Source organism: Callorhinus ursinus, unplaced genomic scaffold (genome assembly GCF_003265705.2).
Source record: "Callorhinus ursinus isolate GAN/ISIS: 27379988/994484 unplaced genomic scaffold, GSC_fseal_2.0 scaffold7, whole genome shotgun sequence".
NCBI classification, from domain to species: domain Eukaryota; kingdom Metazoa; phylum Chordata; class Mammalia; order Carnivora; family Otariidae; genus Callorhinus; species Callorhinus ursinus.
In genome coordinates, this window is record NW_027397069.1 from 66,142,696 (window position 1) to 66,202,365 (window position 59,670).

General features: G+C 41.2%; 1 protein-coding gene across 4 annotated transcripts; it reads right to left on the bottom strand.

The window, feature by feature from the left end:
- Positions 1-25,424: 25,424 nt before the first annotated feature.
- Positions 25,425-55,763, bottom strand: TEX26 (testis expressed 26). 4 transcript variants are annotated; one of them, XM_025874764.2, is made up of 8 exons: positions 54,851-54,872; positions 49,323-49,404; positions 47,379-47,497; positions 44,412-44,577; positions 39,931-40,084; positions 32,644-32,820; positions 30,761-30,922; positions 25,425-25,589 (listed from the first exon to the last, which is right to left on the bottom strand). In XM_025874764.2, exons 3-8 carry the CDS (start codon positions 47,450-47,452, stop codon positions 25,513-25,515), a joined length of 810 nt encoding a protein of 269 aa, XP_025730549.1. In that variant the 5' UTR covers positions 47,453-47,497; positions 49,323-49,404; positions 54,851-54,872; the 3' UTR covers positions 25,425-25,512. The 4 variants fall into 4 exon arrangements, with proteins under 4 accessions (XP_025730549.1, XP_025730548.2, XP_025730550.2 ...); XM_025874763.2 differs by lacking the exon at positions 47,379-47,497 and having other exon boundaries at positions 54,851-55,279; XM_025874765.2 differs by lacking the exons at positions 30,761-30,922; positions 47,379-47,497 and having other exon boundaries at positions 54,851-55,277.
- Between the last annotated feature and the right edge of the window lie 3,907 nt (positions 55,764-59,670).

Here is a 59,670-nt window from a genome sequence, read left to right on the forward strand (position 1 = left end):
CCATGCAACTTGCCCTGTAACTCAGTAGATGTTCCCACAAAAGGCATCATGTACTGCTCTTGGTCTTGTAGCTTGCTTTGACTAGTTGGCCAAAGAGGCAGTCTGCCAGTTATGAGCCTAGGCTTTAAGAGGCTTCAAGTGTTTCCATTTGCCCTCCTGTGCCTTTATTGTCATCACCATGAGAAGAACTTCCCTTGGGAAGTCGCTGCCCCTTTGGTTGGGACCCACAAGTGGAACAAAGTCACCCCCTGTCAAACCCAGCTTCAAGAACTACCCCAGCAATGCCCAACCTAGATGAGCCACTTCAGCCAAGCTGAAGATACATGGGAAATAAATGCTCATTGCTCTACGCCATCAAGATTTTCTAGGTGCTTATTAAGCAGCAGTAGCTGACTGGTATAATTCTCCATCTTTTCAACATCATAGCTTATTAACATCATTGAGGATGGAAAAGACAAGAATAACATCTCTCAGCTTTCTATTTCATCAGTTACTGATCACAAGCCTTATTGAGGGAAAATGCAGGTCATGCATTACAACTTTAATTCACCCTGGGCTCTCATCGTACACTGCACCACCAAACATGGCATTGCTACCAGGAACATTATGGAGGCCAATGCCTCTGAGAGAAATTGTAAAATTTCATGTCCACCCCTTCTTTAGTGCTCATGGAAGTCCTGTCAAAAGATTGGTGGGATTATGTTTGAATGGGAGAGGAAGAATGGCATTATACCTCTCAGAAAGTACTGTGAATGTTTCTTAATTTATCCCAGAATGAACATCTTTATCAGAATGCCACCTATTATTACCCTCATGCTCTTTCTAACCTCCACACTTCCATTCTCCAATCAAGGTATGTACCATATAAGCACATTCAATCAGTTTCCAACAAATATTTATTGAGCACCTGCTATGGACTGGACCCTTGGAGTGGCACGTTAGATGCCGTGTTGAAAAGTGGTTGTGATGGGCAGTTAAGGAACGTTTAAGTGTCAAGACGGACTCCCACGCATCTGTTCTGAAAAACTAGGCAGATGGAGGTGCTGTTTACTAGGATGGGAAAGCCTGCAGAAGGGCTGGTTTGGGGGAAAACTAAAAGTTCAGTTTTGGATGTACATGTTTGAGATGCTTCTGAAACACGAAAGTGAACTGTCAAGTGGGTAGTTAGATGCCAAATGTGGAGCTCAGAGGAGAGTTATGGGCTGAAGATATCAATTTGGAGGGTTGCCAGCATGTAAATAGCATTAAAAACCACAGGACTGGATGAGATTTTCTAAGCAGAGTACACATAGAGAGGGGAAGAGGGCCCAGGTTGAGTCCTAAGGAATCCCAGTATTTCAAGGACAGGCAGAGGAAGGGAAGTAAAAGGACCACAAATGAGCAGCTAAAAAGATAGGAAGAAAACCAGAGTGCTGACGCATTTCTACCCAGCAGCATCTCTCCCCCACCCTGCCTTTGATGACAGAACTCTGCCTTTGTTTGTGTAGGTGTTGGGGGCCGGGCCCTTCATGAAAACAAGGCTCCTCCCTAGTCTCAGAGGGTGAATCATGGGGTCTACGACAACAAAAGTAACCCACTGTCCTTGCTGGTTTGGGTTTAGTCATGAGCACGTAACACAACTTGGCCAATCAAATGTGAGTGGAAGTCCACTGGGTGGCTACTGGGAAAAGTTTCATGCTTTTAAAAAGTGAAGAAAAGGACACAGAGTTCTTCTACCGCCTTAGATGTGGACTCTGGTTGGAGATACCGTAACCACGTGCAACCCAGATAAATGTGAGACCAAAAGCCCAAACAAGGAGGATAGAAAGGATACTTGTGTTAAGTAACACTTTGACTTGTTGAAGAAACCAACCTCGGAGCACTCCCTGCCAACAAAGGGATGCTGTGAGGTAATCAATTTTCTAAATGTGTAGGTGTTGTGGGTCTTCTATGACCTGTAGCACTAAGCCTCCTAGATGGTACCTGTGGTTTCACAAGCCAGGGAGCAAAGTGACTCACACCTGCTGGTAACATGATTATGCCAAGGGCTTGAAGGTGATGCTGTGCCCATACCTTAATGGTTTCTTTTGACTTCTTCGGGGAACTAGCAGTTAACCAATTTTTAAGTGTATTCTTTGTCAATATAAATATTAATTTAACACTATGTTTATAGTTTGTTTCTTTCCACGGTCAAAAAACATATTTTTCTGCCAAGCTAAAAGCACATTTTGTCTTAGCCAACTCAGAAAACATGGATCACTTTTAATTATGATACTTCATCAACACTTGGCCAGTAAGAAGGATGGGTTGAAAGACTGAGTTGGAAATATTCTAGAGCTTCTTTTTCTGCCAATATGACTGGGCAATGTGAGAAAAAAATAATAGACACCTAATGGTCAGGACAACAAGAAAATTAGATGGAAACAAATATAAATAAAGTACCCTGAAGTCAAAATGTTTGATGACACTTAATACTTTAATTAACCAGATTTTAAGATAATGACTGTAGAGTCTGTACCTTCAAATGGTTTGGGATGTCCTTTAAAGCTCTTTGAATAGTGTTCTTTTTATTCAATTAATGCTTCTGAAAGAGCTTTAATTTTGCATTAATCAAAAGCCCTCTCATGATGTTCTCGGGATTTACTCAAATTCAAGGTTTGTTTTTTTCTTAGGTGCAATTAAATTATCAAGACAGAGGCTCTGATTACAGATACAAAATTCCATAGCAACAGCCAGTTAAGCACACTGAGCCCAATCCACTGCTGCACGCTGACCTTCGTGCCAGGCCAGGGGGTATGGTCAGGCTCCACAATGAATGCAACAAACTTCCCTTTACCTTCCTTCTGAGGAGCAAAACCTGCTTCCTTGACGACATAAACAATTATGTTATAATATCCACTGTTATGGCAAACAGCTCTCTGTACTCAAGCAGAATTCTAGAAAATTCTATGAGAGTAAAAAAAAGCAAGGAATGAAGGTAACTTTTCTTACCTGTTAACATGAGATGTTTCTAACCTTCCCAAAGCAGAGCCTGCTCTTTTTCCTCTCCAGTTCATGCTATCAGACAACACAACCTGCCAGGTACTCCTTTACTAATGAGAATGGTGTCCACTCGGTCCCCTAGAACAATTACTAATGATCAGAGAGATGCCAGCTGAAGAAAATCTTGCTGCTTTTTTGCTGGGATCAGCCAATGCTAATGAACTCTGCCCACCGTAGTGGCGTGCCCTTCACTGCCAGGGTTTGTAACTGGAGTACCAGGCTAGGTTCCTCTTCTCTCTGCTCCTCCCCAGGTACGGTAATCCCATCACCCGAGAAGGTAATTGATGCTAACATGAAGTTGAGGGTGGGGTGAGGAGGAAATGCCAGGGAGTGAACAAAGAGGGAAATAACTCTGGTATTAAACGTACTCTCTTATCACTTTGCCCTGCTGGGGCACAATAATAATAATAATTGTATTTGAGTGATAACCACTGTCCAGAACTGAATCCTTGATTACCCAACCCCACTCCCCCACCTTCCCTAACTCAGATAGCAGCTCCATTTTTCCAATTGCTTATGGAAAAACTCTTGGAATTATCTCCTTCTTTTTCCTCCCAAACACACATTCAGTCCACAGACAAATTCTATAGGTTCTACTTTTGAAAGATCTCCAGAATCCAACCATTCCTTACTTTCCCCATCAACACCTCCTAGTCTGAGCTAACTCATGTTTCTTGCCTGGAATCGGCACTAGCCTCATCTTGGTCTCCCTGTTTTAATTTCTGCCTTTCTACTATACATTCTGTGTAGAGACACATCTTTTAAAAGCAGAAGTTGGATAATGTCAATCTTCTACTCATGCCATGACTCTCATCTCATTCAAGCAAAATCCATAGCCTGACCTTATCTCCTACCACTATCTTCTGGCTTCTCTAAAAGACAACACTAATCTTCTCTTAGAACATACAGGGCTTCTGCCATTGTTCCCTCTACGTGGAAGGTCCTTCCCTCATCTATCCACAAGATTCTCCCCTTCTCTCTGACTTCTGTCAGGAATGAGCTCAATGTCCCCTTATAAATGACTTCCTGACCACCCCACTTAAAACAGCAACCCCTCATGCCTCTCTGTCACTAGTCTGCTGTATTTTCCTTCATACTTCTGAATTCCATGGTGTATCATATATTTACATGGTGTATTATATGTGAAATACATACTTGTATTATGTTTATGTTTTTCTTTATACTGCTGTAACTCTCATTATATTATGCATTTATTAGTTTGTTATTAATTTTCTAAAATATTTTATTTATTTATTTTTTTATTTGAAAAAGAGAGCACAAGCAGGGGCAGAGGGAGAGGGAGAAGCAGATTCCCCACTAAGCAGGCAACCTGATGTGGGGCTCCATCCCAGGATCCTGAGATCATGACCTGAACCAAAGGCAGAGGCTTAATCGACTGAACCACCCAGGCACCTCTGGAGATACTCTGACTTTAAGCACTACATGTGATATATCATCTGGTAGCACTCTGATATCCATTCCTCGAGATAAAGTGCACCATGTTAAACATCAGCGTATTTTTGTTTTATTTTACACTAATGTGAAGTTGTACAATTTTATAGAAATGGCATCACATCACTTTGTATTCTACTTTTTTCACTTAGCAAGATGTCTAGACTGTGTTTATCAATACATAGAAGCCGAAAATGCGTGGTATTCCATTCTGAATTTACTTAACAGTCCCTTATTAATGGAAATAAAAATCACTGACATTTTTCTCCAGGTTTAGGGAAAGCTTTGATTTAAAAACCAAACTGGGCATGTAACTTTCTGCATTCATGGAAAGATCTCATTGTGGTAAATTCATGAGGGGGAACTCTGAAATGTATTGCCAAACTGAGGTCATACTGCATAGGGTGGGCCCTTGTCCGACTTGAAGAATGTCCTTATGAGAAGAGGGAAGTTTGGATGGAGACACAGAGGTGAGATGGTCTTGTGAAGACACAAAGACACAGAAAGAATGCTGTGTGCCATGGAAGCAGAGCCTGAAGTGATGATTCTACAAATCACGAAATGCCTAGGGTTAGCAGAAGCTGGAGGAAGCCTGGAAGGATTCTCTCCTGGAGGCTTTGGAGGGAGCAGGGCCCTGCCAACACCTTAATTTCTGACTTCTAGCCTCCCGAACTGTGAGACAATAATTTCTCTTGTCTCAAGCCACCCAGTTTGTGGTACCTTGTTACAACAGCCCTAGCAAACTAATGCCCACCCCGACCGCACATGAAAGCATCCTTTCCCACCCTTGCCAACTCTGTTTGGTTCATCTTTGCCAGCATGGCAAACCTTTGCTTATCTTTCCATTAAGGTGAGTGTTAATTTCTGATTAATTTATAAAAACTATTTGAATCTACTATTGCTACTTTGTTATATGTGATAATAATACTTTGTTATATGTGATACTAATACTTTTTTCTTGTTGTCTCTCACTTTTATGGCAGAGATTCTTTGGGGCAGGGACTATTTTGGCCATCCTGAAGGTTTTAATTTTTAGGTGGACAAATTTAGTAGTCTCTTTATTTAAGAATCTGGGTTTTTTACCCTAGCTAGAAAAAAAAAATTCTTCTAGTGTCTGGATGATTTCATTTTTTAAACATTTTACATTTATTTATTTTTTCCATCTGCAATTTATTAAGGGAGTGATGTATAGATACCTTTCAATGACATTTATTTGATAAGCCATTTCCTTCCCATGGTTTTATACTGGCACCTTTATTATATACCAAACTGTCATATACACTTTAGTCTTTTCCTGGCCTATTTTTGTTCCATTAATCTGTTCATTTCCCCTGCACCTGTGACAGAGTGTAGTATGGTAACTTTACCACACATTTTAATATTTGTAAAGGGCATTTTAACTTAATTATTTTCTCCAATTGTCTTCTGGATTAGAATTTTCATGGTTATTCTTGACATTTATTCTTTCCAAATGAGCTTTAGAATTTTTTTGTCAAGTTACATACACAGCTATCCATACTCATGAAAATACAGTAGGAAATTTTATTGATATTAAGTTTATAAGTCAGTTTAGGAGAAAGTGGCATTTTTACAGTATTGAATCTTCTGTATGAAACCATACTGCTTCTTTATTTACTCAAGACTTACTTCATGTTCCTTAGAGAATTTTATGAGTTTTCTTCATGTGGGTCCTGTGCATTTCTAATTAAATGTTACCCAAAGTATTTTATGGGGGTTTATAGTTACTGTAAAAATAAGAAAAATTAAACTAATAAAATAAAACTAAAAAACTAATAAAATTACTTAATAACTGACTACTGATTACTTATATCCACCAATTAATTATAAAAAGCTAGTCAATAAGGGGCGCCTGAGTGGCTCAGTCATGAAGCGTCTGCCTTTGGCTCAGGTCATGATCCCAGGGTCCTGGGATCAAGGCCCACATTGGGCTCCCTGCTCCACGGGAAGCCTGCTTCTCCCTCTCCCACTCCCCCTGCTTGTGTTCCCTCTCTTGCTGTGTCTTTGTCTGTCAAATAAATGAAGTCCTTAAAAAAAAAAAAGCTAGTCAATAAGATTTTTAAAAACACCGTATGATTTTTAGTGATACAATTAACATGCCAAAGCATTCATCCTTTTAATTTTTTTAGTTTTACTGCGATATAATTGATATATAACATTGTATAAGTTTAAGGTATACAATGTAATGATTTGATACATGTTGATATTGTGAAATGATCACCACACTAAGTTTGGTTAACATCCATCACCTCATATAGTTACATATTTTTTCTTGTGATGAGAACATTTAAGATCTATTGTCTTAGCAACTTTCAAATATACGATACAGCATTACAGATTTTATCATGCTGTACATTGCATCCCCAGGACTTATTTATCTTATAAATGGAAGTTGGAAACTGTTAAAAGACAAATAAAAACCATATTTCTGACTTTCAGTTTCTGCTCAGGGATCTGGAGACCTAGAAAGGGTAGAATTTCTACCCTTAGAAGAAGAACAACAACAGAAAGCTGGACAAACTGCAAGTTTGCCACTTGTTTTGTGCCTATCATAGAGGGCAACTGACTAGCCCCATGTCTAAGGAGACACAGACATCTGCAGGATGAGATGGGAAGTAGTATTTGCTGACCTGGGACAGAAGCAGCTGGACACCAGAAAGAATTCAGCAGTAATAGTTAGTAATTTGATGGAGACTGAATATGGGCTGGCAAGAGTGTGTGGAGCCCAGGGAGGCAGCACATATAGGGGGAGTTCCCACCCCCTGGCAAACTTCTCCATGGACCCCCATCAGGAGTTCATAGAAGGGACTGGTGATTCTCCAGAGAAAACATGGTGCAGGCCTTAGGGAGAGCAGCTACCACAGACTCCTTTCTCCCCTATGAAATAAAAACTTTAATCTGTAGGGGGAAAGAAAATAACACTGCCTTTAGGGTACAGGTGAAAACCCATTGCTGCTGAGGGAAGGGAAATGAAAATATCCTCTACTCATGGGAGAGGAACAGGAACAAGGACTGGGCTCAGAACTATAGCTTGTAGGGGAGGCAGGAGTCACTCCCAAGAAGGCCACATCCCAGGACCCAGGAACACAGTATCTGCCTAAGAATAAGACTTAACCAGACAACAAAGACCACCACCACCACCACCACCACCCCCATAAGGCTAACAAGCTCTGAGTAATGAGTAACAGTAGAATACTGCTGGGAGAATTGCAAGTGCATTCTCAGGAGGTGCATTATACAGGAAAGACCTAAAGTTGAGGATGGAGCAGGAATTGAAAACACCCTCTGGAAAACCAGCTGCTACCTTACAAGGTAGTGTTACACTACAAGGTATTGTTAGAGGAATCTGAAGCCTGTGCTGCTACTGAGGGTAACCATAGCAACAAACCTCAAACCCAGTCTCACTCCTGACTGTATAAACCCTAACTCCCACACAAAAGGTCTACTAGAAGAAAAAGCACACCAATTCCCAGTCACGAAAACTGTTTACTCTAGTTTCTACTGTCATACACAGGATGTTCAGCTTTCAGCAAAAAGTTATGAAGCACATGGAAGTACAATTTTAAAAAATAAGTAAACTGCCAAGAGACAAAGCAACCAACAGAAAAAGACTCAGATATGGCACACATATTGGAACTATACGATGGGAAATTTTAAACAACTATGATCAATATATTAAAGTCTAATGGAAATGCAGACAATATACAATATCAAATAGGGTAATATCAACACAGAGATGGAAAATACAAGAAAGAATCAAATGGAAATGCTAGAAATGAAAAATGTAGAAATAGAGATGAAAAGCCCCCTTTGGTGGACTCATCAGTACACTTGACACAATCAAGAAGAGAATCAGTGAACTTGATGCCAAACTGAAACACAAAGAGAAAATAGAGCAGAAAAAAATGAACAATACAGGATATTCAAGAGCTGTCTGACAATGTCCAATAAGAAAGGTGTACTTGGAATCACAGAAGAGAAGAGGAGAGAACAGGGCAGAAGAAATAATGGCTAAAAATTTCCCAAAATTGATGACAGACACCAAACTATAGATATAAGCTTAGAGAACATTGGGCAGGATAAATACCAAAGTCAAACAAAAGAACAAACAAAAACCTCAATATTATACTCAAACTCCTGGACAAAAAAAAAAAAGAAAAGAAAATTTTGAAGGCAGCCACAGAAAAAAAAGACATACCGCAGAGGATAAGAATAAGAATTACAGCACTCCTTGTTAGAAATGATGCAAGCAATGAGGCAATAGAGTAACACCTTTAAATGTTGAAAGCAAAAAAATCTGTCAAACAAAAATTCTGTACCTAGCAAAAAAAATCTTCGATAAATGAAAGAGAAATAGACATTCTCAAACAAAAACTGAGAAGAATTTGAAGCTTTTGTCATACCGAGGATAACCCTACCAACAACGAACCTCAAAGCCAGTCCAGCTTATGACAAGATTAACATTAACTCTCACACTAAAGTCTAAAAGAAGGAAAAGCTTTGGAAATGGTAAAGGAATACAGCAGCATCACACGGAAACTCAGACCTGCGCAAAGACATGAAGAGTGCCGGAAATACAATAAATAAAGATAATATAAAGTTTAATTTTTCTAAAAGAAAGCTGCCTGAAAAATAATAGCAATGTATTATATATTTATAGCATAGGTAAAAATAAAATGTATGATAACAACAGTACAAATGAAAGAAGGGGGGAGTTAGGCATATAAAATTATAAGGTCTTTAAACTACATAGGAAGTAGTAAAATATTTGATGGTGTATTAAAGACGTATATCGGAGAAACTAAGGCAAGCACAAAAAATTATTTGGAAAACAGCATAAATAATAATAGTAGAGACAAAGACGGAATAATAAAAATATGCTAATTAATCCAAAGAAGATAGAAAAAGAGGGGGAAAAGAACATATGAAATAAAATGGAAAACAGATATCAAAATGATGTTTTAATCTGATCATATTGATTATCACATTAAATGTGAATGGCAGGAGGACACCAGTTGAAAGAGAGAGATTATCAGATTGGATAAAAAAGCAAGTCCAACTATTTGCTATCTACAAGAAACCCACTTTAGTTTTTTAATTTTTTTAAGTTTTAATTTAAATTCCAATCAGTTAACATACAGTGTATAATACAGGGATTCAACACTTCATACAACACCCGGTGCTCAACACAAGTGCTCTCCCTAATCCCCATCACCTATTTCCCCCTTCCCCCCACCCACAAAATACTAATTCAAAGGGATACATGCACCCTGATGTTGATAGCAGCATTATCTACAATAGCCAAATTATGGAAACAGCCCAAGTGCCCATCGACTGATGAATGGATAAAGAGGATGTGGTGTATATATACACAAAGTAACCCACTTTACATGAAAAGACAAAAGTAAAAGGGTGGAAAAAGTCATACCACACAGAAACTAACCAAAAGAGGGGGAGCGGAGCAAGATGGCAGAGGAGTAGGAGACCTGGATTTCATCTGGTCTCGGGAATTCAGCTGAATAGGGATCAAACCATTCTGAACACCTACAAACTCAACAGGAGATCGAAGAGAAGAATAGCAACAACTCTCTGAACAGAGAAGCGACCACTTTCTGGAAGGTAGGACGTGCGGAGAAGTGAATCCGAGGCGATATTCGGGAGGATAGACGGCGGGGGAGGGGCCTCCGCCGGCCGCTTCTGGCAAGTGCTAGAGCCGCGGAGCACAAAATCGGACCTTTTAGAAGTCGGCTCCGCTGAGGGACGTCGCTCCAGTGGCTAAGCGGCGGGTGGAGACCTCGTGGGACATTGTGGTCTCAGGACCCTCGGGGTCACAGAAAGACCGGGGGTGCCTGAGTGCGGCAGAGCTCCCAGGTATCGGAGCAGGGAAGCCGGCTGCAGAGACGGAGCCGAGGCGCGGGCTCTCAGCTCGGGGTTGCCATAAACTGTGATCGGTGACAGTCGGGCCACTGTGCCTCCAGCAGGGACCCAACAAGCGGCAGATCCGGGGAGACTCCCCTTCCTCCCCCGGGAGGAGCGGTGTGGGAACGCACCACAGGGATCTGCTGGGTTTGGAGACTCCACACGGGGTCGGGTGCCAGAGATAGAAATGCTCGGTCACAGGCCAGGTGAGCACGGAGTGCTCTGAGTGAGACAGGAGTGACTGACTGCTTTTCTCTGGGGGTGCACTGAGGAACGCGGTCCCGAGTTCTCAGCTCCTCCAGGCGGAGATTGGGAGGCCGCAATTTCACTGTCGTCCTCCAAAGCTGTACGGAAAGCTTGCAGGAAACAAAAGCTCCCAAGAGCAAACCCGAGCAGATTGCTCAGCCCGGACGACAAGGGCGGGGCAATTCCACCTCTGGCAGGACATTTGGGAACCACGGCAACAGGCCCCTCCCCCAGAAGATCAGTAAGAACCACCAGCCAAGACCAAGTTTACCGATCAATGAGAACTCCAGCGCTAGGGGAATACTGCACATAAAATTCATGGTTTTTTTTTTTACCATGATTCATTAGTCTTTCAAAGTTAATTCTTTTTAACTGTTTTTTTAATTCGAATTTTTCTTTTTCCCTTTTTCAACCAACATCTTATCAATCCCTTTTTTTAAAAAAAACATTTTTATTTTTCATTTTTAGAGTCATATTCTATCCCTTCATAGTAGTTACCCTTATTTTTAGCATATATATATAAGTTGTTCTCTCTTTAAAATTTTGAGATACAGTTTCTTCTAACATATCAAAATAAACCCTAAATCTCTAGTGTATGGTTTTGTTCTAGTCTCCTGCCTGATCACATTCTCACCCCTTTTTTTTCTTTCTTTCTTTTCCTTTTTTTTTTAATCCTCTTCTTTCTTTTTTCAAACATCTTCTTATCAATTCCTTTTTTAAAATGTTTTATAATTTTCATCTTTACAGTCATATTCCATCCCTTCATCGTATCAACCCTTATTTTGTACATATATAAGTCTTTCTTTCTTTCAAATTTTAGGAGTCACTTTCTTCTAACAGACCAAAATACACCCAAAATCTAGTGTGTGGCACTGATCTATGCACCAGCCTGATCATATTTGATCATATTCTGTTTTTTTTTTTTTGCTTCTTCTGTTTTTGTTTGTTTTTCTCTTTTTTTTTCTCTTTCTTTTTCCTTTCTTTCCTTTTCTTTCCCCTGCTTTCAGGTCTTTTCTGATTTGATTAGAGTATATTTTCTGGGGACGTTGTTAACCTGTTAGCATTTTGTTCTCTCATTCATCTATTCTCCTCTGGACAAAATGACAAGACGAAAAAAATCACCTCAACAAAAAGAACAAGAGGTAGTACCGACTGCCAGGGACCTACTCAATATGGACAATAGTGCGATGTCGGACCTAGAGTTCAGAATCATGACTTTAAAGATACTAGCTGGGCTTGAAAAAAGCATGGAAGTTATTAGAGAAACCCTTTCTGGAGAAATAAAAGAACTAAAATCTAACCAAGTCAAAATCAAAAAGGCTATTACTGAGGTGCAATCAAAAATGGGGTCACTAACTGCTAGGATAAATGAGGCAGAAGAGAGAATCAGCGATATAGAAGACCAAATGATGGAAAATAAAGAAGCTGAGAAAAAGAGAGATAAACAACTACTGGATCATGAGGGCAGAATTCGAGAGATATGCGATACGATAAGATGAAACAACATTAGAATAATTGGGATCCCAGAAGAAGAAGAAAGAGAGAGAGGGGCAGAAGGTATATTGGAGCAAATTATAGCAGAGAACTTCCCTAATGTGGGGAAGGAAACAGGCATCAAAATCCAGGAGGCACAGAGAACCCCTCTCAAAATCAATAAAAATAGGTCAACACCCTGACATCTAATTGTAAAACTTATGAGCCTCAGAGACAAAGAGAAAATCCTGAAAGCAGCTCGGGAGAAGAGATATGTAACCTACAATGGTAGAAACATTAGATTGGCAACAGACCTATCCACGGAGACCTGGCAGGCCAGAAAGGACTGGCATGATATCTTCAGAACACTAAACGAGAAAAATATGCAGCCAAGAATACTATATCCAGCTAGGCTGTCATTGAAATTAGAAGGAGAGCTAAAAAGCTTCCAGGACAAACAAAAACTAAAGGAATTTTCAAACACAAAACCAGCCCTCCAAGAAATATTGAAAGGGGTCCTCTAAGCAAAGAGAGAGCCTAAAAGCAGCATAGACCAGAAAGGAACACAGAAAATATACAGTCACAGTCACCTTACAGGCAATACAATGGCACTAAATTCATATCTTTCAATAGTTACCCTGAATGTAAATGGGCTAAATGCCCCAATCAAAAGACACAGGCTATTAGATTGGATTAAAAAACAAGACCCATCGATATGCTGTCTGTAAGAGACTATTTTAGACCCAAAGACACCCCCAGATTAAAAGTGAGGGGGTAGAAAACCATTTACCATGCTAATGGACACCAAAAGAAAGTTGGGGTGGCAATCCTTATATCAGACAAATTAGATTTTAAACCAAAGACTGTAATAAGAGATGAGGAAGGACACTATATCCTACTTAAAGGGTCTATCCAACAAGAAGATCCAACAATTGTAAATATCTATGCCCCTAACATGGGAGCAGCCAATTATATAAGGCAATTAATAACAAAAGCAAAGAAACACATTGACAACAATACAGTAATACTGGGGGACATTAACACCCCCCTGACTGAAATGGACAGATCATCTAAGCAAAAGATCAACAAGGAAATAAAGACTTTAAATGACACACTGGACCAAATGGTCTTCACAGACATATTCAGAACATTCCATCCCAAAGCAACAGAATACACATTCTTCTCTAGTGCCCATGGAACATTCTCCAGAATAGATCACATTCTAGGTCACAAATCAGGTCTCAACTGGTACCAAAAGATTGGGATTATTCCCTGCATATTTTCAGACCACAGTGCTTTGAAACTAGAACTCAATCACAAGAGGAAAGTCGGAAAGAACTCAAATACATGGAGGCTAAAGAGCATCCTACTAAAGAATGAATGGGTCAACCAGGAAATTAAAGAAGAATTAAAAAAATTCATGGAAACCAATGAAAATGAAAACACAACTGTTCAAAATCTTTGGGATGCAGCAAAGGCAGTCCTGAGAGGAAAGTCTATAGCAATACAAGCCTTTCTCAAGAAACAAGAAAGGTCTCAAATACACAACCTAACCCTACACTGAAAGGAATGGGAGTAAGAACAGAAAGAAAGCCTAAACCCAGCAGGAGAAGAGAAATAATAAAGACCAGAGCAGAAATCAATGAACTAGAAACCAAAAGAACAGTAGAACAGATCAACGAAACTAGGAGCTGGTTCTTTGAAAGAGTTAACGAGATTGATAAACCCCTGGCCAGATTTATCAAAAAGAAAAGAGAAATGACCCAAATCAACAAAATCATGAATGAAAGAGGAGAATCACAACCAACACCAAAGAAATACAGACAATTATAAGAACATATTATGAGCAACTCTATGCCAGCAAATTAGATAACCTGGAAGAAATGGATGCTTTCCTAGAGATGTATCAACTACCAAAATTGAACCAGGAAGAATTAGAAAACCTGAACAGACCTACAACCACTAAGGAAATTGAAGCAGTCATCAAAAATCTCCCAAAAAACAAAAGCCCAGGGCCAGATGGCTTCCCAGCGGAATTCTACCAAACATTTAAAGAAGAATTAATACCTATTCTCCTGAAACTGTTCCAAAAAATAGAAATGGAAGGAAAACTTCCAAACTCATTTTACGAGGCCATCATTACTTTAATCCCCAGACCAGACAAAGACCCCATCAAAAAGGAGAATTACAGACCAATATCCTTGATGAACATGGGGGCAAAAATTCTCACCAAAATACTAGGCAATAGGATCCAACAGTACATTAAAAGGATTATTCACCATGACCAAGTGGGATTTATCCCTGGGCTGCAAGGTTGGTTCAACATCCGCAAATCAATCAATGTGATACAATATATTAACAAAAGAAAGAACAAGAATCATATGATCCTCTCAATAGATGCAGAAAAAGCATTTGAGGGCGCCTGGGTGGCTCAGTTGGTTAAGCGATTGCTTTTGGCTCAGGTCATGATCCTGGAGTCCCAGAATCAAGTCCCACATCGGGCTCCCTGCTCAGCGGGGAGTCTGCTTCTCCCTCTGACCCTCCCCCTTTTTATGCTCTCTCTCTCTCTCAAATAAATAAATAAATAAAACCTTAAAAAAAAAGAAAAAACATTTGACAAAGTATAGCATCCTTTCTTGATCAAAACTCTTCAGAGTATAGGGATAGAGGGTACATACCTCAATATCATAAAAGCCATCTATGAAAAACCAACAGCGAATATCATTCTCAATGGGGAAAAAGTCAGGAACGCGGCAGGGATGTCCACTATCACCACTGCTATTCAACATAGTATTAGAAGTCCTAGCCACAGCGATCAGACAACAAAAAGAAATCAAAGGCATCCAAATCGGCAAGGAGGAAGTCAAACGCTCACTCTTTGCAGATGATATGATACTTTACGTGGAAAATCCAAAGGACTCCACCCCAAAACTGCTAGAACTCATACAGGAATTCAGTAAAGTGGCAGGATATAAAATCAATGCCCAGAAATCAGTGGCATTCCTATACACCAACAACAAGACAGAAGAGAGACAAATCAAGGAGTCGATCCCATTTACAATTTCACCCAAAACCATAGGATACCTAGGAATAAATCTAACCAAAGAGGCAAAGGATCTGTACTCAGAAAACTATAAAATACTCATGAAAGAAATTGAGGAAGACACAAAGAAATGGAAAAACGTTCCATGCTCATGGATTGGAAGAACAAACATTGTGAAGATGTCAATGCTACCTAGAGCAATCTACACATTCAATGCAATCCCCATCAAAATACCATCCACTTTTTTCAAAGAAATGGAACAAATAATCCTAAAATTTGTATGGAACCAGAAAAGACCCCGAATAGCCAGAGGACTGTTAAAAAATAAAAGCAAAGCTGGCGGCATCACAATTCCGGACTTCCAGCTCTATTACAAAGCTGTCATCATCAAGACAGTATGGTACTGGCACAAAAACAGACACATAGATCAATGGAACAGAATAGAGAGCCCAGAAATGGACCCTCAACTCTATGGTCAACTCATCTTCGACAAAGCAGGAAAGAATGTCCAATGGAAGAAAGACAGTCTCTTCAACAAATGGTGTTGGGAAAATTGGACAGTCACATGCAGAAGAATGAAACTGGACCATTTCCTTACACCACACACAAAAATAGACTCCAAATGGTTGAAAGACCTAAACATGAGACAGGAGTCCATCAAAATCCTAAAGGAGAACACAGGCAGCAACCTCTTCGACCTCAGCCACAGCAACTTCTTCCTCGAAACTTCGCCAAAGGCAAGGGAAGCAAGGGCAAAAATGAACTAATGGGATTTCATCAAGATAAAAAGCTTTTGCACAGCAAAAGAAACAGTCCACAAAACCAAAAGACAACCGACAGAATGGGAGAAAATATTTGCAAATGACATATCAGATAAAGGGCTAGTATCCAAAATCTATAAAGAACTTAGCAAATCAACACCCAAAGAACAAATAATCCAATCAAGAAATGGGCAGAAGACATGAACAGACATTTTTCCAAAGAAGACATCCAAATGGCCAACCGACACATGAAAAAGTGCTCAACATCGCTCGGCATCAGGGAAATCCAAATCAAAACCTCAATAAGATACCACCTCACACCAGTCAGAATGGCTAAAATTAACAAGTCAGGAAATGACAGATGTTGGTGGGGATGTGGAGAAAGGGGAACCCTCCTACGCTGTTGGTGGGAATGCAAGCTGGTGTAACCACTCTGGAAAACAGTATGGAGGTTCCTCAAAAAGTTGAAAATAGAGCTACCATACAATCCAGCAATTACACTACTGGGTATTTACCACAAAGATACAAATGTAGGGATCCGAAGGGGTACGTGCACCCCAATGTTTATAGCAGCAATGTCCACAATAGCCAAACTGTGGAAAGAGCCGAGATGTCCATCGACAGATGAATGGCTAAAGAAGAGGTGGTATATATACACAATGGAATATTATGCAGCCATCAAAAGGAATGAGATCTTGCCATTTACAACGACATGGACAGAACTAGAGGGTGTTATGCTGAGTGAAATAAGTCAATCAGAGAAAGACATGTGTCATATGACCTCACTGATATGAGGAATTCTTAATCTCAGGAAACAAACTGAAGGTTGCTGGAGTGGTGGGGGTTGGGAGGGAGGGGGTGGCTGGGTGATAGACATTGGAGAGGGTATGTGCTATGGTGAGCACTGTGAATTGTGCAATACTGTTGAATCACAGGCCTATACCTCTGAAACAAATAATGTAATATATGTTAAGAAAAAGAAAAAAAGAAGATAGCAGGAGGGGAAGAATGAAGGGGGGGAAATCGGAGGGGAAGACGAACCATGAGAGATGATGGACTCTGAGAAACAAACTGAGGGTTCTAGAGGGGAGGGGGTAGGGGGATGTGTTCGCCTGGTGATGGGTATTAAAGAGGGCACGTTCTGCGTAGAGCACTGGGTGTTATGCACAAACAATGAATCATGGAACACTACATCAAAAACTAATGATGTATGGTGATTAACATAACAATAAAAAATTTTAAAGTAAAAAAAAAAAAGAAACTAACCAAAAGAAATCTGAAATAGCTACATTAATATGAGACAAAGACGACTTCAGAGTACGGAATATTATCAGTGTTAAAGAGGGCCAATATATAATGAAAAAAGGGTCAGTTCTTCAGGAAGACATAGCACTGTGTTTGCACCTAACAATGCAGCTTCAAAATATAGGAGGGGAAATGAAATGATAAATAGATAAACCACAATTATAGTCAGAGACTTGAACACTCCTCTCTCAAATAGAAAATCAGTAAAGATACAGATTTGAACTACACAAACGACATAATTGACATTTACAGAATACTCTACCCGGAAGTATATACACATGGTTTCCCATGTCTCTGATTTCTGTATCTAGCATGGCATGGTGTCTGGCACAAAAGGCTCTTAAAAATATTCTGAAATAAATGTTGAATAAATGATAAAGTTTAAACTGTTCATAATCACATACCTTAGATTTTCTGGAACAATCCCAATTTCATGAAAGGTGATTTTTTTTTAAGATGATTCTTTAAATAATGTCACTTTGTTTTTTAAAGCATTTTATAAAATTACATTTAGAAATCATATTCAGTACTTGGCCACACACTCTGCTTTTGGTTTTGGTTCAGAAAGGCTGACTAGTTGTGTTGCTTAAATTTGGTGTGGCCCCCCAAACCCTTTTAATGTCCTTCTCTAGTCACCCTGTGCCACTGGAGGCTGATCCTTTGGACTGTATCTCCCTCAATACATTTCTGGTGGGAGTCCATTGGGTTTGGTCAATGGGAGCCATTGACAGGGGTTCAGATTCTATTAAAGAGCAGGAGAAAAGGAGAGCAGAGTACTTCTTCCCCCATCTCTCCCTGTTGCATGTCTTTGGCAGTGGCTCTATCCCTCCATAACTACAACTCCCACGGGACAGAGGCTTCTCCATGCATCTGGGTCTCACTGGGCTCCCGTCACATTGTCCATCAACCCTAGAGCTAATAGCTAGGTAATAGCTTCCTTCCATTGCTAGTCCATTTAAGTAGAACTCCATTTAAGCTTTATCATATGAAACAAATGGGGTGGATTCTCTTTCCTGCTCAGACCTTGATGGAACTAGCAACTTAACCTTAACAGGTACACCTTGCCAGCTAGGTCGCTTCTTTAGGTCAGTGGTTCTTCATCTTTGCTGAACATTAGAATCACTGGGGAAATTTAGAACCGAGCGCTGCTGAGTTCCACCCCCAGAATTTCTGAAGTAACTCATCCAGGGAGTGGCCAGGGCATCAGGATTTTAAAAAATCTCTCCAGGCCATTCTGTTGTGCAGCCAAGGTTGAGAAGCATTGCTCTGGTTCATACACTTCCTATACAGAGAGACTTTTAGCCCAGAATGAAAATTCAACTTCAAATGCCCCGTTGTGATTTTTCTCTTTTTCTTTTTCTTTCATTTTTTAATAAATTATTGCAGTCTTTAATTTCAAGTGATGTTATTTTTCTACTCTTCCATTCGTGAAAGCACTTTTTAAACAAAATAGAACAAATTTAAACATATTTATATCACAGTTTCCTCAGGAGGTTAAAACAAAGAACAGATGTTTCTGGAGAGCATAGAAATCTGTTATATGTACATTTTTTTGATTGGATGTGTGTAAGGGGTGAGTTTTGCAAGAGACTAAAAAGGGAATCAAAAAAGCCATCAGGGGATTCCACAAGAGAAACAATTTCAGAATCATTATCTGTGTTGAAACACTACTCTCTTTGAAATACAATAATAGAGGTACTAGTACTACATAATTAACTCATGTCAGATCCATTGACTGATCTGGTCTCGACAATCCACTCTGAGAAGGAACCATATTAAAGCAATCATTCACATCCTTTGGCACATTAAAATAAGCAGTGGCTACTGGCCTCATGAGAACCTTTGAAGTTTTCAGTGTTTAAAATGCCTTCACCATGAACAGAGAGAACACAGAGGATTTTTAGGGTGATAAAAATACTCTATATATTATAATGATGGATATATGTCATTACACATTTGTACAAACCCATAAACATCCAACACCAAGAGCGAACTCTAAGGCAAACTATGGACTTTGGATGATTATAATGTATTAGTGTAGATTCATCCTTGATAATAAATGTACCACTCTGCTGAGTGATGTTGATAATGGGGAAAGTTATGCATGTGTGGGGGCAGAGAAATATACAGGAAATCTCTGTACCCCCCCTCTCAATTTTGTTGTGTAACTGAAACTGCTCTAAAAAAGTCTTTAAAAAAAATAAACCTTCAAGGGGGACTCACTCCCAGTATTTTGTGAGATTTACTAAAAAAATAAAATAAAATAAAATAAAATGCCTTCACCATTTGGCAGGCTTTAAAATACAAAGGAACCACAACCACACTCTCCTATGTTAAAAGACATCTACTTTTTAAACACTATCCTTTTTTAGTGGTGATCAGACTTAATATTTTTAAGAGGGTGAACTGATTCTACCAAGCCTTTCATTTCATTTTGAGGTTTCCCGAGATGTCTCATCTAAATAAATACTGTGCCTGGATCACTTAGCTATGCTACATTAATCTCAGTGGCATGCAACAAAAACCATTTATTTTTCACTCACCGTTTGTGGGTCACTAGGGTAGGTCGGCTGGGGTAGCTGTATGAGTACATTTGGGCTGCTATAACAAAATATCATAAACTAGGTAGTGCATAAACAAGAATCATTTATTTCTCACAATTCTGGAGGCTAGAATTCCAACATCATGGAGCCAGCAGGTTAGGTGTCTGGAGCTAGCTTCCTGGTTCACATGGCTACCTTAGGGTCCTCAAAGGCAGAAGGGGCCAGGGGGCTCTGTGGGTCCTGTTTTATAAGAACACTAATCCCAATCATGAGGGCTTTGCCTTTCAAAGTCCCCATCTGCTAATAACCACTTCAAGGATTAGGATCTCAACATATGAATCTGGGGACACACAAACATTCAGACCATAGCAGTAGATCTCCTCCACAAGGCTCTCATCCTTCTCCTGGGACCAGTGGGCAGTCCAGGCTTATGTCTGCTATCATCCTATTGGCTGAAGCAAGTCACATGGCCAGGATCCCCATCAAAGGTGTACCTACATTCCATCCTTGGTAGGAGAGACTACAAAGTTGCATAGCTAAGGGTGTGGATTATATACAGAAAGAGTTGAAGAATTAGAGACAATACCACAGTTACCACAGTGCCTCAAGAAGAAGTCAATTAAATAGCACATCACAATACTGTATTTACAGGTAGAATTTCTGGTTCTAGAGTGGTAGTCACTTATCTGTCCTACAACTCTCTATGTAGCATGCCTTTTTGTGCAGGCAGATGGATGTTAAGACTCAGCTGTAGGCTGTCTCCCACGAGGCAATAGATTTGTTGTTGGCTTTTCTTGGCCCTCCTGCCCTTAGAATGCCAAAACCATTTCCAAAAGAAGTAATGAGAGGTTTGGGCAGAGCAAGGGCAGGTGGAATAGGTGAAGGCCAGGTGATATTTTAGGGTGGTAAAACTATTCTGCACAATACTATAATGACTCTGTGCTTGTGTCAAAACCCATAGAACTTCACAGAACAAAGAGTAAACTTTGTAAACATTAAAAAAGAAAAAATCATTTAGGAGGGAGGTCAGTGATCCAATTTGGGACTCCCAGAGTGTGGAGCCTTCTCCTTAAGATGCATCTACAACGTGGTGTGCAATGGCTAAGAAATCCAGTCCTAGACAAAGCTTTCCAGTGAAGTTTGAAGAGGAGGATTAGCATTCAACCAAGCCATGTTCATGAGTGATCCACAACTTGAGTCAATAGAAACGTATTAAGTAATGTGGAGCACAGAAACAAGAACAGAGTCCATGCTACCTGGAATCAGTGGCATTCAGGCCATGCATGATCTGAGCCTTGCCTCCTTGGCCTCCTTTTCTATGACTGTCCCTCTGCACCCTGTGCCCAGCCAACTCCCCATTTGTCAGTCACTCTGCTTTCTGCCAGTTTCTAGAACACTTCAAGATTTTTCCCACCTTAATGACCTTGCTTAGCTATTTCCCAAGCCTGGAAAGCTATTGCCTCATCTCTTCACCTGGCTTGCTCTTGCTCCTCCTTTTTTTTTTTTTTTAAGATTTATTTATTATTTTAGAGAGATAGATAGATTGGGGGAGGGACAGAGGGAGAGGGAGAGAGAATCTCAAGCACACTCCCCGCTGAGCACAGAGCCCAACGCAGGGCTCGATCTCACGACCCTGAGATCATGACTGGAGCAGAAATCAAGAATCAGACACTTAACCAACTGAGGCACCCAGGCGCCCCGCTCTTTCTCCCCTTAAAGGCTCAGTTTAAATTATCCTTCCCCATAGAAGCCTCTCACTGTTCTCTATCACAGCACCATTCATATTTTGTGTAGCGCTTATATTCTGTAATAATACTGTTCATTTTTACTTGTTTATGACCTGTCCCTCTCTCTAGAATGTATGCTCCATATCTTTCTTTTCACTACTAATGTATTTCTATTACCTAAAACACTGCTTGGCATATAGTAGATGTTCAATAAATATTGACTGAAGTGGCTATTCTTTGTTTAATATTTGGCTCAAGATCCCAGTGGAGTGTGGACCATGCCTTGGAGTGGGTGTCATGAGGATAGTCAGGAAGTCCCACACCACACACACTAAACTAAGAAAGAATCCATGTGAAATAACTGGCTGGCCACAGCTAAATCCCTAGTCCTCCAAGAAAGGCATCAATAGCAGCTTGATGTTCAGGTACTGGCCCACAACTGCTCAAGTGGGGCAAACATCAGCTCATAGGTAGAAAATCACCCATCCGAAAGAAAGAGACACCACTGGGACATTACTGCTTCGATACGAAATTAAAGTGGAAAGTGGAACAGATCCAAATAAGAGATCCATACAAACCTTAGTGGTCAAGCTGCACACCCCCCCGACCCCCATACAAATCTTGCTGGCAGTTGCCCAGTCAGGGCAGGGAGCAGAGGCGAGATGCTGCACAGGACTTCCGGGGAAGCAGAGAAGGGAGTGAGACAGAGAAACCCTGAAGCTACTCCAAACCTCTAGAGCTTCAGACACATTCCAGTGCCTCACAACAACCAAACTGCACACTATTGAGAGCGGCCTGGGCTGTGTGTGAAGCCACAGATTCTTCAGAGATTTGGAGTAGGTACAAATCTTCTTTTCCTTGGACCCTGTGCCATGATAGAGCAGTAGGCACAGAGCCGCGGGAGACGGCACTCCGCTGGAGCCCGCGGCAAGAATCTCAGATTTCAGGCTTCTCCGATAGGTCCAGATGGGCAGATGTGGGAATATGCCTTCCAGAATGGCCCTTCCTGTCCTCTCGTTAGACAAGCTGCCCAAGCCTGATAACCATATACAACCTGGAGGGGTTTGTAGCAGTGGGATAAACTTTTCCTCGTCTGTGCAGCTGAGGAGGATTTGTCCATCCCCTTCTTGGAGGAGTCCAGAGAGAGCATGGGACTCTTGCATGTACTTCAGCAGCAAGTGAACCCCTTCTGTATTAGCCCAGCCCCTTCGCTGCTCATCCAGGAAACAAACACTGGCCAGCCTTCCCCTAAGGCTCATTTTTCTTGGCTCAGAGGCCCCAAAGGACTAGCCTAGCTGAGGGTACAGACAACCCATGATATCCTCTTTGAGCTCTCCATATGTTGAGGGAGGAGACCAGCCCAGTAATTAGAAAAGGTGGTTCCAGTGAAGACAGAGTCAATGGAGAAGGTAAGGATACGTTTAACAAAAACAGAAGTAAACTCTCAAGGAGATTCAATCATAGAGGGAAAAAAAAAGACTTTCAAAAATTAATGGTAAAATAAAATTTGATGCCTGGATTTTAAAATAGGATAAACAGAACATTCATTGCTAAGAACCAAACTGATGTTCTGAGTGGGCAAAAGGAAGAAATATTCAACAGAAGTCAAAAACATTTTTCAAAATGGAAACTGTGGGATGGGTCCTGGGTGTTACACGCAACTAATGAATGAATTGTTGAACACTACAACAAAAACTTATGATGTACTATATGCTGGCTAACTGAACATAATAAATTAATTAATTAATTAATTAATTATCCAAAAGAACAAAATGGAAACTATAAACAAAAAGTCAAAAAGACTCAAAGGACAGATCCAGGAGGCCTCTGCTGCAAATATTATTATATTTAGAAGGAGAGAAAGTATCATAGAGAGTAACATAGAGAAGAAAGGCCATAATAAAGTATGAAATGAAAGAAATTACCTGAAGTTAAAGAAAAATTCCAAATGAAACTGAATATAGCCTTAAAAAGTTATTGAAATGCTACAAAGGTAAAGAGGCAATCTTACAAACTTCCAGAAAAACAAAACCAAAAACCCCAAATCACTTATGACAGTAATTGAGCCAGACCAGTATCTGAGTTACAAACTATACTCTCAAGCAAAAGACAATGGAATGACTGTGGACTATTGAGAAAATTGAAGTTCCAAGAATTCTCCACGCAGGCAAGATATCATTTAATGCAAAAGAATGATATTTTAGGACAAGTAAGGGTTCAGCGTGTCCCCACCCTTGTAACCCATGGGAGGAAATACATAGAAACTATTCTAACTGAATAAAAGTCAGAGCATGGATTTGAGCATTTGGGAAAACAAGAGAATGCATGAACAAGTGATAGTTAAACATAAATGGATGATACTGATGATGTGGCTGAAAATTTATATGCCTTAGGTCTTCTTTAAATAGGACAGGAAATTGTAAGGAAAGCCCGAAGAAAATCTTGAAGGAAAAATTCCAAACTATCTGAGCAAGGAAGTGCGTGTGAGTGTGTGTGTCCGTGTGCATGCAGAGATGGAGTACGGAGTACAATATGGGATGGGAAATTAAAGATCTCTCAGTTAGTGGAGAAGGGAGGAATTATGAAGGAAAAGGTACAGGAGGCATAGGAATGTGTAATTTTTATATATTAATAGAGAAATCCGTATGTAACAATGGTCATGTGTGATTTTTTAAAAACTGCTTGTATAGAGAAAAATAGTATAATTTAAAAATTAACTGTGTATGGGGCGCCTAGGTGGCTTGTTGGTTAAGCATCCAACTCTTCATTTTTGGCTCGGGTCATGAACTCAGGGTTGTGAGTCGAGCCCCAAGTCAGGCTCTGCACTCAACAGGGTGTTTGCTTGAGTTTCTCTCTCCCTCTTCTCCTTCCCCCACTCACGCTCTCAATGCGCACTCTCTCTCTCAAAACAAACAAACAAAAAAATTAACAGCGCAAGAAAAAAAATAAAGAAAAGTAGGGAAAGTAAGACTAAAAAGAACAACAAAGAATAACAAAAATAATATGGAAATCATAAACGAGTATGTCAAGCCTCATAATTATTGTGTATGAATTAAATTTTCGTATTAGTAATAATATAAAACCCAAACATAAGGTATTTCTAGCAGCATACTGAAAGAAATTTACAAAGAACGATTGGAAATTAAGGGAAGGCAAATATATACCAAGAAAAGGTAAAGAAAAACAAACCCAGCATGAATGGCAACCTTAATATCAGTTAAAATGCAATTCATGGCCAGAATTATTAATGAAGTCAAAGAGGAATAGCATGTAGTGGGGGAAAAAAATTAATCACTGAAAAAGCTTTGTATGAGTCATAAACACTGATAAACAACATAGCAGCTATATATATTATCTATTTACATATACAAATATATACATAATATATATTATATAAATATATATGAAACCCTAGAAATACAAGAAAACACAGATGAACACATTTTTACTGTGGAATGTTTTTAATACTATTCTTTCAGAATTTGACCGTTCAAGTATGCAATTATAGCAAAGATATAAGGGATTTGAGAAATACAATAAACTATACATTTTTTCTCTTCTTATATTCATGTAATATACAAATTAATCACATACTTGGCATAAAAGAAAACCTTGCTAAATTTCCCAAAACAAAGATTTTTTTAAAAAAAACTTTGAACAGAAAGTCAACAATGAAAAGTTTTTTTAAAAATCCTCTAATTATTGGAAAATTAAGAAGCCTCTTCCACATAATTTCTGGGTCAAAGAGGAAATCAAAATTGAAACCACAAATTAAGTATCCAGTAGAGAATAGGAAAAAAACATTAGAGCAAGACCTATGGGATACATTGGTGGGGGAGGGGAGGATTTATGGCTTTAAATGATTTTATCGTTTAAAAACAAAATAAGACAAAACAAAATTACACAGAGCCATGAATATATTATTTGGAACAATTTGGATCTTATTTTTTTTCATTATTGAGGAAATGATCCAGTGCTTTTTTTGATTTTCAATATTTTTCATTTCAACTGTTTCCTTTATTTTTCTGTCCCATGCCAGAGTCACAGTGAGAACGGATAAAGCGATTGAGAATTTGTCTGTCTGAAAATTACAAAGAAAAACAGGATGAAATTTTCCATTTAACTATTTAAGTGCTAAATAGAGAAATTCTAGGAGGGAGGCAAGTATCAGATAATAGTAATCTATATACAAATTTGATGAGACCAAAATAATCAAAGGGTATATGTCTAACACTTAAAAAAGGCACAATTGTATAATTATTGATTAAAAAAGAGTAAACTTAATATTCAAAGGATCAGCACGGCTTCCTGGAAAGAGCATGTCGTTTTGAACGAAACTGACCTAGGTTTCCGTCCTGCCCTGGTGAACATTAGTAAGTCATGTGACCTCTCCATTCTTCATTTCCTCATCTTTGAATACATACAATAGGACTTAACCTTACACAGTTGTTGGACTGGATTAGGAATGCTGTGTGTGAAGCACCTAGACAGGGCCTGGTCCATAAGAGACAATAAATGGGACAGCCTTACCCTTTATTCCTGAGAACACAGTGATAAATAGCGATGACAAAAAAACAATATAGGCTATGGGTTCCCAGAGTTTCTTCGAAGTGGGGGGCTGTTTTTCTGCCCACCAACTGTTGGTGTGCTTTGCTATCTTTGACTGACAACTGACCACCAGAGGGCCCTTCAGCTCCCTGGCCTCCATTTCCTCATCTGGAAAGTAAAGGAATCTTGTCTGGTTCTGAACAGCTACAGTTCCCTAATTCTCATTACATATATATAATATTTTAATATTATATTATATATTATAAATAAATATATTATAAAAATATAATATTTTTAATATTACAGAGTAGAGCTGTATACTTTTTCTCACTCCTAGCAATTGTCATCCGTGCAGCAAAAAAAAAAAAAGAAAAGAAGAATGCAAGCGGTACATGCTATCATGTTCAATGTCCCTGTTACCATGCTCAGTGTTAGAAATGTCAGCTGAGATGTAAAGATCAGGAGTGTGTGTGTGTGTGTGTGTGTGTGTGTGTGTGTGGTCCTGGCTTACTCTCCAGTTATTCATGGCTCTTTGTTTTTGTGACCTAACATCCCTACCCTACTCCATATCTTTTTTGACCTTAACATTGTTTTAAATTGAGGTATACTTTTCACCAGTGAAACACCCTGGTCTTTCATGAGCAGTTCGATGGGTTGATACTTGTGTGCATGTAACCTGTACCCATATAATAAGATCACTGCCACCACTCCACAAAGACCTGTCATGCTCCTTTCCAGTCAACACCACTCCTACCCCAACACAGTCACTGTCCTGATTTCTTTCATCACAGAGAAGTGTACCCTGTTGGAACTCTTTGAATTAACGTAATCACACAAAATGTAAGATTTTGTGTCTGGCTTCTTTCACTCAGCATCATGTTTTTGAAGTTCATGTTGTTGACTACAACGGTAACTGATTCTTTTTTATTACCTAGCATCATTTCATTCTGTGAGTATGCCAGGTTGTTTACATTTTGCTGTTGGTGGAAATTTGGGTTGTATCCAGTTTGGGACTATTAAGAAAACAGCGGCTGTGGACATTTTTGTATAAGTCCTTCAGGGGACACATGTTTTCTTTTCTCTTGGGTAAATACCCAAAAATAGAATTCTGGGTCTTGGGGGTAAATATAGGTTTAACTTTATGGGAAACTGCCAGATCTGTTACAAATGTTACAGTGATGCTATTATTTGATATGCCTATCAGCAATGGATTGCTCCATATTCTCAACATTTGCTAGTTTTAGTCCTTGTCATTTTAAGCCTAAAATAGCTCTATTTTAAATCTTACACCAAAGAATTAATTTTAAATAAGCAAGCAAACGAATAAAAAAAGGACTCCTTATGCCAAAGACAAGCATATAAGATGAATCAAGTTCAGCATGAATGAATAAAAAAGATGAGATGGTATCAAATTTAATATCAACTTAAACAACCGTTCAAGAAGGCTACCAGTTGTAATTCAAATGCTACCTGTATTTATTATGCATAGATGCAGATTCATGTCCCCATGTTTTTGCTTATGCTGTTCCCTCTGCTCCCTCTGAATGTCCCTGCTTCTGCTTATCATGTTGATTCATCCTTGACCTTTAAAAGAGGTTTTGGAGCAGCCTTCCCTAATGCCCTTTTAATCCAGGGGGTTGGGAGTACCTCTTGCAGGCTTCTAATATACCCAAAGACTATTTCAATTACAGAGTTTATCACATTCTACCTATGTGTCTGTCTCCCACACCTGATGACAAGTTCTTTGAAAAAGAGGATTTGTTTTTTATTTCTCTTTGTATCAAGTGAGCATTACAGGTATTCAGTCAATGAAGTTCCTTGAGTCACTGAATATATTCTTAACAATACCGAATCACAGCCTAGGAAGAAATACCCTTTGGATAGCCATATGCATGGGAGTTTGGATTGGAAGAGATGGGGAGGAAGTGATAGCTGAAAGATTCTGAAAACCAGAGTTCAGATAATTTTGTCTTTTAAGGGGGGGGTGGATAAGTAGGGAGATGACAGTCTTTACCAATAGATAACAGAGGCCCAAAGAGTAAGCTGTTGGGTGGTCTGAGTCACTTGAGATTAAAACAATTTTGAAAACAAAATGGCCACTAAATTCATTTAGTTCAAATCTCTCAAGTTATAATAGAGAAACTCAATACCAAATAGCAAAACATAGAATTATTGGAAACAAATGGTTTGTCTTAAGCTGCTCCTCCTTATTTCCCTAGCTTCATTTTGTGTCTTCCTGGAATCTGCTCCGTCCAACCTCACCCCACCATCTCCCTAGCCCTCTGATTTAGGCCATGATGTTCCCCTCTCTTTTTCAAAATGTACCAGAACGGGTACCAATACTGCCAAAGAGGGATAATCCAGTAAAATACTTTAAGCAAGGTAGTAATAATTCATTCGGCCTAGTATATCTGCCAAGTTTTTTATTCTCTTGCATACTGGCTCAGCCCTACCACACATGAACTCTGCTGAGACACTCACCATCCGAAAAGCATTAGCGTCATCCCAGACATTAATGACAACTAAATGACAAGAAAATGACAAGAGTTTTGGGGCATAAGAATTCAGAGGGAACCTCCTACTTGCTTGTCAGCCTCTGGCATAGCTGGCTGATGAGTAGGTCATTCGCAAGCAAAACTAGGAAAGAGAAACTAAAACCCATAGCAAGCAGATCCTACAAACGTCCAAGTCAGTGCAGAATGTCAAGGCTCTGGGGCCTGAGCATCTGGGTACCTGCCCGCAGTGCCGTCCTAAGGCACTAGGAAGCAGGAGACCTGAAAAGCAACCAAGGTCTAGATTGGCCCTAAAGCTACCTTGTTAGGTAATAGATCATGTGTCACTTGTTTGGGGAGGAAACTCAACTGGAAAAGCCCAACTGAATCAGCTTAGGCTTAGGAATCTTGGAGAAGGTAGCTCTGAGTAGAGCAGAGGATGTCAAAGCACCTGCCGAGTCCTCAGTTCACCCTTGGGGGGCACCACTAATGCTCGATTACAGATCACACACACAACCAAGGACAGAGGCGCCGGCAGCCACCGTGGTTTTTCCATGCAGGCTGAGAAGCGACAACTCCACCTGTATTGCAAGTCCCTGGGCAGATGGGAGCATCTGCTTTGTGCGCACTCTGTAGGGTCAAACAGATGTGGCTCCAAAGGTGAAAAGAACACATTACAAAATGCAGACTGCAGTTTTATATATATGAACCTGAGCTGGGAAAAAGAATGGAAAGCAGGCTGGAGCTTGATGGGTAGCTTCTGCTCTGCCTTCCGGGAAGATTTGAGTAGCAGCCGACCTCAAGGAGCCTCTTGGTTTCCTTCTGAAGTGTCACACTGGCCCAGAAGCTGCTGTTCAGAGGAACGAGGCTCCCAGTGGCAAACACGGCCTTCTGCCTGTGCCTTAGAGTGAGGCAAAACACCTGCTTCTGGTGCTTCTTGCAACCCAACGTTCGAGCTCTTTTAAGGGCCTTTGGGTCTTCAACCCTCAGTCTGCCATCATGGAAAATACCCCCTTTCCCTCCTTACACACGCATACACACACGTGCACACCCCCTCGCCGGTCTTGCCTACAGCAGGGTTTCGGTTTCATGTGGGGCACAAGATCCTAGCATAACAGGGTTTTGGTGAGGATTTCAGAGGACCTAGCTCTTCTGACTGTAGCTGGGGACAGGCAAAGGACAGAGATTGGGGACCCAAGGCAGGCAGGAGGCAGGGAGCAGTTGGAGGGTTACTAAGGAGCCGGTGGAAGTTCCAAGTTAAGCCTGACCACAGGGCACAAAACAAGGCAGTGACCGCCACAGAGCCTGAAGCACCAAGTGGCAGGTATAAGATGGTCCATGGTGTGTGGGAAGAAATATTAGAACCTATATTTATAGTCTACATATTTATGTTCTTATAACATTTGTATCGCTTTTTACTTCTGTCTTCAGCATTTAGTATGTTTTATAACTTACATAATACACTAGTTTAGTGGCGTATGAATACACTTTATAGAAATAAATACGTCTGCATTGGGCCATGTGCTCAAAAATGGGGAGTAACAGGGAGTGTGATCACTAGCAGTGGATGCTGAGGGCGGCAGAGTTTCCTCTCCTCCACCTCCTAGTCTCTGAGTTGACTCTTACACATGCACAGACTGACCAGTTGCCCCTGAAATGCTCCCAAGCAGATTCCAGTGCCCAGGCCCGGAGCCGGGATAAGTCTTTGTTACACAGAATGACTAACACCATCCTGAGAAAGGCCTTTGCTCTTTTGGCGGATGTTCTACACAGAGATTCTCATGTACCCTAAAAAGCCTGTCACCAAAAGAACCATCAGACAGGAAATAAAGATTATGCATAAAACAAAACTGTGAGACAGCATAAACACCCACAGAAGAAATCACTTAACTGTAATAAAACCAGAAATCATCCTGGAGAAATGCAACCACGGGTTGAAGGAGCGAAATGAGTGAGATCAGAAAGGAGTGAAAGGCTAGATGTTTCTTTTTTAATAAGCGGGGCTGCTGTCCCTCGGGCCTCTTTTAAGAAAAATTTCTTTTCAGTGGGTTGAGGCTTACACAAAACTATGGGATTTCTTTGAGGGAATGTTTATCTTCTTGTGAACATTTAACTCCAGTAGCTAAATGTTGGGATTATTTCTATTCGGCATAAAAAGCAATGTGTTACGATCTGTAAATTCATTCAATAGTAACTCAAGACCTCCTCCTACCTTTGTAGGAAACACTCTGAAGGTACTCTGTGACTTGAGAGGGAGTAAATGAGTTTAAAATCGTTAAGAAATCCAGATAGGCTTTTCCATAATCGCTTTGGTATGTAGTCTGCTTCCTTTTGCGTTCTTGAATCCTCATGTGGCTGTATAGCACAGCAGGGACTAGAGGGACACAGGGGAAGGAGAGACATGGAGGCTGTCACTGAGCAAAGAATTTCTGCCCTTATTTGCCAAATGCGCTCCCAATAGCCATGAGCCCCACTTGGAGCTTAATGAGCATCCTTGAGGTACTGGAAAGCGAGGCACAGTAGGAGTAACTCCTCCCACGATCCAGGCTATGCAGAGCTGCTGCGACTCAGGACGGTTGCTGCTAGCAGTGGGGGTGACTGGGGCTGATGGCCAGAAACTCAAGTGTGACTACCATTCTCAGAAAAGTTCTCCCTGAAATCGACTCTTCTGCAGGTCAGCGTGTTGGGATAGTAGCACTCACTACCTCCTTAGTAAACAAATGCCTTCACAGAAGCTTCTTTCCCTTTCATACCATCTCCTGTGCAGACATGGGCTGACACACTGAGGAGTCCCTCAGGGACCCAGGTGAGTGCAGATGAGCAGTGATGATATGTCCATCCAGCACTCATTGCATGTCCAGACTAATAAGGGTATCAGGTGCAAGCAAAACCTAAATCATTTATGTTTGATTCTGAGTATTGCTCGTTTAATGTGGGTTCTGATAGCCATGGAATTATCATGACAAAAAAAAAAGCAATGAAAACATGATGTGAGGACCTAATTTCTACAACACGCCCAATCTTTGTAAATCTTAAGGACACCTTAAATACTGCTTTTGGTTCCAGGTGTCCCCTTTACAGGGACCACCAGCCGGTGGGAGGAAGAGACTGGTGAGGGCACTTTGATGCTACATCCCGAGAAGAGTGCTTATAAGGTCTGGAAAGGTTTTAAGAAGAGAATATGGAAGATATGTAGTAAGATTTTCATAGGATAATTTATACCAGTTAACCTCCGTAAGAAGAAGTAGAACCAAAGCCAAAGTTTATGCCAAAGAGAGTTTCCAGATGTTGAGAACTTTCCAACAGTATCCAAAAATGAAAGAGTCGCCTTGGGGGGGCACTCCCCCAAAGAGTGACGACATCACCCCTTGGCAAGGACGGGATAGAGGGGATTCCCACATGGTGTGAGGGTCTAGACGAGGTGACTTCTAGGCTGTCTCCTAACCTCGAGATGCTAAGTTTCCATCCCGTGATTTTTGTCTGCAGCGCTACTTGATTCCAACTCCGTGCCAGGAATAGATCACTATCTCAGACTGACACCAAATTATACTCTTAACCAGTAGCGTCGAGGTGGCTTGGCCATGGAACCTCTAAAAACTTTTTTGTTGAAAACAATAGGAATCAGGATCATAAAAGATCACTTGAATAGAATGGTTGTCAAATTTGAAGATGCTTGATGGATATACCATGTGGTTAAGCTCCCAGTGGATAATTGACAAATCTAATGTGAGTCTTACCCAGTCTCTTTTTTGGTCATTTGATAGCAACTAAGTCCTTCCTTTTGTTTTATAAAGGGGAAGTGTCTGCCAATCCCAACAACTGCTTCCACCCTTGCCCATTACCCCACCTTCCCCTCCCCCTCTGCCAGGCAGAGCAGGTACTCATTTCATAGCATAAGCAATCAGTTCTTTTCCAAGGCTTACTCATTCCCTGGTTTGAAGCTAGGCATAGTTTTGATTCCTTGCAGGGATGCAGGGATTGCTGGCATTCTTCATAACCGTTACCAAGATTACCTGCCAGGGCCCCGTGTGCCGAAGAATCTTGGAACAAGGACAGAATCTATGAAGTTGCTTTAAAAGCTACAGGTGTACTTACCTAGACCCTGAGAAGCAACTGGTAGGCTTGAGTAGCATCCATATTTGAAACTAAAATCCTGCAACTCGGGAATTTTAGCTGGAACTTGGTAATTCCGTCGAAATTCAGTGTCTGTAGGTCGGGGAAGTAACTTTTTCCGTTCCAGAGACATGGGAGAACTTTCCTTAATCTTCTGAGCTGGGGTGGGGTTACAAATGCAGAAGTCCTTGTAAGCTATTTAAAATAACATCCTATTTTCCCATTTTGTTTCTGGCAGTACCTTCCAATTGATCACACTAAACCTGCTCTTCTTGTATTTAGAGGTACAATCAATGTAGGTTTTATGGATATTTCAACCAAGAAATAACTTTCTGCTTTATCAGACACAGGAAGTATATGCTCCAATGATAGAAGCAGCTTCTAACGAAGATATCCTATATCAGTTAGGGGGGCTCTTTTGCTCTGCTGGGTGACACAGAAGGCATTCCTCTTTCCAGTAGGCCTGCCTAGTCCCTGGGGCAGGGGTGGGGAGCAGAGTGAGAGATTTTAGATAAGGCTAGGGTTGACATATAAAACATAAGATGCCAGTTAAATATGAATTTCAGATAAATAATGAATAATTTCTTGGTATAAGTGTATATAAGTGCTCATTGTTTATCTACTATATATAATTATTCAAATTTAACAGGCCATCCTATATTTTTATTTGTTAAATCTGGCAGCCCTAGATGGGACAGTGCATATCATTAATTTTCCGTTACCTGGCAAAGAACCACTTGAAGCTTATCCCTTACTGTTGGAGGGTTAGGTAACATTGTTGTCATTGGTGGACAATAGCACTATTATTTCCTTGAAATCACGCTGCTAACAACTAGTCATTAAATATATAATCATTGAATATCTATGAAGCACTGACTGAATGCCAGTTTCCACAAGCACTACCAGATAATAGAGGACTTGCAAGCCATCTCCCTCAGAATGAGTTCATCCTTAATCCTTGCCATCAAGTGTTGGTTCAGAGGCACATCATATAACACCAACTTTATTCAGGACAAAAGTGTTAAAGACATGGATCTCATGCACTATATCCAAACAGTGCCAATTACTGTTGAAACTAAACTTGAATCTTGTTCTGAATTCATTTTTCAATAGGTCTTTTCAAAATAAATTCAAATGTACATCAGACAATATATCATGTTATCTACTGACATCCAAGAGCATTTTAATATTGATTTTAAAAAAAAAGATTTCTGTCTAGACCAGAAGAGTGAGAGAAAGTTTCACTACATGCTGCCTCTTCATTTAGATGACTCAGGAAAAGAGGACGTGATATTCAATGGGCCTCATAATGACCTCATACACTGCCCAAGGAGAAGACAAGGTTATAGAGAAGAGGCAACTCTAGGGCTTAATATCGGGACATCCCTTAAGATACTTTGGAAAATCATCTGGTATTGTTCCTGGTAAGCACCGTCTATAACTTGGTTTGTGTAAATTGCTAATAGCTTTACAGGAGAAAAACAAATTCCTGTTGAAGTACTTGATATGTATGCTTATCCTTCTTCCCTAGAGCTACCACTCAACAAATGTTTTCAGTTCCTATACGTGTTCTGTGCCAAAATTAAATATAATGTAGTCATTGTTCTACCTTGATACAACCCCACCCTAGTGTGATGAGAAAGATACGTACAGGACAAACAGATATGGAATGTGATGTCTTGTAACCCTAACACTTGAAACCATAATGCATCAGACTTACCAAGGAAGGTTTTTACAAAACATATTTGCTGAACCTCATCCCAGACATTGAGAAGCTCTAGAAGTGGGGCCCAGGCACTTACACTGAGAACAAGCTTCCCATAGGCTTAAGAATCACTCCCTCAGAGCCTTCAATAGGTGCTACAGAAGGCCAGAGAGCATACAACGAGCTCTGTTAGGGGAGGTAAGGAAGACAAGAATTAAAAGGCAGACATAGCAAAGGATGTGCTTTGATGATGTGTCAACACTGAAGCAAAAGGTGCGCAGTGTGTTTTTGAAGTATGGTCTGGCTGGCAGGAGTATGAGATATGCAGGGCAGGGAGAAGTAGCTGAGGGTGAAGCAGGAGAGGTGAGGAACCAGTTTGCAAAGCGTCTTGAGGGGCTGGTCCACGTAGAGCATGATGAACCAGCATAGTGGAGCAACTGGAGCTGAAGACCCAGAAAAGACAAAAATCAGGGCCTAGACTTGCTGAGTTCCTTTGAGGATAAATATTGTCTTACTCTTCATTGTTACCTTAGCACTTGTTACAGTAACAGACCTCATTAAATGTTTATCAAATTAAGGAGGGAGTGAAAGAAAAAATCAAGAATAATCTGAACCACACTCTAGTGACTATGTGATATATGTTTACAGTAATCTTTAGCTCTTCTCAACTAATGTTTTTATTGCCTTTATAAAATTTCATGTTAATGAGTTCCTTCAGCATTATTAAGAAGAAAAGTTCTTGATACAAAGGATCCAACCAACTCCTGAAGTCCCCATAGTGGTACTGAAGTTTGGACAGACAGGATAACCATGACCCAGAGCTAAAGAGACCCAGTGCTAACAGCACCTCCAAGGCCTGGACTCCTCCCAGGGAGCCATCCCTGTTCCTCAGGAGCTCACTTCCCACTGTTTCTTTTCCTCTTGATAACAGTGATACTACACTAAAGTAGCTATAACCCAAAGAGAGAAACTGGCCCATTAAAGATTAGTGTGGCATTTGTAGAAAGGCCCAGTTCAAAAGTACATCTACAGCAAGGAATGTTCCAAACCACCGGGACCCCATAATCTACAGTCAAGTGAGAACTAGTTCTGCTGTCCCAGTTCATCAAAGCCAAGTTCTCCAAGTCTGAATGTGAAACGAGCACCCTTCAGTGCTTCTCACTCAATTGCCTTAATACCATAATAAGGATACAAAGATAAGATACGGTCCCTGTGTTTCAGAAGCTTAAAGCATTAGAGAAACAGGTGCAATAAAAAGAGAATTACAATATTAGATGATAAACGCTGTAAAAGAGATTAGAATAAGGTCTTGGAGGATCAGAGGATCAGAGAAGATTCCCAGGAGAGAAATGAAGCCTATATTTAGACGTAACTTACGGGTAGACATAGGCTAAAAGAAGGGACGGACAGGTGTTCCATAGGAAGGCAGTGTGTGCAAAAGGCACAAGGCTGCCAGAGGCATGGTGAGTCCGGAGGAAGGAGGGCAGTGGGTCTCATGGAGCGTGTGGGGGGTGGCAAGGGAGAATGCTGGCATGGCAGGCAGGAACCAGATTGCACAGACTCACATTAAGGCATTTAGCTTTTATCCTGAGGACAATGGGGAGTCACTGAAGGGTTTTCAGCTGGAAGGTGATATCAATTTGCACATCTGGAAACTCGCTATGACTATAGGATGGGCTGTGGATTGGAGGTGACAAAACTGGAAAAGGGAGCTGGATTAGAGGTCATCCAAGGTGGAGACACGGGTAGCAGTGGCTTTGGGGAGGAAGAGAAGCAGATGGAGCTAAGAGATTTAGGAGAGACTCTTGGCAGGTCTTGGGTATTTATCTACACATGGGGAAATGGTAATTTGTGCACACTGAAAGGACTTTGATTAGAAGCTCGAAGACATCTTTTAAGAATGCTGACATTTCAAATGTCTTCCCATCACCCTTAATGTTTATCTGAAGTATGGAGGTCTTTGATTCTGTACTCACCTAACTTCAAAAAGTGTACTTCCCATATATTTTTTCCATCATTCAGCAAATATTTACAGAGCATCTCCTCTACACCAGGACTAGATTATATATTTTGCACTAGATTCTGAGTGAATAAAGGCCTTTGGGGCACCCACTGAATAGTGAAGGAAAGAGCAAAACAAAAACAACAAACAAGAATCAGTAAACAAACAACTGAAAATGCAAGGCCCTAGAAGGTAACAAATGAGGTGGTGGCACACCTCTTCAGACAAAATAGTAAGGAAAGCTCTCATAGGTAAGGTGACATTTAAGCTGGAGTCTATAAAATGACACAGTAAAATCACAGAAGGAGCTGGGAGAAGAACAATGCAGGCCAAAGGGACAGCCTGCACACTGGCTGAAGGTGGGGGGAAAAAATGGCAACCTATAGGATTTAAAAAAAGGCCCATGTGGCCAGAGCCTGGTGAATGAGGGGGATGGAGTGTGAAGGAACGGTGAGGAGGGAAGCAAAGTCTAGACCAGCCTTGCAGGACATTATGAACAGAGAGAAGGAACTGAAACTTGGATTTTATTCAAAGTGCAATGCAAAGCCAGTGAAATAAAACAATAAAATAATATGATCCAGTTTAGATTCATAAAAGATCATCTATACCGTATTTGGCTCCTCCTTCCCCAAATTTCACCAGAATGATAGTATATTAGAGGTTAACACATTTTTAGAAGATGGAAATCAAACACAAATGTGCCAAATGAATTAACAAAGTAGAGGAAGCTAAAACTAAGTGACTGCCGAAGGGGATAACAAAACAGTGAGCTAATCTATACTATAGAATGTCAACAGGCTTCTGTAACAGGTACAGGGGAAGGCAGGTACTGCAGCTCAGGCTGAAAACAAGAGGCTTGGGTGAAAGCTTATATACAGAGTGAATAGAGTTCCTGCACCATCCTCTTAACTTCATGCAGTCATTTGGCCATCCTTTCCTAACCAGAAGTTTATTAGGTGCAAAACTGAACCAAAGAAGCTCTGGATGCCAGGATGTCAGGCACAGTGGAAGGTAGGTGTAGTGGGATGCTGAACAGGAAAAAGAAGGGTTCAGTGAGAATCTGCACAGCATGCAGGAAGATCCCAGTTACCTCCCCAATCCTGCTCTCAGAATGCCAACAGCCAAGTGTTTATCTCCCTGAAGAAACTGACCTTTAAATACAGGCATTTGGGGGTTTCCCAACAAAAAGAGAGCTTATCAACTAACCACCTAAATCAAGCACCAGCTAACAAACCCCATCTCTGTATGTAGCTTCCAATCAGATTTGAGTATCTCCCTTGTAGGTCTTGTGAACCTTAAAGATTAATATTTTGCATACTCTCACTTCAAGAAAAAGAAGTGTCCACAGAATTGAGACAAGTTTTATTAGCGTGTAGTAAATCTGCCTCTACTCTCTTGTAAATATGAAAAGACCAAATTTTCATTAGACCATTAAAATGCTCAGAGAAAATAGAGACAAGCAAGGAATAGATGAAAATGTTGAAAATTAAATATATCATAAATATCCTAAAATTTGTAAGAGAATTACTACATGTATAAAACAAGAACAGAATGCTGTTTAAAAAAAAATCATGTTGAGGGCAGGGGTCTATATATTGCAGTAAATATGCTTATTAATTTTATTCTTCAAACAAAAAAAATTAACAAGAGGAAGAACAAGAGCTTGGACATTAAAAATTCAATAGAAGAGCTACATTAAAAGGTAAAGAATTTTTCAAGTTAGCAAAAGAAAAATACAAAAAGAAAGATACTAGGAGAGAAAAGGTAAGAAAATTGGAGGATCAATCCAACTAATAGGAGTGCCAGAAGAGAACAGAGAAAAGAGATGGGAAAAAAGTAGGAAGGAACTATGCAGGAAACAATGCCCAGAATTGAAGGACATGACTCTAGCTTCTAGAGCCCCTGAATGTCCAACATAATCAATGACAAAAGGTTCTTACTAATGCATACAGCTGTGAAATTTAGGATGTCAGGAATAAAGAAAGGATCTTAAACGCTTCCAGAAAAAAAAAAAAATACAACAGGGTCAGGAACCAAAATGGCATCAGTCTTCGACAAATAAATTCTGGATGTTAGAAGACATTTGGAGGAATGGATTCTAAGGGAAAGTGATTATCAATCCTAGAATTTTATATCCAGCCAAACTATCAGACAAGAGCAAGGAAGAAAAAAAGGACATTTCCAAATAGGAAAGAACACATTCAAAAAAGTTCCTCCCATGTACTCTTTCTTAGGAAACTACTGGAAGATGTGCTTCAGCAAAACCAGGGAAGAGGGACAAGAAAGAGGAAGAGGAAACAAGATCCAACGCAGGCAGGCAGAGGCCAAAGCAATTCCCAGAATGATGAAAAAGGAAGTCCCACGGCACTGTTGGGCAGCAAATCCACAGAAAAATCAGTCTAGATTAGAGGAGAATGATGAAGGGTGTCAGAAAGATCATCTCTGGGAAAAATACTGGAAGTGGTAGAGTGTTTGAAACCGTGTTTGGAAAAAATCCTGGTAAGTATGTGACAAAGTATTTGGAAAAGATTAGTGACAGGAACATATAAGATTAAGCATATGAAAAAAAATTTCAATTATTAACTCTGGTAAAAAAACAAAACAAAACAAAACAAAAAAACAAAAAGGAAAGGAAACAATCATAAAATCACCACACCACCTGGCTCAGCAGTGAATGTTCACATAATCATATCATCATATCATCACAATATAAACATTAGCAATTGAATTAAACAAGAATTTGTAATATAATTATTGAGAAAATGGATGGAAGGGGTGTGAGAAAGAGTTACAAGAGAGCCAAATCCTCAACCACCAAAGCAGGAAGTCAATAATAATGTCTAAAATTGATGAATCAAAAATAGCAGTATATGCATATTATTTTAAAATATGGAGGATTACATAAGAAACAGTTGAAAGGATTGAGTTGATTACCAATGGGGTCAAAGAACTGCTGTTATTTTGTAATAAGCCCTTATGTTACTATTTGATTTCACTGTATGCATGCATTAGTTTAATAAAAGTAAGTTTTAATTTTTAAAAAATAGCAATAGAGATGAACCATGAGAGACTATGGACTCTGAGAAACAAACTGAGAGTTCTAGAGGGCAGGGGGTGGGGGGATGGGTATTAAAGAGGGCGTGTACTGCATGGAGCACTGGGTGTTATACGAAAACAATGAATCGTGGAACACTACAACAAAAACTAGTGATGTATTGTATGGTGACTAACATAACATAATAAAATTTAAAAATAAATAAATATAGCAATAATTGGAAACAGCATGTTTAACTTGACCCCTTGATCTTTGTCATGTTCTTTCATCCTCATTTTTCAGGCCAGGAAGGCCTTTCCTTTAGGCTACATGTCCTACAGCATGCACCCACAGCATTTCCCACATGGTCCACCTTTTCATCCCTGACTGTCTTTGTTTGCCAAATTGCCTTTTCCTGTGTCTATACTGTGAGTTCCTTGAGAGAAGAGACTGCATCTGTGCTGTTTACCATTGCAACTCCAATGTACAACACATAACCAGGAAAAGGAGAAAAATGAACATGTTTACCTTTTGCTCTGTCCACAAAGTCTCTTCTAGTATTGGAAATAAACTGATTTGATATTGCCTTCCTAACCTTTTCCTCTGTAGCGATTTTCCAAGGGAGGTAGCTCTTAATTGATGCTGCTGGTTGACCTTGAGGTAGTGTCCAGAGAAAGAAGTCCTATCAATACAAACACAATTTTTAAGAAACTCCACATGGGTTCCCCTAATGGAAGGAAGACTCTCTGTGTCTGCGTGTACATATTCTTCTGGGTCCTTTACACCCAGCTACCACACTGCAATGTATGCAGGAGCCTGTCAACAGGAACCATCAGTTTACCCGGCTGTAACACAAGTACTTTGTAATTTCTTTGACTTTTCATATTGAGACAAGAAAATGTGACTGCAAAATCCAGAGTTGTACCTGCAACCAAAAATCTCCAGCCAAGACCAGAGGAGAAGACCCATGCTAACTCTGGCTCTAAGTGCCCAAGCAGACAGCTGCTGCTTCCACTCAGAGCCCCAAGCTTTGAGAGATACCCTGCCTCCCATGGAGAGGCCTCAGAATCAGCCTGTAGGAGGGGGAGGGCAGGCCCTTTCTCCTCTTTGCCTGCAAAGGAACTTTATGATTATGAAACTTGAAACCTTCAGGACCTCTTTCCACCTTCCCACTCTCTCATAACCTTGCTTCCTATTTCCCTGAGAAAACTGAAGCCATCTGATGAGAACCTCCATACATAGCCTACCACACTGCCACCCAGCCACCACATCTGCACTCACTTATGCTGTGATGGGAATGGAGTGGCAGGTGCTCCTAGCAGGGCCCACCACATCTGGTACGCCACAGCCCCCTGCCTTTAGTCTACTCTGGCCCATGACCCCCAAAATTCTCACATCTCTCTTGCAACTTCCATTTCTCCCTCTCTTTGGGGTCATGGTCGTCAATACCCAAGCTTGCCTCCATTTCTCTTAGAAGAGAAAACTCTCTCTTTATTCTACTTTCCCCTCTAGTTATTAAGATATTTCTCAGTCTGCCTTTATATTAAAATTCCCCAAAATAGTTACACATATTCCCTGTTCCCAAAATGTGTCTTTTAAGTGTCTTTTAATCTTCAGGGCCCCTCTCCATCCCCTTCTTTCCCTTATAATCTATTGAAGAAACCAAGCCATTTGGCGTGTAGAGGTTCCCACACTCCGGATTGTGTGGAATGCATACTCATTGTGCAGGTTAACAAGTTCCCCTGTTCCCTGTATTTCCTGCAGTTGGCAGCTAGATCCAGAGACTGACTTACACTCAGAATAGATCCCTTTGGCAAGACTGTGTTTGGCAAGGAGGATCATAACATACAGCTTTTTCTCTTTGTGTGATGTTAGCAGCTGTCGATGCTTAATGCCTAGATTAATGGATGCAAAGGGGTGACATTCCATCATTTCTTTTTCATTTGTTAGCTAAAATATGCTTATAAAGACACACTTCCCTCATCTACCATTTAGCTTACCAGTGGCATAGTTCATATAGATAAGGCAGAAAAAAAAGCTTGATTTTCCCCCCTTTGTCAGTTTTTAAGATAATGAATTGGTTTCTTATCCTCTCAAAGTGTCCCCAGTTTTTTTTTTTTACAGAACTCACAGATCTAAGCATATTTGGTGTGTTTCAATCTATTGCATACATTATCCATATAGAAGCTCAAATCATTTTTAGCCTGTGGGCACCTCTTTAATTTTAATATAACTCTAGTAGTTTTTTATGGGATTTTTCCCTATGTGGCATGACATGATGTTTCCAGATTCATCTTGCACATTTCCCACCCCAGATCTGGACTTAGCCAGTTCTCCAAGAAGCCCTCCATCTCGCACTAATCAAGCTTTCTTTCACCACAACTGCTCTTGTCAAGGCAACCAAGGAACTCTATTCTGCTAAAGTCAATGGCCAACCCTATCCTCATCTTCTTTGACCTGCCAGCAGCGTTTCACCCAGTGGTCAGTCCTTTTTCTTCACTTTCTTCACTTGGCTTCCAGTACAACACACTATGTTGGGTTTTATCCTTCACAACTGGCTGCCCCTTTTCAGTCCCTTTTGCTGCTTCTTCCTCTGGCCTTTTAATGGTGAAGTGCCTCAAGGTTCAGTCCTCGAACCTCTTTTCTAGCTTGATGATCTCATCCAGTCTCAGTTTCTACCTGACTGCCCACACCTGGATGCAGCATAATTGTCACCAAATATCAGCCGGCCCTTGTTTCCCACCACCCTTTCCTTGAAGGAAACCACTAGCTCTACATTTTAACTCCCAGGGCAACTGTTCTTTAGCAGCAGATCCTCTCTGTTAGCAGAGAAGGAGCATCTTGCTAGTCTCATCCTAGTTCAGGCCCTGTGCCATAGTCAAAACCATTCAACAGAAACAATAAATGGCAGAGCAAGAGGGGTCAGCAGAGTAAACAATGCAGCACACCCTCAACTCAGGTCGAGGGGAGGAGCATTCACATGCTGGAGCGGCTTCAGCCTGGTGTGGAACCCTTTGGTTGAAAGCACACAGGGCAGTCTGCCTCACTACCGCTCGTCGGCTGAGAATGCACAGGACACCCTACCACCCTAGCTTTCGTTGGCTGGGAACCTTCAACACACCTGAGGGGAAAATAAATGCTTTGTGTGTATATGTGTGTGTGTATGTACACATGCACAGTATAATACTGTAACTAATTGCTTTTCATTAATTTAAAATCTTAAGGCAAATATTTAAGGGGTACATTCATTAAAATAAATGGGTGCCATGAGGAACCAAGTTAAATGCGGTATGTATGTTCTAATGATTCCCAAGTCTACATCTACAGCTCTCCTCTTCCACACAAACTCCAGACCTGTATATGCAACTGCTTGTTGGACATATTTTCAACCAATATGTCTTCAGCTGAACTCACATTTCTCCCACGCCCTTTCCCACCAAACCTGGTCCTTCTCACGTTCCGGCACAGGAAACAGCAGCAGCGTACACCCAGATGTCCAAGTCAAAAACGGAAACATCATCCTTCATTCTTTCCTCTCCCTTGTCCTTTATATCTTTTCAGTCACCAATTCCTGCCCATTCTACCACCTTATGATCTATTGAATGCATCCAGGTGGCTCCACCCCACATGGCACCATGCCAGGGCAAAGCCAAGTAAATGAAATCCTTTACTACAATTGAGCATTGCTTTCTATGGTGGGAGAAGGCTATACAGTGCCAAGGACACAGAGGGAATATCAGTTACTTCCATCTAGAGGAGAAGCAAAATTAGAGATAGCTCTCTTTAAGCTGCGTCTTAAAGAATGTATAAATTTCCCTGGTGGACAGGAGAGGGATTCTAGATAAAGTAAACAAAATGACAAAAGATCTGGGAGTTTGAGAATGCATACTGCCAAACATAAATACTCGTGAGTGCCAGCATTACTGACAATAGCCAAAATTGGAAACAACTCCGATGTCCACCAGTGAATAAACGAATGAACAAACTGTGGTATACACGTACAACAGAATATTATTCAACCCTAAATGGGAACCATAAAAAGAATGAAGTACTGATAGAAACTACAGTGTGGATGAGCACTGAAAGCACTATACTAAGTGAAGAAACCAGACACAAAAGGTCAATATTGTATGATTGCCCATAAAAAAATATCCACATAGACATCCACATAGACATTCACAGAGACAGAGAGCAGATCGGTAATTGCCAGAGGCTAGGGAAGAGGGAAGCAAGAAGTTATTTCTTTTTTTTTTTTTAAGATTTTTTAATTCATTTGACACAGAGAGAGACAGCAAGAGAGGCAACACAAGCAGGGGGAGTGGGAGAGGTAGAACCAGGCTCTCCACTGAGCGAGGAGCCCGATGTGGGGCTCGATCCCAGGACCCAGGGACCATGACCTGAGCCGAAGGCAGACACCCAACGACCGAGCCACTCAGGCGCCCCAGGAAGTAATTTCTTAATAGATGTGGGGTTTCCTTTTGGTATGATGGAAACGTTTTGGGATGAGATAAAGATGGTAGTTCCAGAACATTATGAATGTACTAATTGTCAGTGAATTCTTCATGTTAAAATGGTTGATGTTGGGGCGCCTGGGTGGCTCAGTCGTTAAGCATCTGCCTTGGGCTCAGGTCATGATCCCAGGGTCCTGGGATCGAGCCCTGCATCGGGCTCCCTGCTCCGCGGGAAGCCTGCTTCTCCTTCTCCCACTCCCCCTTCCTGTGTTCCCTCTCTTGCTGTGTCTCTCTCTGTGAAATAAATAAATAAAATCTTTATAAAAAAAAAAGGCTAATGTTATGCCCTGTGAATTTCATTTCAATTTTTTAAAATCTTTTTAAAACTTTGAAGGATAAGGGAGAAGTGGTTAGAAATAAATGTGAGAAAGTAGACAAAACATAGTATAAGAAGGACCATAACTACAGATGAAGGATTTTTGGGATATACTCAAACTCTCATTCTTATGGATTACTGGTACAGTATTAAATTCAATAGATATGTAGATATTATCTTACTTGACTGGGGTGAGATTTGTGTCTCCTGATTCCTCCTGAAGTCCCGTTTTTGATCCAATCTTCTTTAGAATATGTTTTCCAGACATACTCATCATTGTACTGTGTCTGATTGGGAATAGGGTCACTAAGTGAATATGTATATCCTAGTCTTCTGATACTTTTTTGGCTATGACAAAAGATAGTGGAAATCAGAATAAGGGATTAAATACCAAATCTCACAGCAGGACACATGTCAAATAATTTTGCTTATTACTTTTTTTTTAAAGATTGGCTGGTTCAAGACTTGGTGCCAGAAATAATTTAATTTCCAGATTCCCTTGAAAAGAAACAATCCTGTATCTTAGAATGGCTCTTCACAAAAGTATGGGAAGCCTAAAATGGAATTTAAAAGAACAGCCATCTGAAATTCAATAATTTTTTTAATTAATTTTTTTAAAGAGCTGGTACTCTCCTCTATACACAGCACTCAATGTAACCAAACACCTGGTGAAGAAATGTTTCTCTATGGAAGTGTTCCAGTTAATAAAAGGAAGATACAGAAGAACTGGGATATCACTAGTTTTCAAGGCCCTAATGAAACCATGCATCCAGGCAATGATCCTACTCACAGTTCAAGAATAGGGTTCATCAGCTATCATGTGCCCTGGATAGACATACACAACACCTATTAAATATTTTTGTCAAAACACCCAGCTTGAACCAGATGAAGCCTTTGAAATAGTAGATTACAGAAAATACATGAAAAGAGGAATATTTTAAACAACACAATGGGGGTGAAATCAGAAAAATCCAGAACAACAATCTGTTTCTTCAACAAAGAAATTCTTAGAAAAGAAAAAGAAGGGGAACTTACAGATTAAATGAGGTTAAAAAACAATAACCAAGAGCAACGTGCAGAACACATTTGGATTTAATTTCTAACAGACTGGTTGTTGTTGTTGTTTTTTTTTAATTATGAGACATTAGGGAAAATTTGATTGCTGATTGGCCATTTGATACTAAGGAATTATTTCTTTTTGAGCTGAGACAATGGTATTGCATATTTTTAAGGAGTCCTTATCTTTTTTTTAAACTCTTTTTTTAAAGATTTTATTTATTTATTCATGACAGACAGAGAGAGAGAGAGAGAAGCAGAGGGAGAAGCAGGCTCCCAAGGAGCAGGGAGCCCAATGCGGGACTTGATTCCAGGACCCTGGGATCATGACCTGAGCCGAAGGCAGACGCTTAACCATCTGAGCCACCCAGGCGCCCAAGGAGTCCTTATCTTTCAAAGATACATAAAAACAATATTTGGAATTAAAATGATAAAATGCCTGGAATTTGCTTCAGCATTATCCAGCAGGAAGGCTGGGTAGAAGGTATACATAAAGAGTGTCCATGTGTTGATTATTGTATTTGGATAATGGCTAGGGATTCATTGTATATTCTTTTGTGTAACGTCTGAAATATTTCATATTGGCTTTTTCTTTAAAGAAGACTGGGTTGGACTTAAAGAAGCCTGGGTTTCTTTAAAGACAGCCTAGGTACTTGTCTATAAGAAACCAAACATCTGGAAAGTGGGATACATCTGGATGATGGACTATTTGACTTGTCATTCCGATGTGTAGGCTCAGGTAGGACTGTGGTCCTGAATGAAACTGAAGTAATCAAAGGCACATGAAGATTTTCCAAAGGCAACACAGCACAGATAGCTTTAAAGGAGCTGATTTTCAGATCTCCATCTCTCAGTGTACTCTTTCTTAACATGCCTCTGCCTGAGAACAAACCTCCATACCTACGCAGGTACTTTCTGTCCCCCATCTTTCTCTCATCCTCGTGTCATGGTCAGAGGCTACATAGGTGCCGGTACACCTCTGGGTATAAGCCTCCAACGGTGAGAGGGGTGCTTCATGAAGGGAAACTTTGTTACGTGGTTTCAGGGAAGGCACCTTGTAATCCAAATTCCATACCCTTACCTTGGACTTCCCTTTGCAGGTCTGAGAGGGTGAGGAGGGGGTAGGGAAGGGGGATGGCGGAGGGAATGCATTGATCTAACCAGGGCATGTGGTCTGTGTGGGGATGTCCTGAATTTCAGTACATTGTAGAGTGCTGTGGCTAAGAGTAATGTTTAGTTTTTCATTTCCTAACAATTACAGAATGTTCAGCCCCCTTTAGGGGGGGAAGCCTCTGAGAAGAGAGCAGAGAATATAGAGTGCTTCAAATGACTCCACCACATATTTAAACATTTCTTTCAGCTTAAAAAAAAAAATCCCTAAGACATGTCATTAGCTAGAAAGAAAAGCATCTCTGAACAGGTACAGGGCAGCAATGCTGATTCTTTTGAATAGAACCGGAATCTTTTCTGAGACTAGCAAATTTGAAAGATTCACTGGGTAAAACTGGTACATAAAAATTTTGTTATTTTTTTCCTTCGGATTTTGTATTCATCAATCAGGTACTTAAGTCTTATTTTTTTTAACACAAACATATTATGAAATATTTAATCCAATACAGCCAGTCCTCATTTTATCTATATTGTAAAATATGTAACGATACGTGGCAGTATATGCTGGCTTGCCAGACCAATTAATTTTCAGCACGTAGAACTTTCTCTCTCATTAAATGCATAGTAAACGTTTGATTTGTATCTATGAGAGAAGATGGATGTTAGCTGAATCTATTGTGGCAATCTTTCACAATGTATGTAAATCAAACCATCATGCCGTATGTCTTCAACTTATACCGTGATGCATGTCAATTATTCCTCAATAAAACTGGAAAAAATATCAAACAAGTTTCTTCCAAGTAAAAGAGCAACCGATGTAATTTAATAGTCATTTGTTAAGATGTAGCTTTTCAGTATACTCTTCCAAAAATGAGTTAGGGAATAACTCAATAACTGGATGACGTATCATCTAATTATTTCCTTTCAATAAAATCAAAAGACTAACCCAGCCAAGCTGTCAGCTGCTCAATCATAAAAATCACCTTGTAATTTTTGGCGTATAACTCAGGAAGAGTTCAAAGTCTTGAATGACAACGCCACGCTTAACTCCTTTCATTCACATCTACTTATTTATGTGAACAAGTTTGCTTAACATTAGCATCTATAAATTGAAAAATAAACATGAGAAACAGAAAAAAAATTGATGCTGAATGCAGTCCCGTTCCAAAAATAATAACACTTAAAACTGAATACATAAATTAATTGCAAACAGAACAGTCACATTTATCTCATTAAGTTACAATTCCAAAGAATTTACTTTTTGTGTTAAGTAATTATTAACATTTGTAATGTATTTATTGCTTTGAGCAATTGTGTACTAAAAATAATTGTGATAACTCAACACTTAGGGTCACATAACATGTTTAAAAATTAATTTCAATTAATATACTAAAAGAGTTTCAACAAGGTATAATGAAGTGATCAATAAGTTGCTTTCAAACACAAAATACATTACAGCAGGGTAAGATTCTAGGGCGGAAGTGGAGTGGAATAAGAGTTCAAGAAGCAAAAGGAATGAAATAAATGGTCTATTAGAGAAGAGTTTATGTATTTTTTTAAAAGATCAAAGCAAGTATCGATTTGTTAAGGTGTTTGGGTTACCCATTGGCTATATATTTTTAAGTGACTTAATAGTTTTATTTTAAAATGTCAATGTTTAGGATGGGCTATGCACTTTATCTTTCACAATTATTTTAATTTACAATGAAAACTTTTCTGTGAACTTAAAAAATATGCGAATTTGAAGACCACTGACCTAGACCCCATTAGTACCCACTTGTTTTTGGCTTTCATCCCAAATGTTTCTTCTTGAGACAACTGTTACTGACCGGGAAGCTGGCATGATCATTGCCGTCAGATGATAAATCTCCCAGTTAGGGGACATAATGTAACTCAGTGGGACAGACAGCAACTCAGATAGCAAGAGTCTTGCAGGCCTATAGTGTTTGAAAGTCTATCAGCTATTATGCTGGGGAAAAAATTAATGAAAAATTTCAAATAACTTCTTGGTGCTAGTCACTATTCTAGTGCTTTCACTCCATTCTCTGAACAACCACCTGAGGCAGGGATCATCATTCCCACTTCACCAACCATAAAACTGAGCCATAGATGGCTTGTTACCTGCCAAAGGTAGCAGAGATAATAAGGGTCAGAGCAGGGAGCAGAGGTTAAAACCCATTTCTGCCTGACTCTTCAGCCATGGTCTTGCCCATACTCCATGTGACTTCTCAACAACTTGAACTTTGGGGGTGAAAAGGTCCTCTTTATTGGAAACAATTCACACAGGCAGGTGAAGGTTCTCCATGCTGGTTTCCCACCCACCATGGATGCAATGAATGATGACAGGGCTTTTCTGATCCCACTCTCACTCACCCCCCAATGAGCTTAAAGAAGCAGCTGGTAGACATTCCCACCATTCACAATTCAGGTGGAAATGGAGAAGTTGCAAGCCATTTGAGGAAGCAGTAAGTGGTGGAGTGAAGCTAAGGGTGAGTGCGTGATGGCCATCCAGCTTCCAAGACCAATGTTGGTGTTGGAAGTGCTAACAATTCTGCATTCAGCCATTCATTCAGTTGTCATTGCCTGCCTACTATGTACCAGGTAATGGATTCGATTCATACTGTGTTCAGGTATCACAATTCTGTTAACCTATATACCGGCTCTGTTGTAAAGCAGGACTCGCAGTGAAGGGTCCTTTATGAACGATTCATATGTTCCTTTTCTTAGTTCTCCTCTCTGGATACTGTCTAAAGGGGGGAAGGTTATCTGGTGCTTGGAGGAGCACCGTGCATGCAGTAGGTTCTCCATGCGTACATTTTTGTAAGCCTTCTCTGATTACTCTTTCACTTGGTTTTGGACTCTGAATAATAGAATACAGGTGAGCAGTTTAAGGTATGTACATCAACCCGACACAAATCGGGATCTACCGAATTAAAGGAGGCACGGCTCCAGTCTTGGGCGTGTATGCAGTCCTCATGGTGGTGGCATAGGAATCCCAGGTGGTATCGCCTGTCAAAAGTACAACAAAACAGTTTGAAATGTGGCAAACCAGAATATTTCCGTCGTATGTTGTTTTAATAATTAAAATAATTTTGCAAGAGAAAAAAGTTTTTTGGATAGTGATTTAAAGTCTAAAGGAACAAAGTCCAACTTGCGGCCTCGTATAGGAAAGAGGAAAGCTCAATTGAATGAACTGAGTTCCTCCCTAAATAAAAATAAGTCCATTGTTTTTCCTGAGAACTCGTACATGCTATTTTGAAGAGTTCAAGCAACACATTAAAAATATAAAACAGAAAGTTTGTTCGAAGTGCTATCACTTTAAGACGTCCGCTTTGACTTCAGTGTCCAACTTCTCATGCATCGTAGTAGATAAACTTATACACACATGCCATGATTTTACACAAAGTTTACATGTCCCGTTTTATCCCGGGCAACTTCTCCTCCCTCCTTCCTTCCTCTGCTCCTTATGACCCTCCTCCTCAGCCCTCCTCCCACCCCATGTGAACAACTGTGCTGGTTTCTTTCCATGCTTTAACATCTGCTGATAGAATTATCTAGAGATTTACATATACGTATATAACTACTTTGACATTGGGTTTTAGTTTTCACCATCTCGTTTCACAAAAGTGGGCTCATAATTCACAAAGTGTCTTTTTCTTCTCTCTGTCCCTGAACAGTGTCCTATCCCCATAGGAATAGCCCCCTCCAACTCATCCGGAGCAGCTCTAAGGCGTTCTTTGTCGGGACTGAGCAGGATTCCGCAGCACAGGTGAGAATTAAAGCGGTGAGCGCGGGTGGCGCCAACAAGAGAGGGGAGATAAATGGCGGAGACCAGTCCAAGGGCTGAAGGAATCAGAGGAGGAGGTGGAGGAGAGCAGGTCTGTAAGGACAGAGGAACACCAGGGCATGTGGTGTCCCGACGGCCACAGGAAGGAGGAGTTTCCAGGAGGCAGCGGGGAGGGATCGCCTATGGGAAATGCTGCTGGCTGGGTCCAGGAGGACAAAGACAGAGAATTAACCATGGGGCATGCGCTCACAGCAACAAAATTTATCTGCCCCAACCTCTCATTGTCCACAAAGTACCACCACACTTCTTGGGAGTAAAGATTTTAAATTTGGGGGCGCCTGGGTGGCTCAGGCGTTGAGCGTCTGCCTTCGGCTCAGGACATGATCCCAGCGCCCTGGGATCGAGCCCCGCATCGGGCTCCCCGCTCAGCGGGAAGCCTGCTTCTCCCTCTCCCGCTCCTCCTGCTTGTGTTCCCTCTCTCTCTGTGAAATAAATAAATAAAATCTTTAAAAAAAAAAAAAAGATTTTAAATTTAATTCCGTCGTTCTCTCATTCTTCCTACCTGGGCAATTCACCTGTTCACATTTCACTGGAACCTGGGTTGAAATGGTCCCCTTTAATGTCTGAATACCCTGCTGTGTGGGATCCAGCGCCTCACTGCTAGACCCTCGTAGCCACCTCATGGCCTGTGGTGTTCCCACTCGCGCATCCTAAACACAATTGCTATAAAGCATTCTTCTCGAATACTTCTTCAGTTTCCAAACAGTCCTAAATTCTATATGCACTGTCTAGCGTATAGGGCTCTGACCAAACATTTAGTTTTTGCTGTCTGTGTACTTCTTCCTGTGTCATCTCCCCATCTCCCAGCCAGTTCTTGTTTCTGATTTAACAGGCCCTTGGGTGCAGCCGGGCAGCTGGACCTTCTCCTCCGTGACAGTTTCCCCACCACCTTCTCTCTGGTTGGGATTCACCTCCACCAGCTTCCCTAGTCTAACAAAAGTCTAGCCCCTGCATGCTCCACCCTATGCCTCTGCTCACACACACTCCGGATGTCCCCGCCCAGGTCCCACTCGACGAGAAATGACGTTCTTCTCCGACGCTGCTGGTTTGTGGGAGTCACTTCGTGCCTTCAAGCATTTTGTTCCAACGGCAGAATTAAATGTTCCTTGTTCAGAGAATTCCAAGTATGGACAAGTAAGTGGGAAGAAATTGGGAGGCAGAGTTGCTCTTAAAAGAAACCTTCTCTTAACCTGATTTGAACCTCGGAGTGTGACTCTTGCAAGGCTCAGGAAAGATCCTCTGCACAGAGACTACACAACATTTCACCCTTTTTTTTCCTAAAGCAAACAATACTAACCCAGACCAGACCAATTTCCTTCTAGGCCCACATAGGCCTCAAAAACCCTGGCAACACAGCATCCAGGCAGCAGCTCCCCATCAATCACACGGGCAAGCCAGATACACCTCTGGGTATCCCTGTCTGTGACCTTTCCCCTTCCTGAGGACAGGCTGGGGGCTGGCAGCTTCCCATTGCTAAGATCCTATTCCAGAAGGTATCAGGTGCAGGAGAGGCCATGCGCAGCTGCCTCTAGGACCTGAGACCAAATGGACCTCCCTCTCCCTAATTCTAACCCACTCGGATGACTAAAATGACGAGATGCGCAATTTCCAGTACATCTTTCTACAATTTTTTCTTTAATGACTTTTCTTACTAAAAGTCTTTACATCAGGTCTGTGTCTATGCTTCCTATTTCCATTGACACAGCTTCTGAGAATACAATGTGATTAGAATTAATCCTCTTCATTAACAGAAATAGTAACTTAAAAATCTATGATCTTAATATTCTAAGCACCTGTTTCCAGAATATGCCACTGCCTGTTTTTGTATTCATTCTCGGTGAGTATCTCAGTGTTTTTCCCTGTAACCTGTGTCCACCTACCTCTCTCAGGATTCTGTCTTCCTGTTTCTACCTTGTCTCATTTCTACAGTGAAGTCTGAGCCCCTCCTATGGACCAAGCCTCCTGCTGGACCCTACGACATAGAGATCTTGTCCTGCCCTTGGGGAGCTCCCAGGTGAGTAGAGAAGACAGCAAATCTCCAGTGAGTACAAGCTTATAGATGCGCTGCTGGGCTGTGTGCCATGAGAGCTCCCAAGGAAGGTGCAATTCTTTCTGGGTGGATGAGAGAAGGGGCACTGAGGGTGGGTCCAGGAGTTACTTCATAGAGTAGGTAGCATCTCAGCCAGGATTAAAGTGGGACTTGGACAGGGACCACAGGAGGATGCGGAGTGAAGCATTTTTCAGAGGAAGGAGCATGAGGTATGAAAGTCTGAGACCCGGCAAATGGCCCAATGTGAGCGAGGCAAGGGAAGAAGTGGCCAGTGACGGGTCAGCGAGGCCTGGTTTGCCCTGCTCTACCCTGGCGCTTTATCACCCCTGGAGGTATTCACTATTATGAAAATTTATTATGAGGTTTTGAAAATATTATAAAATAGTAATTAGCAGGTGCATATTATATTACACTTTGCAAAGCATTTCCACGTATGGAATCTTGCTTTATCCTCCACAATAGCCCAACAGATGGGCAGGTATGAACAGTACCTGAGAATTCTAAGTTCGCCTTGCTGTCGGGAGGATTAAAGGGGACGGTAGATTCAAGCATTTGGAGTAGGCTGAATGGGGACCCAAAAGATACATCCACATCCAAACCCCAGAACCTGCGAATGGTACCAAGTAAGGAAAAACTGCAGTTGCAGTTAAGGATGATGAGATGAGATCATGCTGGATTATCGGTGGGCCCCAAATGCCATTTCATCGCCCTCATGAGAGGCAGAGGGAGATGCCACACGGAAGAGTAGGCGATGTGACCCTGGAGGTGCAGACTGCAGTGAGGAGCCCACAGGAAGGTTGACAGCCCCCAGAAGCTGCAAGAGGCAAGAAAGAATTTGGCCCCCGAGCTACCCTGGGAGTGCAGCCATGCCAGCACCTTGATTTTGGGCTTCTGGCCTCCAGAATGTGAGATGATAAATTTCCTTTGTTCCAAGCCACCAGTTCATGGTTATTAATGGCAGTCCTTCAAACTGATACAGCAATTACAAGCCCATATCTAGTAATAGTTCAATAGCAAGCAGCCCATGGTAGTCATTGTCAACCTCATCTTATTTTTGGATCAAAGCTAGGCAGTGACACCTCAGTCCCACCTTCTAGCAGTGGAAGATAGAGTGGCAGAGAGACCCCCAAGATTGGGCACAAAGAGTCAAATTCACCCACAGGAAGGGAAACTTTGGGGGCAGAACCAATGAGCCTTGCTGATCAAAGTGAGGTGTCAGTGAAGCACCCCCCTAACTGAGCCTACAAAGTCTAGCAGGACAAGGAGTGTAATTTTGTACATAGTAGTTCGAGGCCCTTCTATGACATCCACATGGAACTATTTGGTAGGCAGTTGGATACTTTAGTTTGAAAATTAGGAGTGAGAGAGAAGATTAGAAAGCGACCGGCACATTTCAGTAGACTTGAAGTCCTTGGTAGAACATGGCCACTACACAGAGAACCAAGAAGGATAGATCTTGGAGGACTCTCACATTCCCCAGACAAGAAGGGGGAGAGGAGGCAGTGAAAGAAACCAAGACAGGTGACTGGAAAGAGCGGAGGAGATTGAAAAGGAATGTAGTGGGGGAATCCTGGGAAGGAGGTTCTCTCCCCGCCTCTTTTTTTTTTTTTTTTGCCTTGTTATCATATAGAAACAGAGTGTTTTCAATATATTTTGTACGAATTAAGTATTTTCATTTTCTACCCTTAATTTTACAAAGGGATGAATGGAATGAAAATATGCATTTCGTTCTTTCTGGCAGGTCTACAATTCTAGGGTATTTGCAACTGAACAGTTCCCACAGCTCTGTAGCCACCATGGAACCACAATTACCCAGCTAGAGGGCTGCGGTGGGTTATTATTGCCCTGAGAAAGGCCAGGATGGAGCTGACTACACAGTAATCACGCCACTAGCATCACAGCTAGAACGCTCTCCCTCCGCTGACACAAAAAGAGGACTTTGTAAACCTGCTGCATTTGCATGCAAAATTAACATCAAAAGCTCTACCTCTGTTAAATGCAAAATCTCATTGAAAGAGAAATCAGCAAAGGTTAGATAGAAGTGGCAGCTGAATGCCAGGTTCCCAGTCTCTGCTACAGCCACGTGGGGGGAGGCTGCCTCTGCAGATCCACTTAGGGGTCCTGCATTCTGCACTTCCCAGCCTTCTGTGCTCTTCCCTAGATCCTGCGTGGGGATGGGTCTCTGCTGGGTCTGCTGTCTTCAAAGCCTCTGACTTCTGTACCTTCTTTGTCTTTGACCTCGTTCTCCTGGAAAGGCACTATTCTCTCCCTTCTCCTGAACCCTCCTAGGCACTTCGTGGGGGTTGTTTAAAAACACCTGAGCGGTTTAGGGAGAGGATCTGCAGAAATATGGCGAAGGGCTGTAGAGGTCTGACTCCCAGACTCTCCATGAATTGAGTCCCACCCATAAGAGGGAGGCAAACACCCTTGCAGACAGAAGCAGCCTTTGCTCTAGGGTACCCCATTCCCAGGAAAAAGCCTGCCCCCCTTCCGCTACCCCCTCCCTCCGCCCCCCCCCCCCCCCCCCCCCCCCCCGCCGGCAGGGTCCGCAGCCTTACTTGGCTGAATCTTGTGGCCGCTTTGAGAGGGGCACGCGGCCTCGAGCCCAGTCTGTGCCATTCTGCTCAAAAGAGGCCGTGGCGGTGCCCTCTGCTCCTGCTGGACTGGGTGCTGTGGGCTGCGCACGGCTGCTTTGTGACGCGTCGCCATGGAGACGCGGGTCACTTTCCGCAGCTCAGCTGGGGGCCGACAGGTGCGGGAGGTGTAGGGCGAGCGCTTCATCAGGCAGGCTGGGGGACGGGGTGCGGAAAGCACAGATGTGTTTCCAGCAATACGGCTGCTTACTTCCGTGTATTCGTATAGTTCTGGCAGTGAGCTTTCCTGAGCATTGTCTTGCATATGTGGGGAAAGAAGCAAAAAGATGAGTTGTTGAAGAGAAAGTCCTATTGTCAGATTTGCAATTGCAAATTTTCATCTCTTGGTATCTTTCAACTTCAGTGACTGTAGGCAAAGTTGTCATAGATCTTTGCATTACGAAGGAAACAAGAGTGGGCAGGGATGTGTGTGACACCTTTCTCCTCACCAGGGGAGGTTTCTGGCATGAACCATTGAGTTTTGTGATTGTCACTTTAATTGTTCTATCCCCACAGACTCAACTGTGTCTCTCCCCGCCCCCGTGTGTGTGTTGCAGTTTTCCAAGAGTGTGGAGGGTCTTTTATCTTCATATTCTTGGCAACTAGCTTGGTAGTTCGACACATAGTAGGCGCTTAGTAAAATTGAATGCTTCCAGGCTAGGACACAGCTATTAGCCACCTGGGTGCAAGGAAAAGAGAGGAAATACTCATTAGAGACTGCTGGCAACGTATTTAGGAAGCAAGTTACAACCATTCCTTCTCTGCAAAGAGGTTATTTGAAAAAGTAGGACCTTAGGTGAAGGTGACGTTTAAAAAAAGGAGTTTATCAAAGGACACAGAATAGGCATCAAAGTAAGCATCCCAAGTGCATATGCAAGGTATTGCTTAAAAATTAAGAACTAAAGTAGAATTTTCTGAGAGGAGTGCTATCCATATAATGGAACACATATGACACATTCTAGACTCTCAAATTTTATAGCTATGAATGGTGGTGGAGCACATAGAAGGTATAGCGTTCTGTCGGTGTTATTAAAAGGAATGAGTCTAAATTAGGATTTAGTAGTGGCATCTAAATGAGGAAAATAACACCCAATAACAGATTACTGTCTGAAAATGACAGAGCTAATTAGCATAGCATAATTTAAGAAAAGTATTTTTTTTAAACAGAGCAGGGAGTCTATAGAATTTCAAAAGTGAAATCTTTTTTTTTTAAGATTTTATTTATTTATTTCACAGAGAGAGACACAGTGAGAGAGGGAACACAAGCAGGGGGAGTGGGAGAGGGAGAAGCAGGCTTCCTGCGGAGCAGGGAGCTCGACGCAGGGCTCGATCCCAGGTCCCTGGGATCATGACCTGAGCCGAAGGCAGATGCTTAATGACTGAGCCACCCAGGTGCCCCCGAAAGTGAATTCTTATTAATATCTTACATTTGTCTCCTCTTAGGCAAGCTGTGAATTGTGGCCTACGCACCAAATCGGGAGCTGGGAAATCTCTTTGTACTTTCTACTTGGGGCCCTTGGGATCAAGCAGATAGTTCTCTGAGCCCCAATTTATCTGTAAACTGAGTATACCAGTGCCTGCCTTGCCAGACTGTAAAGATGAATAATTCTAACAATAATTTATAAATTATAAAGCCGCATAAACCTAAGGTATTGCTCTTTTGTCTTATTGCTATTCTGAGCTTCATTCTTTTTATAGTCTTTCATTCCTGCTTCAAAATGGATTTTTGGTACAAGTCCATTTTATCACGACCGGTATAGCACTGTTCCTGCCTCTGAATTTGGGTTGCTTGAGGCAACCCCTTTCAATGATTAAGATGATTTTTTTTTCCCCTCTACTTTCCCTCAACAAACACTGCCTATGTACTGAAAATGAGCTGCATGATGACAGTAAGGGCAATGCCCTGGATATTATGGGAGCTTGGGGAGCTGGTCCTAGAACAGGAAATGCCTGAGCTGAGTTCTCAAGGATGCCTAGGAGGCAATCGAGGGGAGACGGAGAGCTGCCACCAGGCGGAGCAAAGGCCCAGGAGGCAGGGGACAGCACAGCATGGGATTGCCATGCTGGAAAGAGTGAAGGGGAACACTGAGCCAAAGGGCCTGCGGGCCACCGGGCTGAGAAATTGGGCTTCCCCTGAGCGGGAGAATTATTCACTGGAGTGGGTTACGGCAACAGAGCGAAGCGATCAGGTCAGAACCTTGCATAAAACTTGTCCTCTTCTTCCAGGGGAAAGAGAAGCAACATCATCCATATCACCTACCAGAAAGAGTTAACCGTTGAGAAATTAAGACGTGCAGCTTAGTAATATGCCTTTTACAGAGTTTCAAATTGAGCAACAATTGGAGAGTAGTTGTATTGAAGAGGCTAAATGTTAAATGGTTTTTTCCAATTTAAATTGTTATAATAAATTTCTTCTCCCGTATGTACCACACACACACACACACACACACACACACACACACACACACACACAGAAGGAACATGACATGAAGGAGTAGCGACAGGTGGGTGGTAGAGGGAGGGAACAGCAAGGGTAGAACACCCAGCTTTTGGCTGTGAAGGAGAAGGAAGTCTCCAGCTGGAGGAGAGGGAGTGGGTCAGGTAGAGAGTTAGTACCCAAACGAGAGAGGAAGAACCAAGTTCTTAGGCTGTGGGTAAGAAGCAGGGAGAGAGATGGAGCTTGCCTGCCGTGTGGAAAGAGCAGGTAGGGCCCAGACCTGGAGAAGACGGGTGTGCTCCTCCTCAAACCGAGCGTGCCCACCAATACCGGGGCATCTTGAGAACAGGGATTCTGACTCGGTAAGTCAGGTAGGGCCTGAGATTCTGTTTTTCTAACAAGATCCCCAGATGATTAAGATCATTAAGTTTGAAATGGACAGTTCCAGAGCCTGGTCCTAGGATGAGCAGCCTCTGCATCACCCAGGAGCTTGCTAGAACGCAGACCTACTGAATTAGAGCCTGCAGCTTAGCAAGACCTCCAAGGGATTCCTAGGCACATTCAAATTGGAGAAGTTCTGCTCCAGGAAATATGACAGGCAAGGGTGTCTCCTGAATGAGAAAGCGAATGGGAAATCAGTTGATGGGAGGATTCAAAGAGCAAGCCAACAAAGGATGTGTAAAAGATTTGGCAGCGGACTGCTTCCAAAAGCCTGGCAGAGGTCACAAACGATCTCCAGTGTTGCCCAAGTACTTTGGATATGGATATACTGAGTGAAGTTTCTCCAGCTTAGTACATCTGGGCAAAAGTCTTTCTATTACTAAGTAATATGCAATGCTTTTATTCGAGTGTCTTCATGTTAAAAAAAAAAAAAGCCTATTGCTTTTTCTCCTTTGTTTTAGCTGATTGATTAATTCGTAAAACATGTTCTCAATTTCTGTGATGGAGTCTGTATTATTCAGGGTTTTCTAGAGAAACAAAACAATAGAGAGAGAGAGTGTGTGTGTGTGTTTGTGTGGAGAGAGAGAGACTTATTTCACTTTAAAGAATTGGCTCACACAGTTGTGCAGCCAGACAAAATCTGCAAAGAAGGCCAGCAGTTGGGGGGCCCAGGGCAGAGCGGATGTTGCAGTTCAAGTTTGAAGGCCACCTGTGCAGAATCTTCTCTTGCTCAGGGGAGGTCAGGCTTTTGTTCTATTCAGGCCTTCAGTTGATGGGAGAGGTGCACTGACATTGTAGGGGGCAATTCTGCTTTACTTAAAGTTCGCCAATTTAAATATTAGTCTCATCCAAAAATACTCTCCTAGAAATATCCAGAATAATGTTTGGACACCATGGCCCTGCCAAAATGACAGATAAAATTAGCCATCCCAGGTCCAGATCTTTCTGAAGTCACCTAATTCATATCTACCACTCGGAGAGGTTGTTAAGTAGCCAAGAATGATTGACATCCTTTTACTGAAAGATCCAGAAAAGAAAGTTCTACAGTGTTCTCTATTTTGTTAGGACAGTCCAATCTAATGGGGCAGATTCTAAGCCCTGCTTCCAATGTGCCACTCGCCAAACTTACTCACATTTAATCCAAATAAAGCCATAGCAGCAAGTTCAGACTGTTGATTCTATCAAAACCTTGTCAATCCAGTATAAACGTCACCTCCCTCCTGGGCCAGCTCTGCCCTCCCTGGTTCTTGTGTGTTCCTCTTCTCTGAACTCTTGAGAGGTTAAGTGGGCCAGGCCAGCCATTGGGTAATTACTAATGCTTTCCACTGTTGGTTCTTTCAAGTGTATTCAAGTATTGAATATCAAGTGTGAACATTCCTTTTAAATCTGTTATACCAGCATTTACCCATCCAAATGAATGTTCTCTTCTTCAAAGTAATAATTTATTCTAATGACACTGCCATTGCTTAAAGCATTTTTGAAATTCTTTAGAAACTCCCTTCAGAACTAGATGCATATTCTTTTGAATTTCTTAAATAGGGGCATAACTTGGCTCTTTGAAGATAGATTGGGGATTTGAAACAGTAAAAAGACATTCACATTCGAGCTGATAATTAAGGTAGGCAATCAAGTTGGGCAATGTTATCCTTCAGCCAAAAATCAAACTCTAACCATGAGGTAATGAGAAATAAACCTCCCTCACTCTGTAGATAATGTCTGGATTTGCATTCTTGTTGGAATAAATTAATAGCCTTCAAGGTGACTCTTGTACTGAGAGCTTCAATAAATCAATCTCTTGGATAAATCAGTCCTCACATATTTGTTTAAAACTAAGTTTTATGGTTTTATGTCATAATTTTACCTCCAA

Excerpts from the sequence above, each read along its gene's own strand:
- TEX26 (XM_025874763.2), bottom strand. The coding sequence starts at position 55,190 with ATGCAAGACAATGCTCAGGAAAGCTCACTGCCAGAACTATACGAATAC. Across the intron at positions 49,405-54,850 it reads CGGCCACAAGATTCAGCCAA|GCGATACCACCTGGGATTCC; the intron begins GTAAGGCTGCGG and ends TACTTTTGACAG. Across the intron at positions 40,085-44,411 it reads ACAAATCTCACCCCAGTCAA|GACTTCTTTCTCTGGACACT; the intron begins GTAAGATAATAT and ends TTGTATTGATAG.